The sequence below is a fragment of the Castanea sativa genome, chromosome 12, assembly GCF_040712315.1.
Source record: "Castanea sativa cultivar Marrone di Chiusa Pesio chromosome 12, ASM4071231v1".
NCBI classification, from domain to species: Eukaryota; Viridiplantae; Streptophyta; class Magnoliopsida; order Fagales; family Fagaceae; genus Castanea; species Castanea sativa.
In genome coordinates, this window is record NC_134024.1 from 44,332,921 (window position 1) to 44,405,009 (window position 72,089).

At 33.2% G+C, this 72,089-nt stretch overlaps 5 protein-coding genes and 1 long non-coding RNA gene across 9 annotated transcripts; 2 read left to right on the plus strand and 4 right to left on the minus strand.

Moving 5' to 3' along the window:
- The first annotated feature begins 17,797 nt into the window (after nucleotides 1-17,797).
- On the plus strand, nucleotides 17,798-21,873 carry LOC142619260 (uncharacterized). The gene is made up of 2 exons (XR_012841472.1): nucleotides 17,798-18,009; nucleotides 20,854-21,873. It is a non-coding gene; the product is annotated as an uncharacterized LOC142619260 (long non-coding RNA).
- Nucleotides 21,874-26,325: 4,452 nt separating this feature from the next.
- LOC142619259 (G-type lectin S-receptor-like serine/threonine-protein kinase At1g11410) lies at nucleotides 26,326-32,018 on the plus strand. Its single transcript, XM_075792324.1, has 7 exons — nucleotides 26,326-27,598; nucleotides 28,799-28,927; nucleotides 30,214-30,425; nucleotides 30,628-30,838; nucleotides 30,993-31,230; nucleotides 31,468-31,618; nucleotides 31,705-32,018. The coding sequence occupies exons 1-7, from the start codon at nucleotides 26,326-26,328 to the stop codon at nucleotides 32,005-32,007; spliced, it is 2,517 nt and encodes an 838-aa protein (XP_075648439.1). The 3' UTR covers nucleotides 32,008-32,018.
- Nucleotides 32,019-43,025: 11,007 nt separating this feature from the next.
- On the minus strand, nucleotides 43,026-45,936 carry LOC142618995 (uncharacterized). 3 transcript variants are annotated; one of them, XR_012841410.1, is made up of 3 exons: nucleotides 45,210-45,864; nucleotides 43,777-44,137; nucleotides 43,026-43,356 (listed from the first exon to the last, which is right to left on the minus strand). XR_012841410.1 is itself a non-coding variant. In XM_075792070.1 (2 exons), the coding sequence occupies exons 1-2, from the start codon at nucleotides 45,711-45,713 to the stop codon at nucleotides 44,212-44,214; spliced, it is 525 nt and encodes a 174-aa protein (XP_075648185.1). In that variant the 5' UTR covers nucleotides 45,714-45,936; the 3' UTR covers nucleotides 43,603-44,211. The 3 variants fall into 3 exon arrangements, 2 of the variants coding, with proteins under 2 accessions (XP_075648185.1, XP_075648184.1); XM_075792070.1 differs by lacking the exon at nucleotides 43,026-43,356 and having other exon boundaries at nucleotides 43,603-44,232; nucleotides 45,210-45,936; XM_075792069.1 differs by lacking the exon at nucleotides 43,026-43,356 and having other exon boundaries at nucleotides 43,603-44,137; nucleotides 45,210-45,884.
- A 14,064-nt stretch (nucleotides 45,937-60,000) lies between these two features.
- Nucleotides 60,001-64,761, minus strand: LOC142620747 (diacylglycerol O-acyltransferase 1-like). Its single transcript, XM_075794066.1, has 14 exons — nucleotides 64,749-64,761; nucleotides 64,481-64,662; nucleotides 64,326-64,393; nucleotides 63,985-64,060; nucleotides 63,846-63,907; nucleotides 63,547-63,754; nucleotides 63,151-63,231; nucleotides 62,939-63,012; nucleotides 62,711-62,786; nucleotides 62,470-62,537; nucleotides 62,093-62,216; nucleotides 60,923-60,985; nucleotides 60,645-60,698; nucleotides 60,001-60,518 (listed from the first exon to the last, which is right to left on the minus strand). Exons 1-14 carry the CDS (start codon nucleotides 64,759-64,761, stop codon nucleotides 60,414-60,416), a joined length of 1,254 nt encoding a protein of 417 aa, XP_075650181.1. The 3' UTR covers nucleotides 60,001-60,413.
- A 60-nt stretch (nucleotides 64,762-64,821) lies between these two features.
- Nucleotides 64,822-66,495, minus strand: LOC142618342 (uncharacterized). Its single transcript, XM_075791265.1, has 4 exons — nucleotides 66,394-66,495; nucleotides 66,000-66,266; nucleotides 65,787-65,908; nucleotides 64,822-65,029 (listed from the first exon to the last, which is right to left on the minus strand). The coding sequence occupies exons 2-4, from the start codon at nucleotides 66,024-66,026 to the stop codon at nucleotides 64,822-64,824; spliced, it is 357 nt and encodes a 118-aa protein (XP_075647380.1). The 5' UTR covers nucleotides 66,027-66,266; nucleotides 66,394-66,495.
- Nucleotides 66,496-66,636: 141 nt separating this feature from the next.
- On the minus strand, nucleotides 66,637-70,768 carry LOC142618341 (hexokinase-1-like). Of its 2 annotated transcripts, none has more exons than XM_075791263.1 (7): nucleotides 70,464-70,768; nucleotides 70,184-70,366; nucleotides 69,070-69,144; nucleotides 68,725-68,880; nucleotides 68,453-68,551; nucleotides 68,228-68,358; nucleotides 66,637-67,217 (listed from the first exon to the last, which is right to left on the minus strand). In XM_075791263.1, exons 1-7 carry the CDS (start codon nucleotides 70,647-70,649, stop codon nucleotides 67,025-67,027), a joined length of 1,023 nt encoding a protein of 340 aa, XP_075647378.1. In that variant the 5' UTR covers nucleotides 70,650-70,768; the 3' UTR covers nucleotides 66,637-67,024. The 2 variants fall into 2 exon arrangements, with proteins under 2 accessions (XP_075647378.1, XP_075647379.1); XM_075791264.1 differs by having other exon boundaries at nucleotides 66,641-67,175; nucleotides 70,464-70,765.
- Between the last annotated feature and the right edge of the window lie 1,321 nt (nucleotides 70,769-72,089).

Sequence of the window (72,089 nt, forward strand, 5' to 3'; positions counted from 1 at the left end):
TTTCCTTCTTCTTTAGAACCACTCCAACGTTTTTTTTTTTTTTTTGTTCTTCTTCTTCTTTCTTTTCCTTTCTTTCTTTCTTCTTCAAACCCACTCCACCATTTTCATACATGAATAAATTTATACCCTGAAAAGAAAACCCACACCTCATTTTCGTGATTTTGGTTTTTGATTTAAGGATTCTTGGGTTTGGGTTTTTAGAGTTTGTGGGTTTTTATTTGTGGATTTTTTGGTGGAGGTTGTGGTTGTGTTGAGGGCTATTGAAGAATTGAAATTTCGAACTTTGTTGAAGATGGGTCTACGATCTAGATAAGGAGATGAGTGTCTCTATTTTCTGTAAATAGGTATTCTGAAATTGAAAAAGGAAAGTGAAATTGAAAAAGGAAAGAAGATTAAAATGAAGAAGAGAACCTTGGATGATCTGCGCGTGCGATGATGTGGGAGGTGAGGGTAGAACCTTGGATGAATGGGTATTGTGAGATGTGTTAAATGGGTTTTTAGATGGGATAAAATGAACAACTGTCTAGTATAGAAGAAGGGGACGCGGGTAGCTGTTAGTGAACCATTGTGTAGTGTCAGTGGGTGGGGTCCACAGTTTTAGCAAAAAGTTGGGTTAAAAAGGTGAGATATTTGATTGGGTCTTTATACCAAACAGATGTTATTGAGTTTTTGACAAAAAGTGAGATTTGGGTTATGAGTTATGGGTTTTGAGTTTGAGTGATTAGTTTTGAGTATTGAGTTTTGACTATTGAGTGATGACCAATCCAAACAAGCCCTTAGAACTTTGACCAAGGCACTTGTGGGTGACTTGGTTCGTTCGTCCACTCATGGGTAGGAGACTTATATTTTTACCAAGGCACCCATGGGTGGCTTGGTTCGTCCTTCCACCCATAGGTAGGACTAAAAATTTTTACCAAGGCACTTATGGGTGACTTGGTTGACCGTCCATCCGTAGGTAGGAATGCATAGAATTTTGACCATGGCACTTGTGGGTGACTTGGTTCATCCGCCCACTTGTAGGTAGGAAGACTTAGAATTTTGTCCAAGGCACTCATGAGTGGCTTAGTTCGTCATTCCACCTGTTGGTAGGACTTAAATTTTTTACCAAGGCACTTATGAGTGACTTGATTCGTCCGTCCTCCCATAAGTAGAAAGACTTAGCTTTTTTACCAAGGCACTCGTTGGTGGCTTGGTTCGTCTGTTCACCCATAGGTAGTTATTAAATTTTTGACCAAGGCACTCGTGGGTGACTTGGTTCGTCCGTCTACCCGTAAGTAGGAAGACTTAGAATTTTGACCAAGGCACTCGTGAGTGGCTTGGTTCGTACTTCCACCTATAGGTAGGACTTAACTATTTTTACCAAGGCACTTATGAGTGACTTGGTTCGTCTGTCCACCCATAGGTAGGAAGACTTAGAATTTTGACCAAGGCACTTGTGGGTGACATGGTTTGTCCGTCCACCCGTAGGTAGGAAGACTTAGAATTTTGACTAGGGCACTCATGAGTGGCTTGGTTCGTCCGTCCACCCGTAGGTAGGACTTAAATTTTTTACCAAGGCACTCATGAGTAACTTGGTTCTTCCGTCCACCCGTAGGTAGAAAGACTTAGAGCCTGTTTGGATGAGTGAGTTTTTGAATCATATCACTTAGTTTCCATAACTGAGTTCTCAAAACACGTGGGTCCCACAAAAAATTTTGTGTTTGGCTTGGTTTTCAACCATTGTTTCCATCACTCAAAACTTAAAATTTTGAGTTCGAGTGATGGAAACAGGAAACAACAAGTGGGTGTTTTCAAAAACTAAGAACTAATTCTTAGTGGCACGCTGGTAAATATAAGGACTTTTCGGGGAGCATGACTTGTGTGTTGTCAAGTCAGACCCACTCATCACCAACGGCATTTTCTCCTTCATCTTTCTTTCTCCTTCTTCTTTCTTTCTTTTTCTTTTTCTTTCATTTTCTTTCTTTCTATCTTTCTTTCTTCTTCAGGCCCACTCCAAGGCTTTTTTTTTTCCTTATCTTCTTCTTTAGACCCACTCCAATGTTTTTTTTTTCTTCTTCTTCTTCTTTCTTTTTCTCTTTCCTTCTTCTTCAAACCCACTCCAACGTTATTTTTTTTTTGTTCTTCTTTTTTTTTCTTTTTCTTTCTTTCTTTCTTCTTTAGACCCACTCCACCATTTTCATACATGAATAAATTTATACCCAAAAACAAAAACCCACACCTCATTTTCATGATTTTGGTTTTTGATCTAAGGATTCTTGGGTTTGGGTTTGGGTTTGGGTTTTTAGAGTTTGTGGGTTTTTGTTTATGGGTTTTTTGGTGGAGGTTGCGGTTGTGTTAAGGGCTGTTGAAGAATAGAAGTTTTGAACTTTGTTGAAGATGGGTCTGTGATCTAGATATGGAGATGGGTCTCTCTATTTTCTGCAGATAGGTATTGTGAAATTGAAAAAAGAAAGTGAAAGTCGAAAAGGAAAGAAGATTAAAACGAAGAAAAGAACCTTGGATGATCTGCGCATGCGATGATGTGGGAGGTGAGGGAAGAACCTTGGATGAATGGGTATTGTGAGATGCGTTAAATGGGTTTTTAGATGGGATAAAATGAACAACTATCTAGTATAGAAGAAGAGGACGCGGGTAGCTGTTAGTGAACCACTGTGTAGTGTCAGTGGGTGGAGTCTACAGTTTTGGCAAAAAGTTGGGTTAAAGAGGTGAGATATCTAATTAGGTTTTTAAACTATACAAATGTTTTTGAGTTTTTGACAAAAAGTGAGATTTGGGTTATGAGTTATGGGTTTTGAGTTTGAGCAATTAGTTTTGAGTATTGAGTGATGACCAATCCAAACAAGCCTTTAGAACTTTGACCAAGGCACTTGTGGGTGATTTGGTTCGTCCATCCACCCGTGGGTAGGAGACTTATATTTTTACCAAAAGCACCTATGGGTGGCTTGGTTCGTCCTTCCGCCCATAAGTAGGACTAAAATTTTTTACCAAGGCACTTGTGGTGACTTGGTTCGTTCGTCCACCCGCGGGTAGGAGACTTATATTTTTACCAAGGCACCTATGTGTGGCTTGGTTTGTCCTTCCACCCATAGGTAGGACTAAATTTTTTTACCAAGGCACTTATGGGTGACATGGTTCGTCCGTCCATCCGTAGGCAGGAATACATAGAATTTTGACCATGGTACTTGTGGGTGACTTGGTTCGTCCGCCCACCTGTAGGTAGGAAGACTTAGAGTTTTGTCCAAGGCACTTGTGAGTGGCTTAGTTCGTCCTTTCACCCATTGGTAGGACTTAAATTTTTTACCAAGGCACTTATGAGTGACTTGGTTCGTTTGTCCACCCATAGGTAGGAAGACTTAGAATTTTGACCAAGGCACTTGTGGGTGACATGGTTCGTTCGTCCACCCGTAGGAAGGAAGACTTAGAATTTTGACCAGGGCACTTGTGGGTGACTTGGTTCATCTGTTCATCCGTAGGTAGGAAGACTTAGAATTTTGTCTGAGGCACTCGTGAGTGGCTTGGTTCATCCTTCCACCTGTAGGTTGGACTTAATTTTTTACCAAGGCACTTATAAGTGACTTGGTTCTTTCGTCCACCCGTGGGTAGGAAACTTATATTTTTACCAAGGCACCCATGGGTGGCTTGATTCGTCCTTCCACCCATAGGTAGGAAGACTTAGAATTTTGTCCAAGGCACTCGTGAGTGGCCTGGTTTGTCCTTCCACCTATTGGTAGGAAGACTTAGAATTTTAACCAAGGCATTTGTGGGTGACTTGGTTCATCCGTCCACCGTAGGTAGGAAGACTTAGAATTTTGACCAAGGCACTTATGGGTGACTTGGTTCATCCGTCCACCCATTGGTAGGAAGACTTAGAATTTTGACCACGGCACTCGTGAGTGGCTTGGTTCGTCCATCCACCCATAGGTAGGACTTAAATTTTTTGCTAAGGCACTCATGGGTGACTTAGTTTGTCCGTCCATCCATAGGTAGGAAGACTTAGAATTTTGACCAAGGAACTTGTAGGTGACTTGGTTCGTCTATCTATCCGTAGGTAGGAAGACTTAAAATTTTAACCAAGACACTTGTGGGTGACTTGGTTCGTCCGTCTACCCGTAAGTAGGAAGACTTAGAATTTTGACCAAGGCACTCGTGAGTGGCTTGGTTCATCCTTCCACCCTTAGGTAGGACTTAAATTTTTTACCAAGACACTTGTGAGTGACTTGGTTCATTCGTCCACCCGTAGATAGGAAGACTTAGAATTTTGACCAAGGCACTTGTGGGTGACTTGGTTCGTCCATCCACCCGTTGGTAAGAAGACTTAGAATTTTGACTAGGGAACTTGTGGGTGACTTGGTTCGTCCGTCCACCCGTGGGTAGGAGACTTAAATTTTTACCAAGGCACCCATGGAAGGCTTGGTTCATCCTTCCACCCATAGGTAGGACTAAATTTTTTTACCAAGGCACTTGTGGGTGACTTGGTTCGTCCGTCCATCCGTAGATAGGAAGACTTAGAATTTTGACCAAGGCACTTGTGGGTGACTTGGTTCATCCGTCCACCCGTAGGTAGAAAGACTTAGAATTTTGTCCAAGGCACTCGTGAGTGGCTTGGTTCGTCCTTCCACCTGTAGCTAGGACTTGAATTTTTTACCAAGGCACTTATGAGTGAGTTGGTTCGTCCATCCACCCATGGGTAGAAGACTCATATTTTTACCAAGGCATCCATGGGTGGCTTGGTTCATCCTTCCACCCATAGGTAGGACTGAAATTTTTTACCAAGGTACTTGTGGGTGATTTGGTTCATTCGTCCACCCGTAGGCAGGAAGACTTAGAATTTTGTCCAAGGCACTCATGACTGGCCTCGTTCGTCCTTCCACTCGTAGGTATGTAGACTTATAATTTTGACCAAAGCACTTGTGGGTGACTTGGTTCGTCCTTCCACCTGTAGGGAGGAAGACTTAGGGTTCATCCTTCCACCTTTCACCCTTAGGCTGGAAGACTTAGAATTTTGACCAAGACACTTGTGGGTGACTTGGTTCATCCATACACCCATAGGTAGGAAGACTTAGAATTTTGTCCAAGGCACTCGTGAGTAGCTTAGTTCGTCCTTCCACCCTCAAGTAGGAAGACTTAGAATTTTGACCAAGGCACTCATGAGTGGCTTGGTTCGTCCTTCCACCCGTAGGTAGGACTTCAATTTTTTACCAAGGCATCATGAATGACTTTGTTCGTCCGTCCACCCGTAGGTAGGAAGACTTAGAGCCTATTTGGATGAGTGGGTTTTTGGATCATGTCACTCAGTTTCCACTACTGAGTTTTCAAAACAAGTGGGTCCCACAAAAAATTTTGTTTTAGCTTGGTTTTCAATGCTTGTTTCCATTACTCAAAACTCTAAAATTTGAGTTAGAGTGATGGAAATAGGAAACAGCAAATGGGTGTTTTCAAAAACTGAAAACTAATTCTTAATGGCACACTAGTAAATATAAGGACTTTGTGGGGCCCATGACTTGTGTGTTGTCAAGTCTGACCCACTCATCACCTACGGCATTTTCTCTTTCTTCTTTCTTTCTTCTTCTTCTTCTTTCCTTTTCTTTCTTTATTCTCCAGAACCGCTCCAAGGCTTTTTTTTGCTCATCTTCTTCTTTATTTTTCTTTCTTCTTCAAACCCACTCCTACGCTTTTTTTTCTTCTTCTTCTTTCTTTTTCTTTCTTTCCTTCTTCTTCAGACCCACTCCAACGTTTTTTTTTTTTTTTTTTGTTCTTCTTCTTTCTTTTTCTTTCTTTCTTTCTTCTGCAGACCCACTCCACCATTTTCATACATGCATAAATTTATACCCAGAAACAAAAACCCACTCATATTCGTGATTTTGGTTTTTGATCTAAGGATTCTTGGGTTTGGTTTGGGTTTTCTGTGTTTGTGGGTTTATGCATCCTAAATTCCATCATGAATGTTTACAGGTACTTATTGAGTATGAATTTATTGTGTAAAATTTGGCTTCCCCAAATAATTCACCAAGTTGAGTTTCTTTCAACAATTGTGCGCAATGACAATGATATTTGGACTTTAATTGCAGGGTTTGCTACAAAATGGAATGGAAATATCAGTAAAAAGACTATCAAAATGCTCTAGACAAGGAATAGAAAAATTCAAAATGGAATCTACACTAATTGCTAAACTCCAACATAGGAACCTTGTGAGAATTTTAGATTTTTGCATTCACAAAGAAGAGAAGATGTTGATCTACGAGTACTTGCCAAATAAAAGTTTGGACTCTTTCATTTTTCATATGTCTTCTTTTCCACATTAACCTCACACATCATCACTAGAAAAAGATCCTCCCATTACAAACATATCAATTCCAAGTAGCAAGATTTATACTTAAGTAAAAAGGCACAAATGCAATGCAATCTACTCCAAGTTCTCATTTCTTCATTTAGATGAAACAAAAAGGTCATGTTTAGATTGGGGAAAGCGATTTGAGATTATTTATGGAATTAGTTGAGGGATCTTATATCTTCATCAAGACTCAAGATTAAGAATTATCCATAGAGATTTAAAGGCCAGCAATTTTCTACTTAACAATGCATTGAATCCAAAATTTTCCGATTTTGGTACGACTAAATTTGTTGGAAGGGACCAAATTGAAACTAATACAAATTGCATCGTTGGAACATTGTAAGTATGCTAGAAAACAAAGAGACACTTTTTTAACCGACTACTTGACTACCATTTTTACATCTAAGGAGAGTCCAAACTACAAGCCTTTGTAAGAAAAAAAAATATTAAGGATACCTCTATAATTCGTTTTCATGTTATGTTACTTCAAATTTTACATGTATGTTAGTGCCCAAAGGGCTATCTTTGATCATTTTATGCTGAGGTTCAAAATCTTCCTTTTCACTGTGCTATGACAGTGGTTATATGTTACCTGAGTATGCAATGCAAGGACTATTTTCAATAAAGTCTGATGTATATAGCTTTGGAGTATTGCTGCTAGAGATCATTACTGGCATAATGAACAGTACTTATCATCATGATGGTCCTTCCTCAAATTTGATTGGACATGTAAGTACACGTGCAAACAATGACTACAAAATTAAGCCTATATTGTTGAGCCTAATATGATTAATATCTTGTCTCAGGTTTGGGACCTATGGAGAGAAGACAATTCTATGAAAATGGTCGACCCATTACTAGTTGAGGCATACCCTGCTAATGAAGTTTCAAGATGCATTCAAATTGGGCTTTCGTGTGCGCAAGAACATGCAATAGATCGGCCAATCATGTCAACTGTTGTCTTCATGTTGGGTAATGACACACATCTTCCTTCTCCAAAACAACCTACATTTATTTTGAAGAGTCCTTACACTAGTATAGACAAATCAACTAGTTCAGCATCTAATTCAATAAATGAAATAACACTTTCTAGAATTGACGGTCATTAAAACCCCAAACTATTTGTAGCAAGTGTACTAATATTCCATTTCGACATAGGATTGAGTTACTCTAATTCTACTCTACATTACAATTTTTTTGTATGAACAAGTGAACATAATGTGTATACTATAAAATTATTATAAAAAAAGATAATATATTATTACACAAACTTTTATTGTCCAAAACTTGTGATGAAATCACTACCATCTCCTTTGGCTTTTTCTATCAAGTGGTTTCTGAAATTAGTATACATCAAGTTAACTACGTATATATGTTCTATGGAGATAACTTCATTGGTTTTCCCAACAAGATGTACAAAGTTACAAAGAGCTTTTCTTTTGGAGAGAAAGTTGCTAAGTTTAACCATGGAGATTTAAAAGAGGAATTCTAAATACATAATACTGGTATTGACTGGTATTTAATTTGGATCTCAGGGTGTTTTACTATTGATATGCTTGGGTATGGCTAATCTATATATGTATATAATAACTAGTATGTAACCCCGTGCTTACGCACAAGAATTGTCAATTTTAATGATATTATTGATGTTAGCTTGTGTTATTAAACATATGGGACATTAGTTCGACCAAGACATTTGAAGGTACTAAAATGATTTTTCCTTGCAATTTTTATGATATTAGTTACATTAAGTTTCTTACTGCACTGCACAATTACATTTATGAATAATCACAATTAAATATTTAAAATTTTGATCGAATATACTCATTAATTTCAAATTTTCATTAGAGAATAAACTCTAACTATCATAAAAAAAAAAAAAGCCAAATTATGTGTCTTTTTGTTTTCGATAATACATAAAAAGATAAAGTAGGTTTTTGAAGTGTTAAAATGACATTTTTACAACACCTGATGCTGATCTCTAAGAGGAATCCCCTAATGGTAATGCCTCATTAATGATATTTAAAGCCATATTGTTAAAACTATAAAAGAAATATTCAATTGTGGGATACAAAAATTTGATAAGATAGTAAGGCCACGTATCATACCCGAGGCCGAGGAGGCCAATGCAGTTCCGAGGAGGCCGTACCCTCAGACGGTAATGCCGGAGGGACGAGCCATGGCCACGTCAATGGCACATTACCAAAGGAGGCCACACTGTAGAGGAAGAGCTTCAGAGAGGGGGTTAGTCCTGACGTGACTGGAGGGATGGTAACTGCCACCACATTCAATGCACCCCATCAAACTCCCTGGCCACATTTATGTGGAGAAGACCCCTGAACAGTGTTGTCTTGGTTGCCACAACTCACAGAAGATTTAGGAGGGCATTTGATGGGACAAGTACTGGAGTAGTGGCGTGCATGATTAACAAATGGAAAGCCAAGATCAGCTAAAAGAGGCTATATAATGAAACAGGTCCTCCTGAAAGGGGAAGTTCATGGATGATCTCAGAGAGAGAAATACTATAGAAATCGTTCTTGAAATCAAACCAATATAAATATCTATCCTCGGATCTTTGCAAGGACTAAAACTCTGCATTATTCCTTGTCTTTTTCTTCTTCTTCAATTGTGCTAGGTTATTTGACTCAAGTTCCCGCCTCTACAAATTCATTGTATTACTTCAACTCATTTTTGGCACTTATAGCCATAAAAACAAAAAAAAATTATTTATTTATTAAGGTTGCTCTTAAAAAAATATTTAAAAAATAAAACTCATTTTTCAATTGCCAAGGGGCCTCGATAAGTCAAAGTAGCATTGGAGTTGAAGCCTTAAGAGATTAAATTTTATAAGAATATGGTGTAAAAACAAAGTTTTACCCCTCCAATCCAACATGCCACTTCATCGTATTACATGTATTAAAGAATAGACACAACTACACTGAATCAATTCTAATACCTATTTGAAAATCCAACTTAATTGTGAGTTTAATGAGATGTTATTATGTGTGGTAGGATCTATTAAGTTTTAAGTAAAAAACTAATATGGCAATTTCTTTTTGGATGGTGTAAAACATGGGTTTTACATCCCATCCTTACTGAATTTGGAATCAATGCTTAAATCAGCTAAGGATCACAAATATCTTTTTTACAACCTACTTCACTAAAACGGGTGATACAAAATTATAAACAAAAATAACCAAATACAAACAAAAGCAAAAACTAAATTAAAAGTTACGCTTATTTGGATCTAATAGATGAGCACCCAATAAGTATCATAGATGTGATATTGTAAATTGCATCCAATAGCAATAAAAACGGCTTGATTATTTGAATAATTGATCATAGATGTATTGAATTAGATGCTTCATTACATTTCTTGAAATCTCCCACGTTACAACTCCTTAATAAGTATGGAAACTGCTTGGAAAAGGCTATAGCAATACGTTAAACATATATTATCAACATACGGGAGTAGAAAATGATAAATCCAAATGATTCAATTATCATAGAATTTTGTGCATTGTTCATAGGAGTACTCAAAAATCATAAACCATAACAATTGCAAACTAAAACTTCTTGTTGTAAAAGTAGAAAATAAAAAGAAATGTAGACACATTAAAAGTAATAGGTCATACAAAATTATCCCCAAAAAAAGAAACAATATCTTCTACCAATTACTCAAACAAAAATCATATATAATGCCCAAATTTAAAAAGTAAAATTAAAAATTTACCAAAAGCTGTTTCAACAACTTAACAAAGGCGAAAGGGTGATAAGTGGTAACCATTAGATCTCTCTTTCTCTCTCTCTTTTGGTCTTTTTCTTTGGAGTGAAAATAGCAATAACTTTCATTACATAGGAATATGGTTGACGCTTAATCAAGCAATGTGGTTGAAGCTATTGCATCCACACCTAAAAAGAGTCCACATGGCGAGCATATTAATTGAGCTAGTAAGTGAGACATGGACTTACATGGGACAAAGCAAAACTAAACGTCTACACCCATCAAGATTCTTGGTGTAACGTCTGGCATCGTATAAAATTACTAAAATATGACCAATATAAATTTTCATCATGTATGAATATTGGAGTACATCAGGACATATATGGAATGGACGAAACCCCCTTTGAATGTGGGCAATGCCATTATACATGAAGAGTATCTTGTGGGACTTCATTACAATTATTACAAAAATGATCTTATAAAATACTTCGTCACAACAATGCTATCTTCGTGGGGAGTGAATCAATATTTGCTCGCCACAAAAATGTCTTTAGCCTTGGCTAAATCTTGAGAGACCATAATCGATCTCAGTTTAGACTGTTGTACAGAAACCCTAGGTCTTGGCCGCCCTCTATTTTGTTCGTCCATAGTAGATTATAAGCAACATGTAATTATATACAGAGAACTGATCTTTCTGTTTGCCACTTCTTTCTTGGTCTTTAAGTTTTAACGCATTAGGCCCCTCGGTTATCTAAGTGATACAAATTCCTGCACAAAAATTAAAACAATCAACTCCTCGTATTTTTACTAAAAAACTTATTTGACACTATTAAGAAGGTTTTATTCGGCCAAAAAAAAAAACAGCATAGCCTTTAAACGTAAAATGCAGAATTCTAAACAAGGGAGGTTAACCTAACGTGTTATCCAACCAAAAAAAGAAAAAAAGAGCACAACGTTTGTTTTAATGAGAGTGGGCATTGATGGTTAATTATAATGTGGTTCCACTTAAATTTAGACAAATGGAGCAAAATTGGACTCCAATTTCATATTTGAATTGACCAATTGAAATTATAATTAAGGTGTGGTCCCCATATAAATCTAGACACATGACACAAAATTGGAACTCTAATTTAGAATTATAATTTGACTTCCTCCTAGCTTCACCTATTATTATTATTATTATTATTATTATTATTATTATTATTATTATTATTATTATTATAAATTTGAATTGTTTTTAGTTATACAAAAAAAGACTCATAAATATAAAATCATCCAAACTTTCTCTTCCTCTAATTTTATATATAGTCTTACATACATGATTATGTTTTTTATGATTTATTTATATTGGGTTCCTCGTTTTCTACACTAAATTAATTCATTTGACACAAAAATTAAAAAACTTCAATTTGATTGGACACATGCCGTAAAATCAAACTCTAATTGAAACCCAATTTTTACACTGAATTAACTAACTTGGCACAAAAATTTAAAAATTTTGATTAGATGAGACATATGACGCAAAATCAAACTCTAATTGAAATTTAATTTGAAATCTAATTGGATTTTCTCTTAGTTTTAACTATTATTATTATTATTATTATTGTAAGTGCACAATTGTACCTGGACCCAAAGACAATTATGGGCTCAGGCCCAATGAGCCTTAAACAATAAAATTTGTAGAGCGTGGGCTTAAAATCTAATTTAGAGGTACTGAACAGTTGGCAATAGGCTCGGGTGTAAAGATACTTGTGAATAATAGAAAATAATTGCAAATGGACCTCCTCGGACGTGAGCCGAGGACCACTTCTGTATTAATTCTCTTTCTCTCTTAAAGGTTCCAATTCTTAATTTCTTTCTTTTTTAACTGACCGATCCCCTTTTTCTTGAGCCTTCACCCCCTTTAAATACTTCTTCCTTTAGTGCTTTATCCACGTGTTGCTCATGTCTCCTCCCCCTAGATATTTCTTCTCTTAAAGCCTTGAATAGCAGCCAGAAGTTTCGGTTCTACTGTTCAGGGGTCACTTCCCCATTAATGCGGCCAGGGAGGTAGGTGCAGAGTCTTTAATGTGGAGGTGGCAGCATTTGCCTATGATATTTTGCTTACACCGGTGTACCCAAGACGTTCAGGGATTCCCCCTTTTAACTAAAAATCCTTCCAGAACTTTGCCTTGACTTTCATAGTTGATCTCCGAGTTCTCTTGGGTCTGTCCGAGGAGAAACTTACCCTCGGATATGTCCTTGGACCCTCGGCGTCTGGGCCGATTTGCAGTACTAACAAGTTCTCAACTCAAGGACAGATCGGCCCTCCTTGCTAGTGTCCAAAGGCCCAAATGCCTGCTTGGGTCCTTTTATTCCCCACAATTATTATTATTATTATTATTATTATTATTATTATTATTATTATTATTATTATTATTATTATTATAAATTTGAATTGTTTTTAATTATAAAAAAAGGCTTATAAATATAAAATCATTCAAATTTTCTCTTCCTCTAATTTTATATAGAGTGTTAGATACATGATTATGTTTTTTATGATTTATTTATATTGGGCTCCTTATTTTCTACACAAAATTAATTCATTTGGCAAAAAGATTAAAAAACTTTGATTAGATGGGACACGTGCCGTAAAATCAAACTCTAATTGAAATCCAATTTTTACATTAAATTAACTAACTTGGAACAAAAATTTAAAAATTTTGATTAGATGGGACATGTGGCGCAAAATCATTCAATTTTTTTTTTTTATGGTTTACTTATATTGGACTCCTAGTTTTTTATATTAAATTAACTCATTTGACACAAAAATTTTAAATATTAGATTAGATAGGATACATGTAGCAAAATTAAACTCCAATTGAAATCTAATTTTTACATTGAATTAACTCACTTGACACAAAAATTTAAAAACTTAGATTAGATGGAACACGTGGCGCAAAATCAGACTCTAATTGAATTCCAATTTGAAATCTAATTGGATTTTCTCTCAGATTTACCTATTATTATATATATAAATAGGTGAAGCTGAGAGAAACTCAAATTAGAATTCCAAATTAGAGTTCAAATTTTGCGTCATGCGTCTTAAATTATTTATTCTTAAAGAGTTTTATTTCTTAATTTTAGAATCAAACTAATATGTAATCCGTGCTACTACACAGGAATGGATATAATTTAATAAAATAATGAAAAAAATATTGCATTTTATTATTTAAGTGATACTATTAGTTTTGTTTTTTTTATTTATTAATCATGAATTTATTCATGTTTAAAATGCTTAATTAAGTCTAAATTCATATTATTAGCCAAAAAATTTCATTAACAAAATTTAGAATTATGTAATTTTTTTACAATTGCATGAATATACTTTAAAAATACACATTAAGATGCATAATATAATTCTTATATATATAATTTAAATATTTATAAATAGTCATTCTTATATTTTGTTAAGTCTTTAAAAAATCTTGTAAGAATATTATTAGATAGATTTATTCATGTTTAAAAGGTTTAGTTAAGTCTAAATTCATATTATTAATCAGAAAATTTCATTAACAAAACTTAGCATTATGTAATTTTTTTACAATTGCATGGATATACTATTGGTCAATAATTAAAAAATTTCTTGTCTCTTGTTAATGCATGCACAAAAATTAAAAAATTTAGATAAGATACATGATGCAAAATTAACTATCCAATTTAGAATTTAAATTATATTTTCTCATAGTTTTGATTTTATATATATATATATATATATATATATATATATAATTCCTTAGGCACAAAAATTAAGAAAGGATTTTAGAGTGATTGGGATTGAAATGAAAAAAGAAAAAGAAAAAGTGAAGAGTCAGGTTTTTATATTCAATGAGATGTAACTACAAATTTTTAATAATCACAAGAATAAGGTTGATTATACTTTGAATTTTCCACAATCGATAATCATTCAATTTGGCAAATCATTAAGGAAATCATAATTGTAAAAATTTTGCAAAGCTTAACAAACAATTAACAAATGAACAAAATATTACATCTTATTATTTAAGTGATGCTACAATGAGGGTAAAGAAATATAATAAAAGAGACTTAAAGAAGCCTATTCACCAACTTAAACATTTCAAGGTCGATTGAGTATCTTTTGCACGTAACTACAAATTCTTCATAGATTCAAGGGATAATAATAGGAAGTGTTGGTACAATTTTGACCACCGTTCAAATAGGAACATTAAAAGCTCTAATAAATAGCATATCAACAGCCTATCAAATAATTCACCAATAACAATAACAACATAAACAATAAAAAAGAGCTAACCTTTGGTAAGAAAATAAGTAGTTCAAAAGCCTTAGTTCGTTGGTAACAAAGTTTCCCAATTGTATAACAATCTCCTGTGGGGGAAAAAAACACAGCAAATAAGGACATAAACTGTGAAAACATAAACAACCTTTGTCAAGACAATAAGCTATTTACAGACCCTTTATGATATAAGTTACCAACACATTTTTATGGTAAAACAGCATATACTATTACTTAATTAGGGGAAGAAGAAGAAGTAGAACCAAACGTGTTTCGAAATTCGATTTCTAAAGCATGGGGAGATAGCCCTGTGTGTGCAATATAAAGGGGTTTGTTGACATATTAACGAAATATTAATGCATTATCAGAACTCTCATTTGCAATTCAAACAATTCCCTAGTTTCCTTACAACTTGTTATGAAACAGGAAATAAACATGTGACATCAATCATAGGCAAACGAAAAACTTTTATAATTAAAGAATAAAAATTATTCACAAAAATGACGGAAACAATAAGCAGATGAAAGAAATGAGTAATCAAACCTTATGAATGGCTGGAATCCATTTTGCAAACTATAAACCAAAATCATTAAAATTCTATATTTCCTTGCAATTTGTTATGAAACAAAAAATAAACATGCAACATCAATGATAGGAAAAAAAATTATAATTAAATAATAAAAATTATTCACAAAAACGAATGAAAGTACAGGTAGATGAAAGAAAGAAGTAAGCAAACCTTAGGAAGCATAAACCAAGATCATTAACATTGTGAGTACAATCAGAATATATGGAAAACTTCTTCTTATATAAGATACAGAAATACCCAAATACATGCATCATTGATACCAAGAGATTGTTTTCAAATTCCATAGCATTCATTGAAGAAGAAGAAGAAGAAGAAGAAGAGAGATGTATTGGTGCCTGAATCAGTGTGGTAACTAGGTACATGCACTGTTAGGTGAGTAGAAGATGAAGGATTTTGGGTTTTGATTATTGTAGAAGGGGAGGTGAACCTAGAAATACACGTGTAAAAAAAAAAAAAGAAAAAAAGAGCAAACTAGAATTACAACTGATCCCACTTAAATTTAGACAAACGGAGCCACATGAATCTTGACACATGGCACAAAATTAGGATTCTAATTTAGAATTGCAATTTGAGTTTCTTTCTGCTTCACCTATTATATATATAGATGTGAGACCACATCATAAATATTCATCCAAGTGAGTTATTAAATACAAAAACCAAAAAGTTTAGAATAAATAAATCGTAAAAAAAAAAAAAAAGTGCTTCACAATAATTAAAAATAAATGGACAATTTACATTTTATACTTAATAATATCCTTACAAAATTTTTTAAAGAGTTAATAAAATATAAAAATGATTATCAATAGTATTTAAATTATATATATATATATATAAGAATTATATTATGCATCTTATTGTATATCTTTAAGTGTATCCATGCATGTGTATAGAGTTACAAACCAATATATATTAATAGCCAAAACTGAGAGAAAATCCAATTAACTGTTAAATTAGAATTCAATTAGAGTCTAATTTTGCGTCATACGTCTCATCTAATCTAAGCTTTTAAATTTTTGTGCCAAGTGAGTTTATTTAGTATAAAAAATGGATTTCAATTAGAATTTAATTTCGCGTCATGTGTCCCATCTAATCTAAATTTTTAAAAATTTTGTGCAATGTGAGTTAATTCAGTGTAAAAAACAAAGAGTACTATATAAATAAACCAAGATAATATATATATATATAGAGAGAGAGAGAGAGAGAGAGAGATATTGGGTTCAAGTTACACCTGGTGTACCTTTAGTAATATTACACTACTCAATATTTTGTAATTGAATGCAAATTTTAACAAATCAACCATTAGATTATATTATCTTCATGCATTCTCTATGCTTGCAAAATTTTAAGATAATTCAGAGGCGGCGCTAATCTATATTCAAGGGGTTCAAATGAACCCCCTGACTTCAAAAAAAAAATTATATATATAAATTTTTTTTTTTGTTAGTTTAATACTTTAACTTATATTATGAGTGTGAGTGTGTCTAATATTGATTATATGCATTACTTTTTATTATAATGCTATTTGTGTGAATTATGATGTGTGTGAACGTTTGTGTATACAATATAAATATAATATAAATTTATATAATTTAATAATTAGGAAATAGAAATGGTTTGTTACATGTATGTGTATATTGTTATCATGTTATAATAACTTTTTGTTATAAAGTTAGTAAAATTTAAGAAAAAAAATTGTAAAGTTAGTGTTTGTCCAAACATTTAATTGGTTAAGTAAACACGTAACGTATAATTTTATGTAAGAATGAGTGTGGTTGTATGCGTCAGTAATTAATACAAAGCTAATGAGTTTAGTTTAGTCATTTAGTTTAAAATATATTTTTTTTAAAGAATAACAATTGCATAAAAATAAAAATGTTAGATAAACTTAACAAAATAAAATAGTCATATGCTCATAGCTATCCGCATTAGCAATAGATACTCATAATGAACTATCATATAACAATTAAAAATTTGAGAATTTGTAGAAGAAAATTGTAAAACTTCATGTATTAATTTTTTTTGTCAATAACTCGATATATTCAAGTTCTTTTTTTATTAAAATTGTTTAATGACCCTCCTAAACGAAATTCCTAGAGCCGGTACTGAGATAATTAAATATCAATAGTCATGTCATCAATTAATTATTTAAATTCAAGTTTTTGTAGTTTAAAATAATGCATAAAAAATAAATTTATGGATTGAATGGTAAATAACAATTGATTAGCATGAATATCAAAATATTGATATGCATGTTAAAAATATATTGAACATGCAATCCATTGGTAAAATTTTTAAAATATGAATTCAATAACAATTTATTGGATAGTGTGCGTGTATATATATATATATATAGAACCAAAGTTTAGAGAAAATTTGATTAGAATCAAATATTCCGCCTTTGTTAGTTTTTCATACAAATTAAATTGTTTAAATTATTGTTGTTATTTTTTTTTTTTGAACTAATGAGTATATATTTTTTATACAGTTTCTGTTTAGATATTTTGTATATGAAGATCTTGAACGTAACAAACTATGATTGAGCTAAACAATTCCATGCATTTATCTACATTCAATTTAAGAAACACTATTGAACCAATTTATTTTTTTATTTTGTGTTATATTTAGTAAAATTTCACGGACAAAGATAGCAAATTGATATAGTATATGTAGTGTCTAATAGTGATTTTCAAAATTATCATATCATATTATATATAATAAGAGAGTGCTGCCATATAAAAACAAGTGCCTATCTAAAATTCAGGAAATTATACAGTTTAATCTTTAAAAAATCGTACCCATACTAGTACATTCAAAAAATATATATCTTTAAAAAATCGTATGGTACATCGTTTGGAGAGGCTTCCTATCACAGCGTTAAAACCGTTTGATGATCTCTGAGTATAAATTACATTCAAAAGGCTTGCCCGTATACAGAGAGAAAGAGAGAGAACAAAGTTGTTCGTCGGATCCCAAGAGAGAGAGAAAGATTCAAGGCCGGCCATTGTCCATTCCCTGGCCAAAGCAAGCACAGAAAGAAACTGTCAACCATCCAAATCGACGGAACCGCACCGGTAAATTTTTTCTTTTTCCCTTTTTTCAGATTTGGGTTACTTTTAATTGATTTTTTTTTTTTTGTTGGGTAGGTTTAGATTTGATTCGTTTTTGTTTTGGGATTTAGGGTTTTCTATCAAAATTTTTGTAGATATTTGCTTTTATTTTGTTTTTTTTTACTGTCAATTTAGAAATTTGGATTCATAACCCTTTTCCTCTCTATTTGATATGGATTGCTTAGTTTTGATTTAGGCATCTAGCCTAGATTTGGTTTTGATTAAGGCTTAAAATTTGGAATTGGTTTGAGGGAGTTAGAAAGATGAGAAAAAGAATGGTATGATTGGAAGACTCTGAAAAATGTTGCATGTCATGTGTTTGAGGAAATTTCTCTTTGTCAGGTGGTACATAATCCTTTGATTCAATCTTTTCTTTTCCCTATCTTGATATGAATTTTGGCCTTTTGTTGGATTCACAAAATCCAATTGACCACAAGTGTTTAACTTTTGTGTGTTAGGTTTTAGTTGTAATTGATTTCTTGGCTTAGTTGTTTTGCAGCATTTTTTCTACTTTTGGGAAATTCTTAGATTCCAACATAAACAAACAAGGCAATATGTGACTGATATGAAAACCATGAATATTGGCATACATTTTGGGGTTTGTAAGTTGGAAAATAGGATTACAGTAGTTTTTAGCAGCCCCCAAGAAGAAGAGACAGGTTATTCTTGTTCTTGATTTAGTCCGTGTAAACTACGTGTCTAGCCTACTGTTTTTTCTGCATAATGCAATTTTGGGTGTTGGTCCATTTCTTGAAGACAATGCATGAGGTAGTCTTGATCTAACTCATTGTAAAGGTCAGAACCTTAAGTTCATGAATTACACTTCATAAGTTGCCAAAAACAAAATCTATTTTTAATATTGTTCTGGAACTGATTCATTCATGACTAATTATAATTTAAAATGTAGTTTCCTTCATACTGATGATCCATTATCAATCACATGACCATATATAAATGGCTGTGGAACTTGACGAATTGATAATGAGTGTGTCTTTCTAATTATTTGTACGATAAGCTTTTGATACCATTTTTAGATATTTGGGTGTGTAATGATTGGACTAATCGTTATACTAATAGTTGGTACATGTTAACAATTAACTGATTAGCTTTCTATAACATGTGAGAGTTGGTAATGGTATTATTAGAAGGGAAAAATTTTTAAAAGGTAGAACATATAAAGTATGAATGACAAATTTGCTTGAAAACATTAATTCTTTGTAGTTGTAGTTCTTATATTGACAAGCTTTGGTTTCAAATTAAAATTTCAGTTTTGAATAGATTAAGGCAAAGAGGAAGATGACGTTTTTAATAGTAGGTCATTTACCATGAATTCTAGAAAATTTTTAAAAACATATACCTTTCTAAATTAGAAAAACTTGGAACTTACATTCAACAAAAAAGAAATTGGAAAACTTCTCAAATTTTATTTTCATTGGGTTGAATAAGGTGAATTAGATTTGGTTAGATGTATTTGGAAGTATACTGAAAGTTTGCTAAATGATTTAAATTCTTATATCATTTTCTTTCATTCTTGCATAACATTTTTTTTTTCTTATTTTTTTATTGGTGACTTTAGGGGTCCAAAATTGAGGTAGATTTCAAGTATTGGTTTTAGTTTTGATATAAGGTTCGCAAGGTATGTTTACTGTATACAGAGGTTTTTGAGTTTTCAATTCATTTCATGACATGAGAAAATCAAATCTATATTTTAGATTGGGCATTGAAGACCCTTTCCACATTTGATTTTAAAAAGATTGCATCTTAATTTATTGAAAGCCACGACGTTTTAGTTTATGTGCACAAATACTAAATTTACCGTCTCATAACAATATGATAGTGTTAGCTTCTTTGCATTTTATATTTCTGCTTAATGAATTCAATAGTTTGAGAAGTGAAAGTCTCTTCATGACATATGTCCTAATTGTTCCAGTTCATCAAACAGTTCTTAGCTTTCTCAAAAGTGGGTTTGTATTTTCAGTTTTGTGGTTTTTGTCAAGAGGTCAGTTTTTTTTTTTTTTTTTTAAGCCTTTGTGATTTTCTTGGTTTTTATTTTTACTGGGATTTGTTAGTTTTGAAAGGATAATTAGAATGATTTGTTTAATGGGGTTGCAAAAATATTTTAAAGCTCCCGTAAGGCTTGCATTTTTGTTCCTCAGAAAGAAGTTTATACCTGCACGTGTAGTTCTTTTCCAGTTGCAGTTACATTGAGGTTTATTGAATCTGTTCTCTTCTATTAATGTTTCCTGAATGTGGGTTGAAAATTGGATTCTTATTGTTTTGCTTACAAGGATTTGGCATTTTATTATCTGGGTTTTTGGAACTGTGGATTCTCTGCATCTGCGTAAAACTCTTAATACGTTACACAAATCCTACTACTTGAAAAATTCAAAAACTACGAGACTAGAATAGCTAGGTATTTACCAATCTTCTTCTTTATTCTGTATGGTTTCTTGCATATTTATTGTTAATATGTTTCTATAAAGAATATGAAATTGGAATCTGATTGCATATCTATTGGTTTTGATATAGGAATTTTATTTTTTCAGTTGAGACTGTTTTTCTTTTCATTTGCAGTTGAGTTTTTCTGCTTCACTCTCCTTAGAATTTTGACTTAACAATTGAAGTTTTTCATTGAATTTGATCCTTCTACTTCACTCCATCATAGAATTTTGATTACCCTATTGAAGTTGTTAATCGAATTTTGGCTGGTACAAATTTGCATGGATTTAGTTTGAAAATTTTAAAGTTGAGGTTATCAATGTTTACTTCTTTATGATGTTTTGAATTATCTGAAATTTTTTTTTTCAGGTTCCTTCTCAGGTGATTTAAAAAAAAAAATTAAAGTCTAAATTTCCAATAAATCACTACCAATTCTGACTTTCTAATGATATCATTCAATTTACCACCTAAGCAAGAGTGAATGGGTGATTTGTTGTCCCTTCTATATATCAATCTGTTTAGTCTATAACTTAAAGAGTCCCAAAGTTCTCCAAATGGAAAACTGTGGTTTAGAGGGAGTTCAAAATATAGAGAACCAATCATGAGAGCAGTGCTGCATTGGCTGCAAGTTAGGAATGCTATGTGATATATTGGACCAAACAGAATTGAACTACTGGTGTGGTTATCAGAAAACTGAGTCTCTATGGTGAGCATCACCCCTATTGCCACGAGAGTATAATCAGATGCATGTGTGTGTCTGCATGCGTGTGCAGCTGTGTGTGGCAGGGGTATGTTGTAAAACACGAGTCAATCTCAGTCCCTTGCAAAACTCATTTCTATTGTGTATGATACTTGTTTGGGTTGACATTGTTTAGATACCATAAATATGTAAATGATGGTTCTACTAAATGACCATCTTGTGCTCAAATCCTAATAGAGCATTAAATTCATGCACGTTTGATATTTTAACCATAACTGGCCAGCCCTCACAAACCATGATAGTCCTTATTGACTGGCAGTGGCAGTTCTGTATCTCTTCTCTTGAGCATCTTACACACGTTTTATGGAGACATATTGTGAACTTCAAGCTTAATGAGTCTCTCTCTCTGTTAGATTTATAGATTTCATTACACAAAAAAATACTTAAAACACCTAATAAACAGTACTAAGTTCAATTTTTTCCCTTTTAAAAAATCAACTTTTTCCCTTTCGTATAAACTGAGATGTTGCCTCTTGACTGTTTCTAAAATCATTCTTATCTATATTATTTTTCCTTATTAGATGAATAAGTTTCATTACACAACATATACCTAATGATGGTAACAAAACTTTTTCAAAAAAAAAAAAAAGAGTGAAGAACTAACTATTGAAAATATCAGTATGAATACCCAGCTACTGCATTATCTGAAGAAACAAAAAAGGCTGTTCAGTGCATTGTGCAACTCCTAGGCCTAGCATTCTTTTAGAACTCAGACCGTATGAAGAAGTTTTTTACTTAATATTTGAAAACCCATTTAAGTAGGTTGGCAATTATCATTTCTGCGAGGCTAACGGTAAGCTAAGATTGATGGTGTTCTTGGAAGTTCAGGAAAGAAATCTGATTCTTTACTGAAATAGAATTTCATTAATCTTTAAAACCAAAATAAAAATTTTCAGTTCGTTCAAGTGATAATAGCATTTTTGTGGACCCAAATATCAGATTAAACCCCACACTTCCCTTCCTCATTATCTACCTACCTCAACAACAAAAAAAAGCAAATGAGCTTAAATATTTTTGTGGTTAATCTATTATTTAGTTTGTCTATATATGTATTTATGTACGTATGTGTATGAATCTTAGTGCTTGAGAAAACAAAAGGTTTAGGAATTTTCATCTTGGGTAGAGTATCAGTTGAAGTTTTTGATTAAGATGATGAGCAATTGAAGTGGAAAGTGAATGTTCCAAATGGATGTACCAAAACATCTGAGGAGAATCCACCAAGAAAAATATCTCAACGTATTGCAATGTACCACACGTGAATTAAGATGTTAGAATGCTTTAATTTGTCTCCTTAGCAAAAGGTGTGATTCACTTTGGAAATTTGATTTTATGCTTTAATTTTTTGTTTTATGAGTTACTACACAAAGACAAAATGAACTATCAACTTCTGTCTTTTAATCTATAGACATTTCATACTTTCAATTTATAAATATTTTGCACAATTATTGTCAGCCAACTTTGTAATGGTTTCTAATTTTTTTTTTTTTTTTTTTAAACCTCTTTATAACAGCTAAAACTACATTATACGTACAAATGCTTTGGGTATGAAATTTTTTATGGTGGCATTTATTGTTGCTAAGAACATGTTCTACTTGAACTTACATGTTTCATATCAAAAGCAATTCAAAGAGATAAACCCATGCATCACACTGGTTAACGACTAGTATATATAACAACAGTGTAATGAGAAATTTGGTGTAATTAATATCATTAAAATTACAAGGAAAATTATTTAAGTACCTCCAAATTTCTTGGTCAAACTAATGTTTTATATATTTATTAACCCAAATTAACATCAATAGTACGACAACAATTTATCATTTCTGTGCGTAAGTACAGGATATATACTAGTGAAAGTTGGACACAATAGTTTCACAAAAATCACAATAAAATCTATGTGATAAGTTGTTAAAAGTAATGCTACAATCACAAATTATTTTATAACATTTTTACAAATTATTGATGTAGTTAATTTCTTATTGATTTTCTAAGATCACTTTTTAATTTATCCTATTTTGACAGCCATGACTTAAGGGATATCTTGCTTGTTTTAACACGTAAAACAAGATGATCAAAATAGGATCGAAACAAGATATCAACGTATGAATTACGGGTATGACCCGTACATTCAATGTGGAAATAGGTAAAAAGCAAAATGACAAATAGAGCGGAAAAATAGAAAAATCTGAGTGTCAAATACGATGGAAATTTTTCATGCTCCAAAAAAAGTTCATCCAATGTGGAAAACCAGGAAAGTGGAAAACTAGGCAGAAAAATTTTAATATCCAGTGAAGTGTCAAAGCCGGTGGAAAAAAGTATCTAGTCCAAACATCCAATGTGGAAGTGGAAGTCCATCAATCACAGTCCAAGCATCCAAGTTGGAGTGTGAAATTACTGATATCATTAAGATGATAGAATGCTTTAATTTGTCTCCTTAGCAAAAGGTGTGATTCACTTAGGAAATTTGATTTTATGCTTTAATTATTTGTTTTATGAGTTACTACACAAAGGCAAAATGAACTATCAACTTCTGTCTTTTAATCTATAGACATTTCATACTTTCAATTTATAAATATTTTGCACAATTGTTGTCAGCCAACTTTGTAATGGTTTCTAAATTTTTTTTTTTTTTAAAAAAAAAAAACCTCTTTATAACAGCTAAAACTGCATACTACGTACAAATGCTTTGGGTATGAAATTTTTTATGGTGGCATTTATTGTTGCTAAGAACATGTTCTACTTGAACTTACATGTTTCATATCAAAAGCAATTCAAAGAGATAAACCTATGCATTGCACATGTTAGCGACTAGTATATATAACAACAGTGTAATGAGAAATTTGGCGTAACTAATATCATTAAAATTACAAGGAAAATTATTTAAGTACCTCCAAATTTCTTGGTCAAACTAATGTTTTATATATTTATTAACCCAAATTAACATCAATAGTGAGACAACAATTTATCATTTCTGTGCGTAAGTACAGGATATATACTAGTGAAAGTTGATCACAACAGTTTCACAAAAATCACAATAAAATCTATGTAATAAGTTGTTAAAAGTAATGCTACAATCACAAATTATTTTATAACATTTTTACAAATTATTGATGTGGCTAATTTCTTGTTGATTTTCTAAGATCACTTTTTAATTTATCATATTTTGACAACCATGACTTAAGGGATATCTTGCTTGTTTTAACACGTAAAACAAGATGATCAAAATAGGGTTTAAACAGGGTATCAAGGTATGAATTACGGGTATGACCCGTACATTCAATGTGGAAATAGGTAAAAAGCAAAATGACAAACAGAGCGGAAAAATAGAAAAATCTTTGAGTGTCAAATACGATGGAAATTTTTCATGCTCCAAAAAAAGTTCATCCAATGTGGAAAACCAGGAAAGTGAAAAACTGGGCAGAAAAATTTTAATATCCAGTGAAGTGTCAAACCCAGTGGAAAAAAGTATATAGTCCAAACATCCAATGTGGAAGTGGAAGTCCATCAATCACAGTCCAAGCATCCAAGTTGGAGTGTGAAATTACTGATATCATTAAGATGATAGAATGCTTTAATTTGTCTCCTTAGCAAAAGGTGTGATTCACTTAGGAAATTTGATTTTATGCTTTAATTATTTGTTTTATGAGTTACTACACAAAGGCAAAATAAACTATCAACTTCTGTCTTTTAATCTATAGACATTTCATACTTTCAATTTATAAATATTTTGCACAATTGTTGTCAGCCAACTTTGTAATGGTTTCTAAATTTTTTTTTTTTTTTTTTAAAACCTCTTTATAACAGCTAAAACTACATAATATGTACAAATGCTTTGGGTATGAAATTTTTTATGGTGGCATTTATTGTTGCTAAGAACATGTTCTACTTGAACTTACATGTTTCATATCAAAAGCAATTCAAAGAGATAAACTTGTATATCGCAAGGGTTAGTGACTAGTATATATAACAACAGTGTAATGAGAAATTTGGCGTAACTAATATCATTAAAATTACAAGGAAAATTATTTAAGTACCTCCAAATTTCTTGGTTAAACTAATGTTCTATATATTTATTAACCCAAATTAACATCAATAATACGACAACAATTTATCATTTTTGTGCGTAAGTACAGGATATATACTAGTGAAAGTTGGACACAACAGTTTCACAAAAATCACAATAAAATCTATGTGACAAATTGTTAAAAGTAATGCTACAATCACAAATAATTTTATAACATTTTTACAAATTATTGATGTGGCTAATTTCTTATTGATTTTCTAAGATCACTTTTTAATTTATCATATTTTGACAGCCATGACTTAAGGGATATCTTGCTTGTTTTAACACATAAAACAAGACGATCAAAATAGGGTCGAAATAGGGTATCAACGTATGAATTACGGATATGACCCGTACATTCAATGTGGAAATAGGTAAAAAGCAAAATGGCAAACAAAGCAGAAAAATAGAAAAATCTTTGAGTGTCAAACACGATGGAAATTTTTCATGCTCCAAAAAAAGTTCATCCAATGTGGAAAACCAGGAAAGTGAAAAACTGGGCAGAAAAATTTTAATATCCATTGAAGTGTCAAACACGGTGGAAAAAATTATATGGTCCAATCATCCAATATGGAAGTGGAAGTGACAAAATGCTTGAGAGGGACAGGCATTTATACATCAATAATTAATATAGTGATCTCCGCGAAGTCGTAGTCGTAGTCGTAGTCGTAGTCGTGACATCAATGATATCTGGGATTATTTTCGCATGGTTGTAATAAGTAATTTGGAAATTTGGAATCCCTGTGCTTGCCTCTGCCACTGAGGAACCATCCTAGCAATGCAGTGGGAAATCACGAGGAAGCCCTTGCAAAACATATCTTAAATTTGTACTATCATTTAAAATATATATGCCAACTGAATTTTGTCACACCATTATAAATTTTACTACCATATAAGTTTATTAATTAGAAGAAAAAAAATTTTAGAAATATTATTCTTGTAATTTTTTGCTCTGTTCATATCTATGTTCTTCTTTTAAATAAACTTTGTCCTATTACTGTACTCTTCATTAGAAAAAATGATGAATCCTGCTAAAGGGAATACATCATTGCTTCTTCTCTCCCTTCTTCTTGTTTGCCCAATCTGCACTTCCCTTGACACCATAACACCAAACCAACCCCTCAAGGATGGTCAACTTCTACTCTCACACCAGAAAACCTTTGCACTTGGGTTTTTCAACCCCGGCAGTTCCAATCACCGTTACGTTGGAATTTGGTTTAACCAAATCACCAAACAAACCGTTGTGTGGGTTGCAAACAGAGACACTCCTCTCAATGATACCTCTGGAGTCCTCTCCATCAACGGTAAGGGAAACCTTGTACTTCACACCCGAAACCAAACCACTCCTATTTGGTCCACCAATGTTTCTTTTTCTGTCTCATCCACAAATAATTATATGGCTAAGCTCTTAGATATAGGAAATCTTGTTTTGGTTCAACAAGACAGCCAACGTGTTACATGGCAAAGTTTTGATTATCCCACCAATACTCTGCTTCCGTTTATGAAACTTGGGCTGGACCGGCGGACCGGGTTGAACCGGTTCCTAACATCTTGGAAGTCCAAAGATGACCCGGGAATTGGCAATTGTTCATATCGAATGGTTCCAACTGGGTACCCTCAAGTGAGCTTATACATGGGTCAGACTCTATTATGGCGTACTGGATTTTGGACTGGCCTAAGATGGAGTGGTATACCGACCAGAATGACATCAAAATACTTCAATGTTAGCTTTGTGAATAATCAAGATGAAACCACCGTTATGTACAGGACATTTTCAGATGCAGCTAAACCCAAAGTTATTGTTAAAATGGTGGTGGATGAATCAGGACTTGTGCAACGGTCCTTATGGCAGGAGACTACATGGGTTGAATATTGGTCCGCCCCACAAGAGTTGTGCGATAAGTATTTGAATTGCGGTCCAAATAGTTATTGCGACCCAAACAATTTGGTCATTTTTGAGTGCAAGTGCTTTCCTGGATTTGAACCTAAGTCATCTCGTGATTGCATGAGGGAAAAGCAAGGAGTGTCCATGTGCAACAACGGAGAAGGGTTCGTGAAGTTGGCACATATGAAGGCGCCGGATACTTCAATAGCACATGCGAACATGAGTTTGAGTATGAAAGAGTGTGAGCAAGAGTGTTTGAGGAATTGTTCTTGTATGGCTTACGCAAGTGCAAATGAGAGTGAGGGAGGCATTGGTTGCTTGACATGGCAAGGGGACTTGGTGGACACAAGAACATATCCTGATGGAGGACAAGATTTATACATACGTGTGGATGCGGTTGTATTAGGTACTCCTAAATCTTTTTTCTTTAAAAATTTGGTAAAACATTTTATGAAAATACACAGTGACTTTTCTCACTACATTTGGTGGCTGGGCCACCGGTTTAGTGAGCTAGGCAAATGACGTCAGTAGTCCAGTGGTTAGAGCCACCACTCCGATGATCAGAGCCAACATTTTGGTATAGCCATCACTTTGGCAACCGATGCTAGCAATCCGATCACTAAAGCTATTTGCTAGAGGTTGGGTCACTAGGCCTCCTACACCAACAATTCTAGTGACTCAGCTACTGATTTTGTTTGTTTGCTTGAAAATATTTATTTGTCATACTAAATACCTGAAAATTTTATTTATTTTACTTCAAAACAAATAGAGTGTTAGTCAAAGTTCATATCTATTGTATTATATTAGTCTAAAATTTATGCAGAATACTAGTTCAACATCTAATTTCCCCTATGGTACTAAATTTCTATCGTACTAACCTTAAAGTTGATTTAGGTCATACTATTGAAAAATGATTTTCTCTATTTAAAATAGATCTATTTCATATTACAAATCTAAATGAGTATTGCATTCTATGTGGGAAAGAAATTATATATGGTTTTGTTAAATTATCTAAAAATATCAAAATTTTCACAATGCTTCTTTATCTATTTCATATAATTCAAAACTCAAACAATGTGTGGAGAAGTCGAAATTATTTAAGATTCGTATACCCCTAACAACACAAGATTTCTACAATTATATTCATCACTCGTAGTAGGTCCTACTATGTAATACTTGTTTTATTTTATTTTTATATAGTTACAATAATAGGAGAGAGAGAATTTGAACTATGATTCTACTTATATTAATAAGAAATACTCTCTTGGCATTTGACATTGTTGTTTCAAAAATAGGTTTGCAATTTTTGTTTTTTGTTTCTTCTTTTAACGCGTTTTCGGCCTCAAAAAAGAGAATCACATATGGACATGACATTGTTCTGAGGACATGTTTGTCCTTTTGTTTTGTTCTTTTGATACGTTGGACCTTAAAATGAGAAACGCATTTTCTCCTTTTTAAAAAATAAAAATAAAATCACATATTTTCCTTAAACCCATTGTTTCATCCCTACTCTCATTTTCCTGTAAACTGCATCAATAAATATTTATGTTCAATCAACTTCTAAAATTTATGATGTCATTTGAATAATTTTTTTTTTTTTACTCAGCTCAATATGCTAAGGAAAATGGTCTTACTCAAAAAAAGAGGATGCTGGCAATTCTGGGAGTTTCTGTTGCTGTAATGTTTCTTCTTATAGTCTCAGTTGTGTATTGTTTTGTAATGAAAAAGAACAAAGGTAAGGAAGTTTAGAGAAATTTTTTTAGACCTATTTTTATACTTCTAAGACTAGTGAACAAATGCTCCCAAGATTACTCCAACACTATGTTTCAGAGTTTATAAAAGAATAGGTAGAATACATAAATCATGAAATAAAATTGAATAAAATGGAATGGAACTTGATATATTTTTCAAGCGTAGATGTTGATAAAAGAAAAAATGAAAAAGAACTGGATATATTTTGTTATTATACTCATAATGATTTCTTTGGATCCAAAGATGGAATACTGAAGCAGCCAAGGAAATTTTCAAATGCTATTCTTATACTTCTTACCTTTCAGCCTACAAATAAATGCATTAGCTCATTCCATTTGCAAATTCTTATATCTACCATACACAAATGTCAAATTAAAAGAAAGAACACTCGAAGATGACATGATGAAAAATTCCATTTCACTTCTACAGAAAACATACATGAGTACCATTGTTACCCCATTTTACAAGCCTTTCTTAGGAGGGAAACCTGTCCTTCACTGCCAGCCAAGATATGAAGGACTTGTTGAGAAAAGCTGCTTTAGACCATTCATTGAGACATACATGTATCTTATTTAATTCTACTCTGAATTGAAATTCGTTCTTCACTACCAGCCAAAGACAAAGTATTAAGGAATGCTTAGAAGCAACTGCTTTAGACCATACCACTTTCCACCATTCAGCTATATCCATCTTGTTTCTTATTTCACTCCAGGTTGAAATCCATGTGACTTTTCCATATTTAGATGAAATCCAGTACATTGAGTTGCCTTAGCTAATTTTAATTGATAAAAATAAGCTTGTAAGGTAGTATCTTTTGATCTGATAGGTTTCCAAGGTTACTGCATTTCTTTCAGAATACTTTATACTTTTGCAAACTTAGAAATTGCAGTATCATACACCACCTTTTGGACAAAGTTGGGGATCAAACACCTTCAGGGTGTTAATTATCATGCCACATGGATAATTTTTTCACCCTTTCAACTAAATGCTTAATGAATGGCCCAAACAATTCCCTGACATTTTAAGATTTTCTCCAACCCCATCAGCAGGCCTGAGGAACTTTCATTTAGAAAAGTGCATTTTAACCAAATGGGATTTCCTGCAATGATAAATAGAAAATTGTAAACTTCAATTTTTCCTCTTATTTTCCTTTGTTTCATTCTTTTATTTTAGTGTGTTTCTCAGTTTTATTAGATTAGGCTTTTGTGTGAGAATTCCTAATTGGACAAAAATGGTTACAAGCATTATTAATTACTTGTTTTATGACAGAGACGAGGCATAGTACATATTCAGATAGTGCTGACTCCACTTTACCATACTTCGAAGACTCTCCAAGTAGAAGGGACCTCGATGGAACTAGAAGAAATTCAAATTCAAATTCAAATTTGCCATTATTTAATCTAAGAACCATAATTGCAGCTACAGAAAACTTCTCTATTGCTAACAAGCTTGGCCAAGGTGGTTTTGGCCCAGTTTATAAGGTAGTCTCATTGAACAAGTCCCAGAATTTGCATATCTCATTTCAAGTATGTTTATGCATCATAAATTCCATCATGAATGTTTATGGGTACTCATTGAGTTTGAATTTGTTGTGTGCAATTGGGCTTCCCCAAATAATTCACCAAGTTGAGTTTCTTTCAACAATTGTGCACTATGACAATGATATTTGGACTTTAATTGCAGGGTTTGCTACAAAATGGAATGGAAATAGCAGTAAAAAGACTATCAAAATACTCTGGACAAGGAATAGAACAATTCAAAACAGAAGTTGCACTAATTGCTAAACTCCAACATAGAAACCTTGTGAGAATTTTAGGTTGTTGTATTCACAAAAAAGAGAAGATGTTGATCTATGAGTACTTGCCAAATAAAAGCTTGGACTCTTTCATTTTTGGTATGTCTTCTTTTTCACATTGACCTCACACATCATCACTAGAAAATGATCCTCCCATTACTAACATATTAGTTCCAAGTAGCAAGATTTTATACCTAAGTAAAAAGGCACGAATGCAATGCAATCTAATCCAAGTTCTCATTTCTTCATTTAGATGAAACAAAAAGGTCATGTTTAGATTGGGGAAAGCGATTTGAGATTATTTGTGGAATTAGTCGAGGGATCTTATATCTTCATCAAGACTCAAGATTAAGAATTATCCATAGAGATTTAAAGGCCAGCAATGTTCTACTTGACAATGCATTGAATCCAAAAATTTCAGATTTTGGTATGGCTAGAATTGTTGGAGGGGACCAAATTGAAGCTAATACAAATTGCATCGTTGGAACATTGTAAGTATGCTAGAAAATGAAGATATACTTTTTTAACCAATTACTTGACTACCATATTTACGTCTAAGGAGAGTCCAAACTACAAGCCTTCGTAACAAAAAAATATTAAGGATATCTCTATAATTCGTTTTCATATTATGTTACTTCAAATTTTACATGTATGTTAGTGCCCAAAGGGCTATCTTCGATCATCTTATGTTGAGGTTCAATATCTTCCTTTTCATTGTGCTATGACAGTGGTTATATGTCACCTGAATATGCAATGCAAGGACTATTTTCAATAAAGTCTGATGTATATAGCTTTGGGGTATTGCTACTAGAGATCATTACTGGGAAAAGGAATAGTACTTACCATCATGATGGCCCTTCCTCAAATTTGATTGGACATGTAAGTACATTGTAAGTACATGTGCAAACAATGACTACAATATTAAGCCTATATTGTTGAGCCTAATATGATTTATCTTGTCTCAGGTTTGGGACCTATGGAGAGAAGACAATTCCATGAAAATAGTCGACCCGTTACTAGATGAGACATACCCTGCTCATGAAGTTTCAAGATGCATTCAAATTGGACTTTTGTGCGTGCAAGAACATGCAACAGACCGGCCAACCATGTCAACTGTTGTTTTCATGTTGGGTAATGACACTCCTCTTCCTTCTCCAAAACGACCTGCATTTATTTTGAAGGGTACTTACAGTAGTACAGACAGATCAACTAGCGCAGCATCTAATTCTATAAATGAAATAACACTTTCTAAAATTGACGGTCGTTAAAAGACCAAACTATTTGAAGCAAGTGTACAAATATTCCGTTACAATATAGGATCGAGTTACTCTAAGTCTACTCTACATTACTATTTTTTTTTTTTGTATGAACAATTGAACATAATGTATGCACTGTAAAATTATTACAAAAAAAGAAGATAATATATAATATTACACAAACTGTTGTTGTCCAGAACTTGTGATGAAATCACTACCATCTCCTTTAGCTTTTTTTTTTTCAAGTGGCTTCTGAAATTAATATACAAAAAGTTAACTGCGTGTATATGTTCTGTGGAGATAACTTCATTGGTTTTCAGAACAAGATGTCCAAAGTTACAAAGATCTTTTCGTTTGATGTGAAATTTACTAAGTTTAACCATGAAGATTTAAAAGAGGAACGCTGAATGCATAATACTGGATTTAATTTGGATTTTAGGGTGTTTTACTCAAACGGAACCATTTTTTTTATGAATTGTGCCGAGGCTACTGATATGCTTGGGTATGGCTAATATTTTTAACTTAAAGAACACTTCAACCAAGACAATATTACAAAATAAGTTAGAACAACAGTTTATAACTTTGATGGCAAATCCTCTTGTACAGCAAGGAGGAGTGTGAAAAAATGGGTGACAAAAAGTTGTAATCATTTCCTCATTCTTGCTTAAATTTGGCCCAATTCTACTTTTGTGGTCACTTATATTTGTGAAGTTGAAAGTGTGTGATTCTCTCCTTGAAGTTCAACTGAAGAAAAAAAAAAAAAAAGCTCAAACTAGTTTTCACAACATCAACATCATATGGGCCAAATTAATGTTATATAGCAGGACACAAGTGATGAATATCATTGTAGAAAATCTTATTATGTTAGACATCTACAAATTTTAAACAATTTAAATTTGTCAACTTGTTGCTTATAGGTTTGCAATTTTATTTTATTTTATTGGTGAAACGAGGATAGATTTGTAAAAATTTTAAGAAAAAGAGAAGATCCATTGAGAGAATTTTAATATTTTTTGGGATGGTTTAACGAAACTATATATAACTAATAAGCTGCATGTACGATGCACGAATAATTTTGTGATATTTTATGTAAAACAATTTTGAATAATGTTGTACATAAATTATAAAGAAAAAGTAAACTAAATTAGAATAAAGAAACATATATATTTTGAGATATTAAAAATTGGCTTAGTAGTTTCACTACATATTTGTAGCCTTCTTAAGTTAAGATTATTATTTTTTTAAATCATGAAACCAAAAACAAATGTAAAAGTGTAACGGGACCATGAAAATCAACTAATTTTTGTTGTGTTCACATATTTCATACTATGAAATATAAGTATACTCAACTCTCTGACTGTCTTCTACTCATCGATAGTGTGACATTAAGACGTGGTGTGGGCAAGTGTATATATATGTGTCTTATAAATGATTTAAAATTAAATCATAGTAAAATATGACTTTACATTGCGCACCAAATATTATCTCTACTTATATACCCAAAACAAAAACTAATTAACCAAATTACCTAAACCTAAATCATATTTAATCCCTTAATTTAAAAAGAAAAAAAGATTACACGTTGGGGTTTTGGTGTCTTAATAGTGGTGGGAGGCCAATATGACGAAGTTGGTGACCCCTCAGATTCCTTCCTCTCTCTCTTTCAAATATTTTGTTAGTCTCAAGTCTTTTATTTTGGTAACATATAGTGAAATAGTGTCTTTTATTTAACAATTCATAATATTTTTGTGTCGCTCTATCTCTCTCTAGAGTCTTATCTTGTTAGTTATTAATATTAGTCCTTAACTTTTTTTTTTTAAAAAAAATACTAAAATAGTGGATATGTTGAAAGACATGAAGTATAGTGAAAATTGTGGTGTAAGTTTAGGCAATTAATGAGATATTAATGAGATAACAGTAAAATAAGATAATATGAAATTTTGGGTAACAATAAAAAAAAGCTTAATAAAAGAGGTAGATGATATATATATATATATATATATGTGTGTGTGTGTGTGTGTGTGTGTGTGTGAAGGGCCATGTAACTGAATTGGCACCTCCCCATACACAAAGTATCTGGGGTTTAAGGGAGAAAATGTTCAAATTGCAAGAGTCATGAAAAAAGGTTCAAATTGCGGAATTAGCAGCATATTATAATTATTTCTAAATAATAATAAAAAGATATAGAGATATATATTATTTTCCTTGAGCTAATGTAGTTGTGATGGAAGTGTGGAGTGGATTTTTTTTTTTTTTTTTTTTAGTCCTTGAGTATTTTGGATTATTTCAAATGAGTAATGGCTCCTCTTAGGCTTTTAAAATTTTTGGTTTATTGATTTTGCTATCTATAACTTTGATTCTTCTTTACCTAATAAAGTTTGGAATTATCTGTAAGTACATTTTTTTTCTTTAAGAAAATGAATAGAAATCTCCCTTCATGTTCATGCTTATGTTAAAGTTCATATTTGTATCTTTTGCAATACTCAATAAGTTGTTTACTCATTTTGTGAATTATCAATTGTAGTTAAGAAAAAAAGTATAAACACAATACTATTCAATTAAACTAACGTAAAAAATTAAATCTATTAGATTAAAAAAATGGACATGAAAATAAAAATTGCACAAAAAATTTCTTAAATAGCATTAAAATAATTTTTACTAAATATTGTTTATCAAGCAATCATGTACTAACTAACAACATTCCAAACATTACATGCATAACAAGGTGATGAAATGGTTGTTCAATTTATTTAAGAAATGTGATCTAGCTAATAGAAATTAAAAAAAAAAATACAATAACTTTCATGCATAGTCATGAATTATACCTTTACATATATCTTATGCATTTTATGAGTTTTATTTTATATAATTGTATTTCATAAAATTAACAAAATTTATCATAAACCCCTTCATAGTATTTTTTAAAATCACTATGTAAAAATGAAAGAAGTTTTTTTCCCAAAAAAAATGTTCTCCAGTCATAATATTTACCAAAAAAGATCATACCAAAAATAATCGTGCAACGCACAGGCCAGTAACTAGTATATATATATATATATATATATATATATATATATATATATATATATAATTAAAGCCAAAGCTGAGAGAAAATCTAATTTGATTCTAAATTTGATTCCAATTGTTGTCTAATTTTGTGCCACGTGTCCAATTTAAGGTTTTTTTTTATTTTAAAAAACATTGATTTCCAAATAGCGATGGACTCACCATTCCAAATACATTGCAATATACTAACTTTTTTTTTTATGAGATAGTTTTTGTGATGAGATAGTGGCTCCTAAAAAAGGGCCATATATGAGACTGTGATTTCATGAACAACATGTAATTTTAAATAGAGTGATGGTAGGTAGCTAGACATACATACATACATACATATATATATATATATATATATATATATATATATATATATATAGTCAAAACTAAGAGAAGATTTAATTAAATTTTAAATTGGAGTCTAATTTTGCGCCACATGTCTCATCTAATTTTTAAATTTGTGTATCATGTGAATTATTAAGTGCAAAAATCAAAGAGTCTAAAATCAATTAGATTCTAAATTGAATTTTAATTGGAGTTCAATTTTGTGCCATGTATCCCATCTAATATTTTAATTTTTGTAGCAGGTGAATTATTTGATACAAAAACCAAAGAGTCTAGATCCAATTAGATTCTAAATCACACACACACACACACACACACACATAATTGTGATTGTTTTTAAATGTACATGTGCATTTGCTCGGGTTTACACACTACTTTTATTAAATGAATGTATCAATTTTTAAACACAAAATAGAAAAATAATTAGGAAATTGATTTATTACCTTGTTGACATGACACTAATTATATTCATTACCATGTTAGTGTACAAGAGTTTTATAATATGATTGGTAATAACTTTAACTTCTTAAAACAATGATAATGTAAAAATTGACATTTGGCTTTTTTTTTTTTAATTTCATTTTAAAATTAGGTAAATAGTATGTTTTTTAGATGATGTTCATGAGCACTTTAACTAAAAAGTCAAGACTTAACCCCATTTGGTTGCCAAGAAAGCAAAGGAAAAGAAAAGAAAAGAAATTTTCAATCTCTGCTAATAAAGACATCTCATTTACTTATGGAGATCAAGGAAGTCAATACCGTACCGGAGGCTGTACCGGTTTGGCCACCGGTACGATATATTTCGGATACTGGTCAATACCAGTGTACCGTTTCGGGTTTACCGCTATTTTATATATATATATATACACACACACACACACACACCAAAATCTCTAGAACCATGTTTATAAACATATAATATTTCACTTATATTATAGTAAATATAAAAGTTTATCATAAAACATTACCTCAATTCAAAACAAATTATTCATAGTTTTAGACTTTAGTATCAATTAAAAGAAAAAAAAACACAATATAAAAAATAGAAAGCTTAGTTATTCATTGCATACTAAGAAAACAAATAATACTAATAAGTTAATGTAAATAAGTTACCATTATGCCCTTACAAAAATTCAAAAATTACAAAACTAAAAAAAAAAAAAGCTTTTTTCTGTACCGGCCGGTACGCCTGGTACTGGCCGGTATTGCCCGAAATTGGCCGGTACGCAGCCGGTACGGCCGGTATTTTTTCCGGTACAATATAGAAGTGTACCGGTACCGGTGCACTGACCGGTACGATATGTACCAGCCGGTACCGGTACGGTATCGACCACCCTGATGGAGATGCAATTAATATATTTTCAAATATTTTATTTTATTTTCTAATTAAGGACACGTGATAATTCAAAGGATAGCTTAGATGGCACAAAAATATTATTTTGATATTAATGTTAGATACATCAATTCTTTTCATGTAACGCTTAATAATAAGGATTATTTTGACACAATACCAAAAGTTTAGAAACAAAATTGACACGTTTAAGATGTTAAAAACTATTTTGATACATAGTACAACTGTACAAGTGTTAAAGACTAAAACGGTAATTAAACATGTTTTTTACATATTTTTATTAAAGATTAAATTCTATAAGAATATGGTTTAAAACCCAAGTTTCACACCCTCCAAGCTCAACATGTCACACCATCTTATCACGAATTAAAGAATAAGAACAAACACACTCAATCAATTATAATACTCATCTGAAAATTCAACCAAATTGGTATTTTATTAAGATATTATTAATTGTGGTATGATGTACTGAGTTTTAAATAAAAAGCTGATGTGACGTCCCTTATTGGATATTGTAAAATATAAATTTTACACCCTATTCTTACCAAATTCAAACTCAATTCAAACTCTTTTTATTAATATCCTCAAAACACTTTTTTTATTAGCTGAATTTGGAAACTAATATCTTGTTTGGTTGTAAGGGAAATGAAAAGGAAAGAAGGGACGAAAAAGTAAGGGAAGGGAAAGGGAAGAAGAGAGAGTTGTACATAGAAGGATTGCATCAAACAATTTCTTCAAAGGAAAGGTCTTCTTTGAAAAAAATAATTGGACCGTCTGAAGGATTGTTCTAAGAAAATTTCTAGGCTACAAACTTTTATCATAATTATTGGTTGTTAGAAAAGTATGAAATATTGGCGAATCGAATAAATTGTGTATTCTCACTTTTTAATAGGAAACTAAAAAGTGAAAACGCTTGGAACCATCACAGCACATATTAATATAGAAAAACTTAATGAAAGAGGTAAAAAAAGGCTAAATGCAAAGTTAGAGCACCACTTGGCAAGACTTCATACACTCCCATATGAGATCTCTACTTTTATATATATATATATATTTCTTTGCAGCATGCATAAAAATCTGGATGTTCTAGATGTGCTAAACATCCTATTCAAATCTTCATTTAGTTAAAAGGTAGAACTAAATATTATACAATGTCTTGTTTAAGACATTGTTTTAAATGGTATTATTTTTAAATGATATTATTCTCCCGACCTTACTTAATGATTTTACTTTGTCTTCAAACAAGAAGGGATTCAGTGCTGCCAATTTTTTTTTTTTATCTTATCAATGTGAATTACACTATGTCGGGTAATCAAAAAGAATGCCAAATACTTTTTTTTTTTTTTTTTTGAAGAACTCAAAAATGTAGCTTGCTTTCCAAGCCCTTCACTGAGAATGGGCTTAGATACCAAAAATGGGCTTTTAAAAGGTGCTACCATACCATACACGTAATCATGTACAACACAATTTCACATCATACAATTGAGGTTTGTATTTTACATCTTAAAGTGCAAAACATATCTTTAGAAATGTTTGGATTTTACACCTTAAAGTTTTAGAATTTAGATTTTACCCATAATATTATATGTTATTTTGATTAGCAACCCCTCCGTTAAGTTTTTACTAGTGTGTTCATTAAGTGACATGTAAGCTTATGATATGTATTTATTGATTCAATCAAATCATGACACATGGATTTCACTATTCCATGTCATATGAATAGCCACAATAAAAACAAACTTTAATTATTAAAATAAATTCTTTAAAATTCAAAATTGCATAAACTAAATAAAATAAAATAAAAACTAAAACAGTACCCTTTTTTTTCTTCTTCTTTGATTTGTACCCTTATTTTTAGTATCCCTTATATTTGTACCTAAAATAAAGGAAAGAAACCTATTGGATTGATCTGGACCTTGAAACACAATCCTTCATTTATGAGTCACCTTTAGCCAAGTTAAGAATAAAGAACCCTAATATCAAACATATTTGTTGGATCTAGACCTCAAATTTCACAACTCATGTTTCGGAGTTTTTAGATTTCAAGTTGTGTTAGGTGCCCCTGCTTGTCACCGCTCTTCACCACCGTGTACATATTAGTTTTTTGTTTTTAATTTTTAATTTGATGAAAATAAATATTTTTTATTTTAATAATTAAAGTTTTGTTTTGCTATTTATATGACGTGGAATAGTGAAACCCATGTGTCACGATATAATTTGATCAATCAATACACACCATAAGTTTACATGTCACTTAACAAACACATTAGCAAAAAATTAACAAAAGGGCTACTAATCAAAAATGCAAATAATGTTAGGGTGTAAATTCAAATTCTGAAATTTTAGACAATGTTAAAAAAATTTGGAAATGGCAATGACAAATTGACAATGGCAAAGTATGTGGCAAGTTGATGTCTAGTAAAACCCACTTCTACAACCCACTACATGATAGTTGAAAGGACTATCAAGTGTCGATATGTACTTTTAGTCATTTAAACATTTTAATGAATCCTATGATTTGTTTAAATAATACACGTGAATTATAATTCTTAATGTAATGGCTCAGAGGAGATTTCATCAAATTGGTTTAGAGTAAAATTTTGTATTTTTTGTAATCTCTTACTAATCACTTTATTTAAATCGTCAATCAATTTTGACAAATTTTTTATTAATTATTGTCGTTGACTCATCAGATACTATTATTTGTTGGTTGATTTAGTTCAACAAGGTAGCTGTTAGTTAGTGTAATCCGTGACTTGAATAGCCCCTAAGATTTTTCCAAGCTCACGTATCTCAAGCTTACTTATAATGTTCAAGCTTAGACTAGTTAAAAATTCAAGTAAGGTCGTCTTATTTCATTAGTCAAACACGAGCTTTTTTGTTCATGTAAAATTTAAAAGAAGAAGAATATATTGCATCTTAAGAGCATACAATTGAAAATTAATAATTTCACATAAATATAAGGCTGTAAATGAGCCAAACTGAGTTGTATGCCTACAAATTAGGTAGGGTTTTTTTTTTTTTTTTTCCATGCCAAGTCCATAACAAACTTTAAACCTAGTCTGGGCTCAACTTGATTATTCTCAACCTTGTTCATAAACAAAATAATTTGCTTAATTCAACTCGTTTACTAGACAAACCTCAAAATTATAGTCATGCTTACCTTATTTATAAACAAACAAACAAACAAAAATAAGTTCATTATATATTAAGCTAAGTTTGATTTGTTAATAAACAACTTCATTCAGTTCTACAGTCCTATAAACTCCATCTAAATTTCAAATGGGTAAAGTATAGTATATACAAACTTTGTTGCTTTTTTTGTGTTGTGGTAGGAAAATTTCAAGGTTTTTTTTCTCTTTGGGATAACTTGACATGATTATACATGTGGACATCACATGTTACTAACTTTTTAGGTTCAATCATCAGAAAAGAGGGACAGTTTGTTGATCCTCATTTTGCACTTTCATAATTGCAGAGACTCGTTTGATTGATAATTTAAGTTCACTGCCAAGTTTAGGAATAAGGTCAAATTTTTATCTGGTATGCCTGTTTTTCCTTTGCTGGGTTATTGGTCTTGTTTTTATTTTTTTTATTTTTTTATTTTATATATAAAGAACTTCATTATTGTTAATCATTCCATTAAATTTGTTTTTATGTGTTTTGTAAAGAACTTCATTATCTAAATTCATGATTAGATTTCTTCATAATACCAGCACTACGCAGCTCTTTTACTTCTTCTAATTTCATTTTAATAAAATTGTAGAAATTCTCTTAAACTATAGTATAACTCACACTATGATTTTACAATTTTTCGTAGTTAAATTAGATGAACTTCTCTGAAAGTAAGATTTAGAGAAACTTAAGGTATGAACCATTTTTTTTTGGATATATAGGTATGAAATTTCCTTTCATAATTCACACTCAGCCCCTGAAACAATATTTAGTTTTCTTTATTTCTTTCTAATTTTCTTTGTAATCTAACAACAAAGTAAGGTATCAAATTTTGGATGAGTTTAGTTTGGCAGAAGAATACACACAGACACACTTGTTTCCCGGTTCCAAAAATATTCAAGATCCCCTGTGAGGAAAAAAAAATTGCACAGACAAAAATAAAGATATCAAATTGCTACCAAGATCATTGGAAATTTCAACTAATAAAAACCCTAATGAACATTAAAAAAAAAGGAGAGGATAAAGGCCCAACAAAAATTACTTGTTTTTCATCCTCTATTGGATTTGATTAGTGTTAAGGGTGATGGTTTGGGAATTGGGATTCCACTAAGTTGGCCTTTCTATTTTGTTTGTTTTTCCTCTGTTTTCAAATTTCAATGAAATATTTTTATTCAGCTATAAATAAATAAAAAATTTCTCAATCTGATAAGTCTATCCACCACAATCATGAGGATCGTAATTTCATTATTTTATGCAAAGATGGAGTCATGGAACCACAATTTTATCATTGGGGGACCAAAACATGAACCTAAATATTTTTACCATTCAAAAATAACAAAATATACTAAAACTTAAAATTAAATTAAACATGAAAAAAAAAAAAAAGCTAACATCCATTTTGTATTTAAATTAAACATAAAATAACTCAAAGTTATTTCAAATAATGAAAATTTTGTATAATTGATTTTATACTAAAATTTGCAACAGTTTCTCCTTTAATATACAAAATCAACAATTTCTCTTTTACTGAACATAACCTTGTCTGTAAAGCGGATTCAAGAAGGGTCCATGCAATGACCAAATACAATAACAAAGATTGAGAGTATTAGAGTACAAATTACTCTTGATATTGACCAGTAAAATAAAAATGAATGTGTTTTTAATCTTTTTAGGAGGAAGGGGTCCACTAGAACCACACATGTCTATTAAAAAAAAACTAAGTACAACATGCTTGCTGATGAAAAGAACATTCCCGGGATCATTACATGTGGGATGTTTTAGGATCAAACAAACCCTGCCAACTATCATTACAGATATACCTAATCTCACATTTTCTTCATTGCTTACAATGACAACATAATTGAATAATTTCATCCCAACAAGCTAGATTTAACACATCAGCTTAGAGACGTGTACAAAACCATACCAGTCACAAACCAGCAAGAGACAAGTCAAGTCAGTTCAAGCCACTTTAATTACAGCCTTGAATTCTATCAGGGACAAAGTTTTCCATGAAACCGGGTTGAGAGATCTCCTCTAACTCATTATGTGATAGTTCATAAGACCATCCGTATGTATTTAATCACATAATTCATTCAATCATTTAAACATGTCGTGTGTCTATGTATTTAAATTGGCAATCTCATGCTTGAACAAAGCACATACTAAAAATGGAGAGAAAATTGTTTATAGATGCAATAAACAGAGTTCTGAAATCACAGGCAACACAGCCAAACCACTGGTTAAAGGCTTAAAGCAGTTGAACAAGAACAGATATATTTGTTTGATTTACCGATATCATACTACTTATATGGACCATCTTATAGCTAGAAAAAGAATAAGAACTGGGACCTTTAGGGATTGGAACTATGTCAATCATGGCAAGGAATGGTACCTATATCGGAATATGCTATTCAGATAAATTCTTGAAGGGAAGATAATGACGTACAACCCAATCTATGAATTTGGGAGTGTTTATTATGGAAGTGGGACAGCTAAACTGCTAAAGAATAAATCTAAGTTCAATTATACAACAGCAACAATTAAACAGAAGGAATTTCTTGGGACTTTGGGCTTGATTTATTGTGACTATAATGCCTGATGTGACAATCCCTCCACTTTGCACCGGGCAAAGTTGAAAGTTGGGTACGAGCCTATATGGGCAAAGCATGGTTTCCACCTAGCATCTTCTAGCAAAGTTCATCTAGTGCATGCTGATCTGCATCTGGATTCAATTCAGCTGGGATTGAAGGCCATCTTCCTAGTGCTTAGGTTATCTACAACTTAATACATAGACTGGGTATAAATACCAATATACCATGACTGGGTATATTATACCACAAAATTTTGACATCAATCTCTTCTCTACTAATGAAAGAAGAAACACAAACTTTCAAGGCAACATAAGCTAGTAATCATGTGAACCTTTTTGAATCCAAAGACAAAGGGGGAAAAACAGTTTATGAACAATGACATAATGTAAAATATCCTGCCTTAAGCCCAAAGGGAGGAAAAATGAAATTGACAAGGCTCTATGATGCATAATGTAAAGTTGAAACATATCATTTTATCCATTTATAGCCAAAGAATAAAGTTCAGAATCTAAGAGCACGAAATCAGTAAATTTCAATATTCATGAAAAAGTGCAACTATTTTCCACAAGTCTTTTCTTTTAGCTTATTTGCTTATGTACAACTTCTAACTCCTCAATTAATCCAGGTACAAGTATATTTTAACCAACTTTCAACAAATAAGCAATCAGCAAAGAGCTGCTTCCAAAAGCACATTAAGAACCAAAAAGGAAAAGTCAATATTGTGAGAAAGGAAACAGAGTCCTAAAAAAAACCATTGTAGGCGTCTACACTCATAACCATCACTAATCAAACCTTCTTCAAACTCTGTGAATATGGAAACAGAGTCTTCAAGTTTTACACCTGAGCATAACAATCCAAGTATAAGTCCCTCCACAAAAGTGGTGCACACCAATTAAAAAAGAAAAAGAGAGAGAACCAAAGAAGTTTTGATTATCTTACTCCTTTGAACCTTCGATTCTGCCCACCCCTAAACCCTTACTCAAAATTAATCTCATACAATAGTTTTTAAGCCAAAATGTGAAAAAACAAAAATGAATAATATCATGGATATCAAATAGAAGCAAAGCAATCGATAGTAGAAAGAACTGGAGCAAAAACTAATGCAGGAAGCTTTTTATTCATAATTATCTTATATCATTATCATCATGAGTTTCTAATAATTTAAAATTTATAGTACAAAAAGAAAGAATTAATACAACGCCCATGTTGGCATTCACAGTACAATAAACTTAAACATAAAACTTATTGCTGATTTATCACCTGAATTTGCCTCAACTTGATGGCCTTGTCTCATTTTCTCTTTCTGTTGGAAACATCTGGTGATTATGACATCCACTGCCTTGCTTATTTTCCCTCTCGATCAAATTCACCAACCATCCTCTCATAGACAGGAGCTGGCTAGTTTGTGAACTCTGCACTATCTATATGGAAGAAAAATGGAAACAAGCACACTGGATCGAAGCATAGAACCCCTAATCCAGACTCTCCAATGACATTTACAATGGGAATGGAAGAATTCATGAGCCGCAAAACTTATACCACCCTCTCCCCTCACAAGCTACACAACATCCCTCGCAAAATCTTCCTGACTAAGCTCATACCGTAGCTTCCCAGATTGACTCTGCCATAGAAAACCACATAACTTTCTTATTGCTTCAGAACATACAAGTCCAGCAAACTTGAAATGACAGTTGTTTAGTCACATACACGTAGAGCCTATAAGCATAACAAAAATTGCAATCACAAAGTTACTTAACCATTTACCAATACTCATTCCATTCTAAGATAGTATTCTAGGTATATGGTTCCAGTGGTTAAAAACCAGAGGGCAAGGAGGGGGGCAGGTGAGAATATCACAAGCTTCAATTTGACAATTATCAAGATAGCATCCATTATAAGAGCATTATAAATCATACAAACCAAAATCTTAAACTTTCCTAAGTTCCCTGGAAGGCTGCAATATGATTCCAGAAATCCAATGATGTCAAATTGCTTGTGAGGATAGTTTCCAGTTAAGTTAGCTCAATTAGTAAATTTTTTGTTGTCCAATAAGGAATTTGACAACGAGTGACTTTATGAAGCGGTATTCAAATCCAATCACATCTATTAAAAAACACTTGCATGTGATCAAACCAAATGAAATGATTCAATGACCCTTAAATTCTTTATTTAAAAAAAATAAAGGCCAAAATTTAATTTAGTCCATTGACTTTCACTTCAATTGTCAAATTACTCCTTAATGTTCAATCTTTGTCAATTTAGTCTCTCATTTTGTCAAAATGAATAAATCTAATCCTTTTATCCTAATCGATTAGCTAACGACACCGCTTAAACATTTGTTTTAATAGAATTCTAACCGAAAACATTAATGAGATGCGCCAATTAATAGATATGGTTGTTTGATTACTACTGTTATTTAAAAAATATACCAAGAATGTGTTTAAACAGCTTCATTTGCTATCACATTTGCACATAAAGATCATATTGACTCATTTTGATAAAGTAAAGAACTAGATTAACAAAAATTAAATGTAAAGACTAATGGATAACGATTGAAGTAAAGCAAAAACAAAATCTTATAATTCTCCAATAACATCAGCACATGATCCAAAATCTTAAAAGCTCCCCTAGATAAATTCTCTCATCAACCAAACTTAAGATGAATGAAACAACAAAGAATCCATTCATCAAACCTTAAAAACATGTCCAACTTCTTGTTGGGTGGGGTTTAGCAGCAGATTAGTAGTTGTCAACTCCATACAATCCGGCGGCGTTTCGAAAAGCGACAATGAGAATTGCTTGAACACAACTCCAACATCAAAGTAAATCAAACCAGAGCTTGGTATATCCACACGAATCCCTTTAACTGGAAACCAAAGAAACAACTCCTGAGCCGAAACACCAGACAACCCAGCAATCTGACCAAAACTTAGAGTCCCAGAAACGTTTCTGTCATAATGCAATTGACTTTCAAACTTAGCATTGCAAGCTTGATCCAAGTACACCTGAAAGTACCCATTTGTGTCTATATCAAAGTCTGTGATACCCTTTGGTAATAGTCCCATTGGGAGCCCATGAGCCTTAAGAATTTCATATATTGATGGTGAAAAGGATTGAGCTTTAGCATTGGAGAGTGGGATGAGAGCGTTTGATAGTAATGAGAGAAATGATAGGAACAGAAATCGGATTGGGACCATTGTAAAAGCTCTCTGTAGGTGTGTTTTTCTGTTAATAAAGCTAGTGCATAGGTATTGATAGGTACTATGTTTTGTAAGAATGAAAAATAGTACAAACTATGTAATGAAAACTGGTGTTTGTTTTTGTTGTTAGTTGCAGAGAAAGGAAGTTTTAGAGTACTGGGTTTTAGCAAACTTTGGAGTTTGAAGTGAGAGAGTCAGATAGAAGGAGACAGTGAGTGGTGGCAGCCAGGCCAGCTTGAGTCCAGAGAAGATTACGGGAGTAATCAATTATTGGTGGGTGACCAGTGAGTGTGGGACCTTTTGCAAAATGGGTGAGATTGTGACAGGTGATGTCCTGATGTTTCAGTAATTTTCCAATACATGGGATGAGTAATGTTTTATAGTGTCACAAAATAGTGTGTTTCATTGATTAAGTATATAGTAAATCCTATCATTAACGTGAGATGAAGAAACATTCCTTATATAGTGTATTAAATAACTTTCCCACAATAGAACATTATTTAAGTATACTCTATAGCAATAAATACTATTCATTTAATATATAAATATGGCATGAAATCATAAATTAATGTGAAAAAAATCAATAATAATTTTTGGTTAATGTGTAGTTATTGGAGTGGAGTACCATATCAACACTTAAAAAAAAAAAAAAAATTGGCATCCCCCTTTATATACTTAGATATTTTATATTAATATTTAGTTTTTGTTAACGATGCCTTTGTGCTCCTGTTAAGAAGACAGGAAAAAGATCTCACCTGCATTAGAAAATAAAATGGTTATGAGATATGAATTTTAACTTGAAAGTGGCTTAACTTCCATTCAAGCCAATTGTTTGCATTCAAAAATTCCACCTTAACGGGTGCACGGGACCTAAAATATTGTTCATATTTTGGTATTATCAAAATATGAATAATATTTGCAATAAATAGAGAGATCTAAGACAAAGAATTTAATATCAGGACTTACCTTGGTTTAGTGTTTAACCTTAATAGGTATATTTCTACAGTGTGGCATAAAGCCTAAAATAGCAATGTTTTAACTTATTCAATTTTTTTTATGTATGGCATCAATTATTGAGACATTCAATAACTTTTTCCCCATTTATGAGGATTCAAATAATTTACTAGTGTAAGAGTAAAATGATGTGATCTCACAAATAATATTTGTAAAATGATAAAAAAAAATTCCTCGTAATATTTATTATATATGAAAAGAATAAGTTAATTACATAATTTTTTATTGAACTCGGGTTTATTTGATAATAAATTGAACCAAGTTTGAATACGTAATTTAATTTGATGATGAATTCAAACTCAACTAGTATTAGATATAAAACTAAATGATCAATCCTTAATATGTTTAGAGTCCTACTCCTAATTATCGTTTATTTGACAATTTTATCAAAATTAGGTTGAGTTCAACGTATAATGATCTAAACCCAGTGGGCTCAATTTCAAAGATCGTATGATCAATAATGTTCAAACTCAGTGCATGTTAGCATGTGGTTGTACATCCATCCAATTCTCAACTAAAAGCGAAAATAAATTACAACTTCATTTCCTCGAGGACTACTTAATAATTTTTCGTATCTAGAATTTCTATCCATAAAAAAACAAGAGGATAATAGAGGTCATGGTTTATTGTCATAATTATTAGTGAGCAAAGTGTGAATTTCATGTATCCCAATTTCTAGCATTGCACTGACCATCTAATGGCCCATGCCCTAAAAGATTACCCTGTAAAGGACCATGTATAGAGAGCCCCTCCCACAAAATAAGGTACATCTCATGCCTTTGAGCTGCTATAATTAATTATTGAAGGAGCATATATAGAAAATACAACAAGATAAATAAAATACTCTCTTTTTTTGCTGCCAAAATACATTGTTGGTCTGCCAAGTTTATTGACTAGGTGCTCTTATAGTCATTAGAGTTTTCAAATGAACATTAATCTCTCCATCAACTTCAGTTAGTTTCTTTGCTTAAATATACAACGAAGGAAGGACATAATATTTTTTAAATGACATGACAATGTTTTCATTTTAAAAAAAACATACATACACGCGCACATAAGCATAAATAGACTTGATCCATTTTATTGGGTTTGCCCATCCAATTCAAACCCAAATTCATGTTTAACAAGTTGAGGATAGAAATTTGTGATCTGGAATTTAAATCAGGTCAAAATTTTTAGTTTTTCACAATAAATAATTGAGTAATTATAGTGATGATGGTAAGTTTTTAAAATTTAGAGATCAAGGTGAAAAGGCCCCATAATTTAAGATGAATTTTTACAATAAATTTTTTTTAATAATATGCTTGGCTTGTGTGAGCAAATTGGTAGCTTGATTACAAAGCACAAAAAAGTATTGTTGGCAGGTGAAGGAATTCATCTTGGACCTAGAGGTGGTATTATTTTTAATAATGATATGTAATACGAGAAATTCTTTGTCTACAATATTTTCACAATACTTCTATAATAAATTATAGATAATAAATTGTTATTAATTTTAATTTAAATATATTACTTAAATTATTTTTTTACTAATTTATAATAGCTAGTAACAATTTACTACTATTTATAGTAAAAATGTTATGAATTTATACTCCTAACATCATATCGGATTTTCACATGATGTAGTGATAAAACAAAATTCGGATTCCTGCGAATCAGTTTAGATGAAAGATGTTTTGGGAACATGAGGAGCATGAGGGTTGTTGGGAATGCCAGAAAGGAAAGAAAAGGAAAGGAACTGCGTGTATATCGGGTATTGGTGCTGAATCCTGACGAGCCAGAGTTGGGATTTGGAAATCCAATTTTAGAGGAAAAACATTTTCTAATAATCCACGTTCTGAAAGTAGACAAGGTTGAGTGAGAATGAGATTGGAGCGTGACAATGATTATGATTTTGTCCTCACATTAATAACACACAATTATTTTGTAAATAACTCTGTCAAGAAAATTCTTTATGAACATATATAATAGATCATGACAGAAAAATTCAAATAATGTTTTATCAAGTTGTCCAACCATGTTTTCGTATTGTTTCAATTATATATATCTAATAATAGATCTTGACAGAAAAATCCAAAGAGTGTATTATTTAGTTGTCCAACCATGTTTTTGTATTGTTTATCTACATAGAGGAACCAGGAATATTTCACTTTTAATGGGTCAAATCATGAAAAAAAAATTACCATTCAGAAATAAGAACTATTCAAAGATTTAAAAATTTTAAATCAATGTGTAGAAAATAGAACTAGTGTGCATTTAGTATTAAATTATTAATAAAATATAATTCAAATAAAAGACATTATTTATTTTCGTAATACATTTCAATATATCAATCATCAAGATGAGGCTCAACATTTTTTTCAATGTTTGAAATTCATCTATTGTTTATTTTGTACCCTAAATTCTTATATATAAATAAAATTTTGTTGTTCTTATATCCTATCTAACACAATAACACCTAATTCTTAAATCAAATTTAAAAATAAAAATAAAAAACTTTGAGAAAATGTAAATACTAAACAATTTGACATGAAATAGCATTTTCAATTCAATTGCATCAAATCCACTCAAAATCATGTTTATGATTTTCAAAACATAATTTGATTTTTGTTCTCTTAATTATATAAGCATTCAAACATAGTTATCTCCCTTTTTTAAATTTTTAATACTACGAGAGGGTTTGAATCCAGCTTATTAGTTCTACGTTTTGCTTCTTTTTTCTTTTTTTTTTCTTCGTTTCTGCTAAGGGTCTCTACGGGGGACAAACGCGCTGTGCGCGTACTGTGCGCACACTGCACGCGCACTGTTCATGTACTTTTTTAGCAATTTTTTTATTAAAAATGGGTCCCGTAGGACTATTCACACATTTAAAAAATTGTTTTGCTACGGTGTTTTCAGTTTTCAACAATAAGTTCTATTCAAAAATTAAAATTATTTTACTATTCAGCTTATTTTTGTTACTATTTATAGAACCCACAACACTTTTTGGTATAATTCATGACTCCACTATACTATTTCAACTAATTTTTATCTTTATTTAAAGTACTTTCAGCAATAATTTTTCAGTTTCAGCAAAATAAGCGGTATCTAAATACACCCTACAAATGACATTAGTAAACTAACCCAAAAAAAATTATTAAAAAAAAATGAAAAGAAAGGATATATTTTTCAACTCCAACGTTTAAGCATTATATATAGTAAAGAAAATACAGCCACTAACAAGGAACTCTCTTGCCCCAGCTGTATAAGGAATGATAACGTGTCAGATAAGCACAAAAAAGTCTTTATTATTTACAAACCCTCTAAATATTTTGTTTGATTACTGAATTAGTAACAAATAAATAAATAAATTGCTAATCAATTCTAGTATCGTTACACCACATACAGATTTTGATAACGACAATGACAAATTTTGGATATAAACCTTGTTTGTAATTTAAGGCTACAATTTCTACAAAAAACATTAATATGATCACATTTTTTGAAATTTTTACTGTTGAATTGAATGTTATTTACATTTTTAACACATATATCAAGTGTAAGTGCACAATTGCACCTGGACCCAAAGAAATTTATGGGCTCAGGCCCAATGAGCCTTAAACAATAAAATTTGTAGAGTGTGGGCTTGAAATCTAGATTAGAAGTACTGAGAACTTGACAACAGGCTAAGAAGTACAAACACCGGTAAATATTGAATGATAATTGCCGATGGACCTCTTCGGACGTGAGCCGAGGACTAATGTTATATTATTTCTCTTCCTTTCTTAAAGATTACAATTTTTAATCTTTTTTCTTAGTTGCAGACCCCCCCTTTTTCTTTAACCTTCACCCCCCTTAAATACTTCATTTTCTGATGCTTTATCCACGCGTTGCTCAAATCCTCTCTCCTCTAGATATTTCTTTTTTTAGTGCCTTTGAATAGTGACCAAAAGTTTCAGCTTTACTGTTCAGGCTTCACTTCCCCATTAATGCGGCCAGGGAGGTAGGTGCAGAATTTTTAATGTGGAGGTGGCAGCCTTTGCTCTTGGTGTTTCTCAAACACCGGTGTATCTAAAAGGTTCAGGGTTTCCCCCTTTTAACCAACAGTCTTTCCAGAATTCTGTCTTAGCCTTCGTACTGAATTTACGAATTTTCTTGGGTCTGTCCGAGGAAAAACTCACCCTCGGATGTGTCCTCGGACCCTCGGCATATGGGCCGATCCGCAGTACTAACAAGTTCTTAGCCCAAGAACAGATGGCCCTCCTTGCTAAAGCCCAAGGGCCCAAATGCCCACTTGGGTCCTTTTACACCCCACATCAAGTTTTGTGCTAATCAGGTGTTATTTACAATTCGATTTAAAAACTTATTATATAATATACATAATTTTAAATTTACAAAAACTTGAAACTTAAATATTTGATTGATGATATAACTATTGACTTTTGATCTTCTAGAAATTTTGCAAGAAAATGGAGAATACAAGAAAAAATGTAATCCAATTGTAAATTTGTTAAAGTTCACATCTAATAAAAAATGTTGAGTGAGATTGTAAACTTAGATTACAACCTAATTTGTTGCCCAATTTTATCATTTTGATAGTAAAAAGATGTTTACCTCTCTTAGCAACCCAAGTGTGTTGCCTTCAAGTGTTAAAGTTTATCTCCTTTTTTTTTAGGATTTTATACATAACTACTGCATCACAAAATAGTTCTAATGACCAATGAAGTTGAGATATACCTTATTTATAAAACTTTAGTAGAACCCTAGAGTGGGCTATTTAGGGATCTAGATCTTCATTCATAGGATTAGTAACACATTGCAAGAATATTTCATAATTTTCTTTGATGATATTAATAAAAAAAATGTGCTATATTTATAATATTTTCACAAAAAAATTATAGATAAAAAATTGTTATTGGTTATAATTTAAATTCAAAACTTAAATTAATTTTTTAACCCTCCGTAACAACCAATAACAACCTACTACTTAGGATTTGTTGTGAAAATATTGTAAACATAGCATTTTTTTTAATAAATTTTGAACTTCTATAAATGGCTATAATGTCTCATCAACACATTGCAATCAACCCTTAAAGATATGAAAATTATAAGGGAGGTCTCTTTATCTTCAATCTCACAAATTCTCCTTGTAGTGGGACAGCCCGCGCGCGGCCAATACCAATCCTACCCTCTTTGTATCCCAAAAAAAAATAAATCCTGGGTCTTCGGATGAAGAAAGATGGGTCATTTGATAAGTTACAGAATGGCCTGGGATTAAGGCAATACTTCGGTCTTTGATCAAGTCATTTTTGGATCAAATTTCTTCCATATTCCACATGAGCCACCAGGAACAAAGAAATATCATTATCAAGTTCCTAGCTCATGTAATCTTTAATTTCTCACTTTCATAATTTTGTTTGACTTTAAAATAATTTTTAAGAACTATATATATATATAAGGTTGGGTTCAAGTTACACTATTCAATATTTTTTAATCACATCTGAATTTTAATAAATCTACCGTTGAATTACATTATCTTCGCATATTCTCCATGCTTACAAAATTTAAAGATGATCAAAGATCAATAGTCATATCATTAATCAATTATTTAAATTCAAGGTTTTGTAGTTTAAAATAATACATAAAAGATGAGTTTATAGATCAATTGGTAAATTACATCCGATTAGCATGAAAATTGGTATGCATATTAAGAACATATAGAACATGTAATTCAACGGTTAAATTTTTAAAATATGAATTTAATAACAAATTATTAGGTAATGTAACACTGCTTAAAGTTACACCAGGTATAACTTAAACTTAACCCATATATATTTGAAAATTTTCACAGGGCCTTTTTTTTTTTTTTAAGTCCAACTCTCAATTGAAAACTAATCAAATATACTATATATTTAAAAACTGGTGAATTCTTTGTTGAGCATTTTCCAGTTTATTAAAACTTGGTCTACTTGCGTTGGACCCATAAAAATAATAAAACGTGTCATTATCCAATGAGTTCAGTACATCAATCCAAGTCCCTTTTACCTACACCAATAAAGACTCGGGGGAATGTGCAGATTAGCGGTGTGGATGGCATCAATATAGTAAGTTAGGCATTGTTTGAAAGTATAAAGGAAACTAACAACTCGAGTTTTTGGAACTCGAGATTTACATTAAAACTCGAGTCTCAGAAACTCGCTTTATGCTCGCTTTGCGCTAGCTAAGGTGGACAAAATGCCACCTGGATCTCGAGTCTTAAAAACTCGTTTTACGCTAGATGAAACTCGAGTCTATAAAACTCGAGTTCCACTATATCTTATAAATGGAACTCGAGTCTTATAGACTCGAGTTCCACTGGACAAACTAATATAACTCGAGTCTTATAGACTCGATTTCCACTGGACAATATATTAAAAACACAGCCCGTGGCATTAACACTCACAGAGACTCTCACATTAACACTCACCGAGAAAACTTAAAAACAGAGATCCTCTCAGCCTCACTAACTCTCACTCACCCATAACTCTCTCACACCACTCACTCTCACAAAACCACATTGTCCACTCTCACTGCTCTTCCCTCTCAGCAAATTCATATCTCAGGTAAGAGTTTGCATAATTTGATTGTCATTGTAGTTGGGTATGTTGTCTATGGGTGTGGGTTAAAGAGTTTTACCATTTATTTTGTAGATAGTTAACATAACTTAGTTAATTTATCAATATTGTGCATTATAGGTCACCACACAATGGAGTAATAGATAATTCCGTCTCTCCATCCACTAGGATTAGAAGGTTTACGTCTTGGCCTTTAGATATTAATGGGCAATGGGGCACTCTATAACCTGGCTTGAATATGTTCATTGGTAAGATTGCATTACTTTTTTCCCTCACTTTACGACTATGTGATTTAACTAACATAGGACTTGACTTGAACAGGTTCACAATGCCTGATATTGTTATAATCATATACCACGGTGGTCCACTTAAGAATCCCAATGCGAACAAGGGATTGCCATTTGAGGGGCCGGGTATGAAGACCTATTATGCCCAAATTGATCGTAGGTTGAAAACCCTTGACGAATTGAAGATGTTTGTCATGGAAGAGTTGTGTAAGAATCCTAATGTGCACAACATACAAATTACTTATCGTATGCCAAATGAAATCTTCAAGCACCATATTAATTACAAGTATGTGGTGATAGAAACAAACAAACATGTAAAGATCATGTTTGACAAGTTGGAGAGTATAGCTGAAGTAAGTAACATTGAGTTGTACATACAGTTGGAGCCACGTGCAGTATGGCAAGAGGATATCCAACAAACAACCACAAGCTTACAGGTTACGATTCCGGATGCTCAATATGAGTATTCTACACATGTAGAGGATAATAATGTTCATGCCGATGGTGATGATGATGATGATGATGATGATGACAACGACGACTATGTTGATGAGACTACTGTTGTTAACAATGATGATGACGACTATGTTGATGAGAATCTTGCCATTAACGGTGAAGATTTTGCCGATAAAGATGAGTATGAAGACATGATTGACAGAGGGGACTTTCGGGACTTTGAGGACTTTGAGAGGGACATTGATGACGATGAGAAATTGGACGGTAGTGAACCTGATGCAAACAATGTTATTAGTGTCCAAAACATTACGAACACAATCCTTGCCTACGCACCTCCTGTGTTGTCATTCTCTGCAAATACTTGGAAAAATATGGTTGATCCTTCACATATTGAGATGTCATTTGTGTCTACTTGGAGAGAGGGGATGAATTTGTGCAAAGGGTTGACTTTTGCCAGTAAAGTGGAGGTGAAGCGCGTATTAACAATTTGTGCCCTCAAGGAAAACAAACATTTTAAGATCACTAGGTCGACGAGGAAAAATTTTTGTGCGAAATGCGTACATGAGTCATGCAAGTGGTATGTCTACGCAGTTATGAAGCCCGAGCTCCAAAATCTATGAATGGTCACCGTGTATGTGGGTCCTTACACGTGTATACCGATTGGGGTGCGAAATGATGGTAGAATGATGAGTTGTAATTTTATTGCAGCAGAAATACATAACAAGTTATGTGAGGATCACACTACTCAAATTAAGCATTTCAGATCTCTGATAGAGACGAAATATAATGGCCATAAGCCTTCTTACTACAAGGTATGGGATGCGAAACAAAATGCGATTGCGTTTATGTTTGGAGATTGGGAAGAATCTTACCAAAGGCTGCAAAAGTTGCTAATGGCATATATTGATCAGGACCCGACTACCCAATTTTGCTATCGTGTCACACCCACCGATGAAGATCACACCGTATTGTTGCATTATGTGTTTTGGTCTTTCGGTCCATGCATATTAGGATTCAAATACTGCAAGCCGGTTATCAGTATTGATGGGACCCATCTGTATGGTAAATATCAGGGAAAGTTGTTGGTCGCAATGGCAACCGATGCTAACAACAAGGTATTCCCTCTCGCCTTTGCTGTTGTGGATTGTGAGTCAGGGTCCAGTTGGAGGTGGTTTTTACGATGCCTTAGAGAAATGATTGGCCACCTGATACCTGACGAAGGCATTTGCATAATTTCTGACCGACATCTCGGTATCAAAAACGCCATTGCAAACTGACCTAGAAGGGATGATGGAAAAGCAGGGTTATTTCATAGATATTGCCTTCGACATGTTGCTAGCAACTTCAACACCCATTTTCAGAACTCGACTCTAAAGTCAGCGGCGTTGAAAGCGAGATATGCTAGTCAGGTAATTAAATTTGCTACCATAATGGAGTCCAATAAGCAGGTGGAAATTGAGGCCATTAGGAAGAAGAAGAAGGTGACGGGGAGGGATGGTAAGGAAAAGAATCAAGATTATCTTCCATACATATACCTAATGAGCGAGTTTGTGGATATGTGGACCCAGTCATACGATGGTGGGAGACGTTAAGGGGCAATGACAACCAATATATCAGAGTGTTTTAATGGTGTACTGAAAGGTGCACGGGGCCTTCCTATTGCCGCATTGGTTGAGTTCACTTGGAACAAACTTGTTCAATATTTTCACGACCGGCTCAAAGAATACCATTATGAGTTGTCAGAGGGTAAGAAATGGAGTGAATATGCCTTATCCACGTGGGATGGAAATAAGCGTAAATCTGACAAACACTATCTCAAGCCATTTAGCAATGAAGAGCTGATATTTCAAGTAGTTACCCAACTCAACACGTGTAGCGCAGGAGGGGGAAACCACAGTTACGAAGTTCGGTTACAGGAAAAAACATGCAGTTGTGGGAAATGGCAAAATATAGGAATCCAGTGTTCACATGCAATTAGAGTATGTGACTATTTACATATTGATTCGACCACGTATATTCACCCATGTTATGGTTTGAACCATGCCCTTAACACTTATGAGCATGCATTTGTGGTTCCTAAGTCACAGTCATTATGGAGGGATCCCATGGGGCCAAAGTGGTTGCCTAATCCGGCATTGTTGCGGGCCAAAGGTCGACCGGTGAAGTCACGAATAAGGAATGAGATGGATGGAGTGAGGAATAAGGATCAAGAACCAGGATGGCGGAGGGAGGACGCAGATTTGATAGAGAGTCAACCCACGCAAACATGTGGACTGTGTCATGCTTTCAGGCATAATCGCAGAAAATGTCCGCAGTCCCGTGGCGCTTCCACAAGCGGCCATGTTCCACACTAGGTAGGTAGATGGCAAAAAGTTATGCATCGGTTAAATAATTGTTGTTCATTCGATGTTTACCTAATGTTTACTATCTTGTCTCCTAACGTAAATACTCTACGTTTTTCAGGCATGCTTCCATGGACGACGTTTTTGTCATGCGGACCGCTGATCTTAGGAAAAGTGACTACGTTGTATTGGCTCTATGTGAACTTTTTGATTGTTGTTGATTATACTTGTAATTTTCTATCCAATGTACCTCTATGAAGATTGTGATTTGAGTAGTATGGTTAGAATTGCAAATTAAGCGTGGTTGGACATGTTTAGAATGGTGATATATTGAGAATGACTTTTGTTGTGATTTAAGTGCATTTACATTGTAAAACTATGGTTATGCAAAGAGCGTAACAATTTCTATAGTTTGTTGCCTAATGAGAACGCCTTTTGATGTAATTTAAGTGCATTTACATTCTCAACTTGTCTACCTCTCAATGACTATTTGTGGATTACATTCTTAGCTTCTCTATCTATGTTTCCCAGCAGGTGTATGCACACATTTCAATTTTTGGTTTGCTGCATGTTTTGGGGGGGGGGGGGGAATAGAGCATTGCTCTCTGCCTGAAACAGAGCATGTTTCTGTTCGGGGGAAAAATTCCCAGTAAAACTCAAGTTTTAGAAACTCGAGTTCCACTGGGCAATATACACTGAAACGGGGCATGCCTCTTTGCCTGAAACAGAGCATGCTTATGTTGGGGAAAAAAAAATTTGCCCAATGACAATCGAGTTTTAGAGACTCGAGTTTCACTGGGCAATATTCACTGAAACAAGGCATGCCTCTCTACCTGAAACAGAGCATGCTTCTGTTGGGGAAAAAAATTTGCCCAGTGAAAATCGAGTTTTAGAGACTCGAGTTCCACTGGGCAATATTCACTGAAACAGGGCATGCCTCTCTGCCTGAAACAGAGCATGCTTCTGTTGGGGAAAAAAAATTTGCCCAGTTAAAATCGAGTTTTAGAGACTCGAGTTCCACTGGGCAATATTCACTGAAACAGGGCATGCCTCTCTGCCTGAAACAAAGCATGCTTCTGTTGGGGAAAAAAAATTTGCCCAGTTAAAATCGAGTTTTAGAGACTCGAGTTCCATGTAAAACCCGATTCTTTAATACTCAAGTTTTGTTAAGAAAAATTCCCACAAAACTCAAGTTTTAGAAAATTGAGTTGTACTGGAAAATAGATTTCCCAGAAAACCTCGAGTATCAAAAACTCGAGTTTTTTACAGCATGTTTCCTCTGGTCCAATACGTCTAATTCGGTCCACTGTGGTCAATTTGGTCCATTCAGTTTAATTTGGTCCCAATTCGGTCCTTGAAATCTTCTTTGGTCCTATTTGGTCGACTTTGGTCTTATTTAGTCATTCGGTTCTAGTTGGTCTAATTTGGCCCATTCAGACCACTTTGGTCCATTTTGGTCAGTTTCGATCCATCTTTGTGCATTTACATATAGAATTGGAGACAACAGGTTTAGGTTGAGAGCCCTTATTCTAAATCTAAATTTATTAAAATAAATTCTCGAGTTTGGGGGTCAGCTGTCCACCATTGCTACACTGATGTTCGCAGTGCTATATGTGCTGCTCAATAGCTCAGCACTGTTGAACCCTATCTAGTCATATCATTCACACTCACGTCAATACACAGATATGCATCCTTTTGCAATGCACTGTTTTCAAGGATGCAGAAGACCCCTAAAAAGTTTATGATGCATTTAACACAACTCGGTATTGTCTTGTCAAGTTCATGTCAGATGAAACACAAGCATGCTAAATACTCTTCACATGAATACTGTTCAGCTGAATAGTCATGGCAGTACACTGAAACTACTGCCCAGAACAAGAGAATCTCACTGTGACATTGAGAACATTTGAACAAAAAATTCGTATCATGGTTTTCCAGCCTGTATTGACATGACAAGCCCGAATATGTCAAATTATATTATTGAATACACAGTGGAATGAGGTTATAAATGCACCACAATTCTTTTCTTATTCCTACACCACTAACTTTGTAGGTTGACTAAGCTATGAGTTGCAACGCCTCAACATCATCTCGTACACTTAGAAACAAGTTTCAATCTACTTCAACTGTTGAATTATCACAAGTTCCAGCAGATCAACAACTACAAACATACACAGACCACAATGGAGGGAAATGGGTTGGAAAGAAGAGAGATTTCGTTAATATGTCAATATACACGTACGAGAGTCTTGGAAGCGTTGGCCACATCATGGTCGGCAAACCTACAAAACTTAGTACAGATATCACCGCAATGGAGTTCACCGTAGCAGAACCACCATGGTCAACCCTATACGAGAAGAGGTGTGAGTTGGAGGTGTATTGTTCATGGCACGGGTTACGAGTTCCTAAGGCACGCTCAGCCAAGTTACCTAGAGATGAACCTGCCAACATACTTGCTCGCCTTGAACAAGAGAACAATCAAATGCAAAAGCGGCTAGACCGTTTTCATGCAGTTCAAAAAGCTAGGAAGCATCTAAAGGGGAAGGTGCAAGAGCGAGCCCTGAAGTCTATTAATGAAATTACTGCGTTAGATAATGAAAGTGACATTTCAGACTTCTCAGATTCAAGCAATGATGATTTCCAAAAATTTCTACCTACGAACATTCAACGTTGTTGTTGATGTCTACACATTTTGTGCAATACAAAATGTTGTTGATCATGAGGGCAAATGATCCTATTGTACGTGCACCTTTTGCAAATCTAAAGATGAATTGTTCATTACTTTTGGCTAAGTGTATATGAAATCACTTGCTCATTTTTTTCCCCACTGTTCGTTGTTGGTATGTTATGAAAAGGTGTACTTGTATTAGTACTTGTATTAGTGTTTGCAAGAATTATAAGTGCTTGGTGAAAATTATGGTCTAAACTCACATAATGTACACATCTATTTCAACAAGTTAAACTCAAATGGTATGCATATCAGCATATGGATAAAGTCAATTATTTCTCTCTAACTCCTGTCAGTCTCAAACCTTGGATCACTCCCAGCAGACAAAGTCTTAATTGCTTCAATAAAAACATCACATAGTTGGTATTGCCCACCATGAATACACAGTACTTGCTACATCTGAGAATTTTTTCGACTCCAAAGTTGCAGTAGTTTTGAATATGGCTCTGTTTAATATTGAGAGTTTGACTTAGACAGTAATATGCCATATGTTATTTGAATGTTTTGATATATGTGTGAGTGAAAATGTATGTAATGTTATTTAAAATATGTTAAAATGTGTTAAAACTATACTGCCAAACGGGATAGTAGAATTAGTTTCTGCAAACTTTTTATAGTACAAATGCATAAAAGAGGCTTGTAATTTGTAATTCAATAAAGAGAACCAAAATTCCCTTTTCCTATTTCTTGTGATTATCATATTATTAAAAATAAATAAATAAATAAAAAACAACTTTCATGAATGTCAAGTGGGAAGAAATGTTTAAATCACTCCCACTCACGAGCAGTTCAGCCCATCCGTTATACGTCTAATAGCAATATGATATATTCATAGATTTCATCTTCAACTTAGAATTTCTATTCTTCTAGTATTCAATTATGCTTTTCTATAAATTAAAGATCCACAGAGAAATCTCAGACCAATATTTTGAACTCAAATCATTTACAATTTTCCATTTAATAGTTAACCAACAAAATAAGCCAATACAGCGTCCGTAGCATTAGTCATTGTTAGTACACTGTTCTTCAAAATTGCTCCAAAAAACCAATTTGAATTTACAAAGAACCCTCCCTCTCAAGAGGAAAATGTATATTGTTCAAGATGAAATCACCCCCCCGCAAGTAGCGGCACGAAATGAAATTTAAACCAGATCAGTATATCATGCCAGATGCAAGATGAGGTTACCCTACAGTGAACAATGTTAAGCACCATATCTACAGCCAGTTTACTTCCAGAGTAATCTCATCCACAAAAGGACAACGTGGGGGTCAATAGTTTATTCATGCTTCCCTTTTCTGTTCATCAAGTCATGGTAGTAAAGAAGCACACACATAGGTTGATCAAGAATACAGAAAATGAACCAGAAGATCATATTTCCCACCTGCCATAAAAGGAAAAAGACCAAAAAAGGAAATAAATAAATCAGATGAATGGCATAGGAAGTTGGGTGCTGAGAAATTAAATGGGCTAAGATAAGGTTGAACAAAATTCTTCTAAACTGGCTTACCATTGAGTTTCTGAACTTATTCTGCAGGTAGCTAGTTATCAGAACCAAGGGAACCTATTCAAGAAAGCAAAGAACACAGGAATAATTTTGATTAACCTCATGTCAAGCAGCAGGTTGTGCAGTAATAGAACATGCCTAATTCTATGAACACTGTCAGTATTCTTCTTTCTGTTTTTGTTTATAGTTGTCTCTATGTGGATATAACTTCTAACATAAAGGTCAATGATCCTAATAATGGAGATAGAAAAGTGAAACATTAAAAGTCATAATATTATTACCTGAAACATAATTCCGAAAAATGCCCAAAACTTGAATATGTGACATGGAGCAGCAATACATAGCTGCAGACAGATCAAACAAAATAAAATTCCATCATAAGTAAATCGACATGCTTGAAGCACTACAACTACTAAACAAGGAAATCAACACAGATTTGGGTTGATATGTATAACTAAATAAGCATATCTGGAATTCCATTGCAAAAACTATGAACTGCAAATAAGTTACTTATTGACGAGTTTATCTGACCATGAATACAAAGGGCGCAAGCATGTAGATGGGTTAAACCTATGGGTAAATCACTTCAAGTGACTTCTCACAGTGGTGATTACAATGGCAGTTTACCATGGGGAAAGTTCAAGATCAAAAAATTAAGTTACCATCTTTAAATAAATAAATAAATATATATATATATATATATATATATATATATATATATATATATATATATATATATATATATATAAGTCTGAACATGCAGATGGGTTAAAACTACAGGTAAAATCACATACAAATGACTTTACAGCAGTGATTCCGATGGCTGAGCATCAAAAGGAATGTTTTAACTCAAAAAAGTTTGGCTACTATCTTTCAGAAGGTTAGTGGAACATTGTTCTACCCTTTTCACAGTACAGGATTGTTACATTGCCAATGCAGTTTCTCTTAATTTTGTCTCCTTTCCCTCCATATATATTAGAGTAATTAAAACTGTCACTCTCATTGCCATTTTAAAAAAAAACATTTATATCTTCTTCCCTTCTCAAAACATGCACATAACAACCAAAAACCTGACAAACAAAACAAGAAAAATAGGATGAATTTATTGTTTTTGATGTCAGCAACCTTTTCCATTTGACTTTTTTTATATACTAATGAAGAGCGCATATAATGTGCTTTGATAGATTCATGATGGTGAATTGATAAGGGAACCAAGGTTTACTATGAGATACTTGCACAGCTTCCGCCCTATTATTCTCAATTACCACCTTAACACCTAGATATAATTAGCATTGCCTTTACATAAAAATAAACTTTTACAAGAGAACCAACAGAACTTTGTGTAGGCATAAACATTAACACACTTTTTGCCTTCCTTAACATATTGTTTATGCAAGAGACTTTTTTTGAGTAATAATTGTATACAAACTTTTCAAGAAAATTTCCTGTACCTTTTCAATTGATTTGGTGAGTGCTCTCATATCATAGCTTGTATGTGCATAAGACACTAATTTTAACCATACAATGCTGGCAGAGAGCATCAACGTGACACCAGATAAAACAGCAGAATCGTACCTGCACAGTTTAAAGTCACAACTGAATTGAGAAACTTCCACAGTATCCTTGTCAATGGAATATTGGCATGACCAAGGACACATAGGGAAAAAGTCCAGGATCCACTTATTAAATTACCAATGTAATTCTTTGGCATTGTTCACAGACAAAATGATCATACTTCCCAAATGAATTAATAGTCACAACAACACCAGAAATTTGGATGATGTGCAAGACGAGACGAAGAGTTAAATGGGAAAGAAAAAGAAATCACCTTAGAATAACAAAAACTAGATACAAAACTGAAGCTGTGGTGATGATTATATGAAGCAAAACAACAACCTGTAATATTAAAGTAGAAGTTAACTTTTGAGGAGTCCAGCGTCTCAAATCTCAAACTCAATATGCAAAGAAAACCCAAGTACCCAAATGACATGAAAAATTCTGTGGCTACAATTAATTTTCATTGTAAAGAAAAACTGTTGATCTGCAATAATTAAACTCGAATAACTTACAGGTTTAGAGATATACTTCTGCTGTACTAACTTTTCCACAATAAAAGAGGCGGCTGGGAATATTGGCAGTGTAAGACTGCAATAAAAGAAATATAAACAATATACAATAAATTCTGGGACAGATGCTAATTGGAGTAAATAAAACAAGAGGCAAATTCTGCAGTGAATAATACATTCTAAGAGTAAATAAAGCATTAAGGATCAAGTACAAAGATACGGAACCATTACCAACACATTAAAAGGGGCCAGTCACTCAATGATCTTGAACTAAACCAAAAACCTGTCTTAATTAACCAACAATACTGCAACAATAGTAAAAAAATAAAAATAAAAAATTAGTGAAATTATAATTTAAAAATAAAAAATCTAACCCCATTTTCAAAATGACAAGTCTTAGCTTTTTCAATTTTTTTTTTTTATTAAAAAAATGGGTCCCAAACCTTCATAAGATTCTCAATGATAAGTCTGCTATTTACAGCAACAAGCACCACTATGCAGAGATTGAAGAGACCTGCATAACTCTGCATAAAATTTAAACCAAAAAATTTTAGGATCATATTGAATAAAATTATATATAACAGAATGTAATTAAATCCTAATAATGTAAATTTAAATCAATCTAAAATGTAGCTAGTGACTATAACTCCAGGAAGAACATCAACCAATCACAAAAACAGCAACTTGATTTGCAAATTCATCATTCAACCACTACAATTCTCACCAAATTCAACTCTGGAATTCAAAAAACCCGAGCAATTTTCAAAATTTATAGAATTCTAATCTCTAATCAGAAATTTATATGCGAAGAAGAAGCCGACTAATTAAGCTGGTTGTACCTGTTTGAAGATAGCGTCGGAGCTAAGCGGACTCTCCTTGTTTTTCCGGTGTGCCGGAGCCGATGGCTGATACGCGAGGTTCAACGCAGCAAAATCGGTTCCGCGATCGTCACCGTTACCAATCTTATTATCACCACCGTCACCAGCTTTTTCAGGTTTTGATGCACAAATCATATCAAACAATCCATCCTCAGTGAGAAAGGCAGTACTATATAAAGATATGAAAAGCTAGCGGTGTTAGAATATAACGAAGTAAGGAACTCAAAACAAATCACATGTATGGGTCTGAGATTACAAACCCTAGCTCTTTAGCTTTTGAGGATTTTCGACCCCCAATATCTTCATCACATAAAAGATAATTCTGCAAACAGAAGATGTTAATCCCATGCTGACAGTCATGTCAATCCAAGCATATACGAGAAAAAAGTATGAGAAAACCATTTTCTTGCTGATGGATCCAGTGACACGACCACCATGACGTTTAATCAAATCTTCAGCTTCTTCACGCTCTAGGCTGTAAGATCAGTCAATAGACACTCTCAAGCCCATAAAATATGCAAGGTATATAACCATAGAAATCCCACAATTAGGCCAACATCACAGCTGAGACAATAATCACCAAAGACTTATGACATTCTCAATCAAAATTTATTTATTTTATATCTTTGAGCAAAATGTGGTCTAGACCACATATGAAAACACATAAATATAGTAATTTTAACATTTAATTACATAAAAGATAAACATGATAACATCAATACAAAGATGAACAAAAGTACCTGTCAAGTGTTCCACTAATTACAAAAGCTGAACCAGCTAAACAATTGGGAGCACCCTCAGGGACTTCCTAAGACACAAAACAATATTCAAAATTAACATTGAGAATGGTAGAGCATTTTAATTCATCAATCCATAAATTTTCAATATTTTTCACCTTTTCTCCTTTATGTGGGGGATCTATCCTTTCTCCAAAGTTCATAAATCCACCCCGTCCACCACCTCTGCCTCTTCCACCAGCTGATGCTGCTGATGAACCTCTTCCACCATGTCCCCTTCCACCACACTTATGAGGAGTTTCAATATCGTTATCATCATCCTCATTGTCTTCTTCAATGTCTACAGGTTTCTGTGCAATTCCCCTACCCGACCCACTTTTCAACTTCTTACTAGGAGTCACATCAACCCCCCCTCCTTGGACTTACTGCCTATTTTCATTCTCAGTTTCCTTTGGAGTATTGTTCTTCTCCTGATTCCCTCCACAAGAACCAGTTTCTTCTAGATTGGTGTGTCTCTCCCGGTTGCCTCCAGGAGGACCAGAACGGGGTTTTCTGAAATATTTACCGATGAATGTTTCAGCAACATCTGGATACTTTCCCTTGATGAAGCTATCCAAGCATTTGTGGTAGGAAAAGTCTTCTTTACGACCATCAGTTGAGACAACGTAGAAGCACCGGCTTTCCTAGAAACTGCTGTACCTGCTAACCTACATGTCGAGCTCAACATTATAGCAAACATCAATTATCATGTAACGCAAATGCTAAATTACCAATTGAAAAAAAAAAAGAAGAAGAGGGGGGAGGGGGGGGGTTACTCCATTCTCGAGACCTACCAAAGGCCTACAATTTTCTTCCCTATTATTAAATACAGAAACACTGCAAATTAGTCAAGTCAAAATCCATGTTTACAAAGTCATCTGTTCTGGACTACAGGATTCATCCAACACTGCAGCATTGAAGTAAAACAGCCCACAAGCACAAATAAGATTTTCCAACTACACAATAGATGTGTCAACCCATTTCAATAATCAGCAAATTATTATAACTCCTATATATATAACATATATGCACATGCATTGTAGAAGTCTACGCCATGAACTTATGTCATTTAAAGGCAGTTTAAGCCATGAACTTATCTTATATGAACCTAAAAGATTTTAGTTTACAAGGTTATTGTATTTTGCATGCAGAAAAGCCCAGAAATAGCAAGAAAAAGATTCACATAAAACGAGAATCTTTTGCTATCAAAACCTTAATTTACTATAGACAGAATTCAACTTTAAAATGTACTGTATGTTTTTTGCTATCAAAACCTTAATTTACTATGCTCCATCTTATGTTCAATCACCTGTGAACAGTAGTTCTAGTTGTTATTGACTATATTAATTCTGGCATAGTGTCATACATATATTCCTTATTGCAGGAAATATAAAAATAAAAAGCAGTGCAAAGTTCAACTTGTACCTAAAGGGATGAAACCGATGGCGTCCAGATTCCCTAAACCTGAGAGGACCTTCAGGATTCTTCTCACACTGTTCCATTCGATTGAAACATTCTGCAAGGTAGTTGCCTTGTTGATAAGCAACCTAGAATATTCCAAGGACACAAGAAGTGAGGACTCTATTAGCATGAGGTCAAACAGGTTATGCAAAGGAAATTAAATCTTAAATCAAGTACCTGAGCTGTTGGAGGGAGATTTTTCATCTGAAAGTCCACATCAGTCAGAGCTTTGTTGACATTATCAATTTCAATGGGCTTGTTTTGGTTATTCTCTTGAGTATTCTTCAGCAACGCAGCAAAATTTTACATCTTTTTATTCTTCAAATAAAGCTTCACTTAAGGGTACCTCTCCAGGATGTCATCCATAACATCATGAAAGTCCTTTGTATTTAATGTACCAGATTTATTCTTGTCTGCTTTACTGAAGATGGCGGAAATATCTTCCTGAAAACAAGTTGGCAATAATAAATTAAAGATTTTAAATAAAAAAAAAATCTAAAGAATTATACACAATTTTGAGTGCTCTCTATACTCAAAAATACACAAATAAGTCCGGTTGTAGATATCATACCATGACTCTGCGCTGGTTTACTGTTGCACAATCCCAAAGGGCATATATGTTATCACATCCTTCCACCCTCTCATCATCAGTTACAAAACAAATCTGAATGTGCCTCTGAAACCATGTCTCTCTCTCTCTCTCTCTCTCTTTGGACAAGTTAAATTTGGCATGGCACTAACCACAAAGACATCTATCACTGCAAATGAAATGGCCTTTGTTACATCTCTCATCCCATATTTTCGGATGAGATATTAAACTTCTTCCTCATCAGATAGCTACGAGCCACCATCTCTTGTTTCTATTTGGTACATCCATTGTCATAGCAATTTATAAATAAAAAATAAATAAAATAAAAAACTTTTCTATAGTCCCATATGATATGGATGATATATTAAACTTCTTCCTTGTCAGAAAGGTACAAGCCAGTAAGCCACCATCTCTTGTTTCTATTCTGTGCAACCATAGTCATAGCAAATGATAATGCCCTCTCTAGAGTCTAACCCATTATCCCATATGTATGGATGATAAGGAATAGGAATGGAGGCCTTCAGTTATGATGCAAGACAACTAAGCAAGGAACCCAATTCCAAAAAATTAAAGGTAACTCAATTATGCATATAATACAGTGCAAATGGAAGTGCTATGAACTACAAGCACAAGGTTTGACAACTAACTGAAACTCCATACAACAATGAAGAGTTATATATACCTCTAAAATATTCTTCAATTTAGTATCCACCACTTTAAGATCACTGGATGTGTCATGATGCATTGCTGACAAGTCAGGTGTCCTGCATATTTCATATCTCATTAATCCCATGTAATTGTTCATCCTAATCTTCCTAAAAAAAAAAAAAGCAAATTGAATGAAGATTACAAAAACAAAATTGAAGTTAACAAAAGACAAATTTCAAAGAGGAGCATAAAAATGTGACCTCAAGAATGCAACACCATGGACCTAAGGCTAAAGTCCAAAAGCTAGAAAGAGAGAGCTAACATCAAAGCCTGAGGACTGCCACTAAATCATGGTCATTAATTACACTTGCCAAGGGTTGACCCGGTGAAATTGATTAATTTCTTACTATGACCAAAATGCTTTTGAAGTTATAATAAGGATACTAGGTCTTATGGATGCATTATGCCAATAAGGTGATAAATGTGACACCAATTACGGACCACAACTTGGCAACCATATCAATTAAGCAAGAATAATATATCAAATATAGATTATTCGGAAGAATGAATGCCATGCTGATGAAGTGGTCACCCAGACAGTTACCTTGGCAAACACCTAGGCCACCAAGAAGTAAATTATAGGCAAAAATAGGCAACTTGACATCTGTAAAAAAATGTTTTACATTATTTCATACTAATAAATAGTTTAAATTAGTACTTAAAAAGAAACATTCTATGATATTTAGGGCTGAAGGCAAAGCTTAACACAAGGTTTACAGCCCAAGTTAGTGAATATAACGTGCTCTCCAATTATTTCTTATGGTCGGAAAAAAGTCCAATGTTCCATTTCAATTTATGATTTATTACGGCACAAAAAGCCTAGAACAGAAACAAAGAATATATAATTTAAAAAAAATAAATGTGAGCTGCAAGGCACATGCTCTGGGTTACTATGACACTTTTGGATTTAAGTTGTGACTATAGTAGTACGGGATCAAACAATGCACAAGAGTTTCCACTCTAGAGTAAAGTTGACAAAAATTAAAAAGCTGTCAAACAAAAATAATCCTCTTAGAACATGAACAAGTGGAAAGGCAAAATGAAAAGGAAAACAGCAGAACATAATGATCAATGGTTAAATCATTAACCTGTAAGTTTTGAACACTACCTTAATGCAAATGGACTTTTCAGTTTTAGTGGAATAATGTCACCAAAAAAGGAAGCTTCTTCAGCCACTTTGCATAGAACTATGCGAACAATTTCTCCCAAATACATACCAGAAATTATCTTCTCAAACATCTGAGAGTATCAAACAAATTTTTAAGGAAAAACACAACAGAAGATCATTTGGCAAAGCAAAGCCTAGTGGACCGTTAAATATTTATACAATCACCTGTTCACCTGGGTTCAAACTCTCAGCATCAAGTACATAATCATACTCTGTGAATGGAAGGTCTGTTGACCAAAAGCTACCCCACTCCATGTTGATGACCTGCAGTAGAACATTGGCCGTGTCTTCAGAATTCTTTCTCAATAGTTCTTTTACAATTTTCAATCATATGCATAACTTTTTTCAACCATACTGACTTGAGACAAGAACAGGAAAAGAAGTCAAATATTATTAAAAGAACTAGACAATTTAACAGTCACTGAGAATCTGCTAACCATGTCTCCAGATTTAGGCAGAAGACCATGCAATTTTGGTATTGCATTTGCACGTTCTACATATGCTGCATTTGTTCCAGTACCTAAGATAACAGCAGCAACAACATCCTTGTTGGAATATCTACCTCCAGCTAATGTCCCAACTGTATCATTCACCTAGTTCCAATTATGTACATTAAAACCATATTGAAAACAAAAATAATTTCATGAAGTATTCAACACCAGATTGACATAATGAAAAAAGGAATACCAATCCACTGCACAAGACCATATATGATTTTCATCAAGAATAACCAAAGGGATCACATTAGTGTTTTTATAAAGAAGCCATTGACTTTGACTTACCAGAGCTGACACACGCATATCAAGGCCTTTTCTCTCCATTGCTCGTGTTAATTCTGCCACAACATCTTGGCCAACCTATGCACCCAGCAATTAAAAAAGTCACACAAGGGGACTTGGGCTAAAGAGAAAATACCATACTGTCACATTAGTAAATTAGTTTTGATGTGCCCACAAACTGTACTTACTATTGAACTGGATTGTTTCAGTCAAAAGTATAATATGTTCATGCTTCCAAAAGTCAGATAAACCATGTTCAATTTCTTATGACTATCCTCAAAGTGTTGCTGAAATTACAGCTTGTTTAACAGGAAATATGCCAGATTGGTGGTGGTAGCTACCATTTTCTGGAGAGAAAAGGAAAGCTTTAGATTTGTTTTACGTAAAGGGATGACAACCCAGGAGAAAATATGCCATATGCCATATTCCATGAAGTTGATGATTCAACACTTGCTACCTAACAAGAACAAGATTATGAACAAGAAAGGAGTGGTTGGTCTTGATTTTCACAAAATCTTAAAGGAAATGATTAAAAATGCTCCTTTGAACTGCTCTAAAATTGATAGAGAATATTTATAAAGATGAAATTATATTTGCAATTAACACTTTCTTCCTAAAATGTTAAGGAATATAATTTTTAGGAAAAGAGTTCGTGTGGCCAACCCAATCTAATCTATCGAGGATCCATAGCTAACTCCAAATTTTGGGATTAAGGCTTTGTTGTTGTTGCAAGTGTCTGGATATGTAGGCTCATGTGCAACACACCCTTAAAGGTATCCATCAGGATAACTCATCATTCTTTTATATATATATATATATATATATATATATATATATATATATATATATATATATATATAAAAGTAAAAAAATCTCATCATTCTGTTTTTAGTAGTTAGTACTTCATTATATTCTAATTTAATATATTGATTATTAATACTTTTATGATATCACCAGAATTTTCTTATTAACATTAGTTTATTTTACAAGTTCAATTTAGATAAAGAACAGATCAATAATCAAAGACATACTTCAATATATTGGAAAAATGCCAGGAAATCAATAGGTAAACATGAATGAAGATAAGCAAAAAAGACACAAAGCAATTAGGATTAACCGTATCATCTATAGAGAAGCCTTTTGTCCACTTAATAAGATTCCCAGAGGCAATTGATGTTTGCATCACAGGGAACGAGAAGGTAAAGCCTAGTTCCCTCTGTCTACCAGGAGGAAGTTGAAAATCTGGTCCTTCTTGGTCGACAAATTTTGCAAGTTCAGCCGCTATAAAATCAAATAGTGCCTGAAATTACATCAAAAGTCTGTGACTTTTAACATTTATTTTTGCATATAAAGCTTGAATTAGCGGTGACAACAATTAAGCACCAAAACAACTTTACCTCTGAAGTTCCAACCATCAAATCCAAAGGAATGGACACCTCGGAAACTTCTTGATTAACAACAGCTCCCCCTCCCAATTGTACCCTCAACACACGGAAGTTTGTTCCTCCAAGGTCCAACGCATAAAACAATCCCTTCTCATCCCTGAAAATAGGAAAAACACAAAAAGAGGATCCATCATCCATTAAACTTAAATCTCTATATTGCACTGTCTATTCATAAAGTCAAAATTTAAAAAAAATATCATCACAAATATTTTGGAAGATTGTCAACGGATAAAACATAAACACAAACAAGACATATTAATCAAGTCAAAGCAGGAACACCCACATACAATTCAATCAAAAAAAGGACCAAATGAGACATGCATGCAACATAAATTTTTTGTCCACATAAACTCAGGACTAAACACCATAATTCTCTAGCAAACTCAAAATGTAAGAACATATGGTCCACCAACTCACTACAAGCCCTACGCATGCAACACCAATCAGCAATTATGATTCCCTATTTCTTGAAATTAAGTATTGTTGTTAGAATCTTGTACTTTGCAGCTGTCAAAACAAAAAATGCCACTCGTGGAGGAGCTCTAGTACAGCAAACCAATCCATAAATATAGGGCAGGAAGAAAGCCAACATATAGATACCAGGTAATTTAACAAACACACACACACACACAACAAATAAGAGCCCCAACAGGAAAAAAGATCACATTAGACATTACCTCTGTAACAAACCTCTTTTTCAAGGCTCACCAATTTTGCGTTTTTTAACTCTCGTGTAATGTTTCGGCAGGGGAGGAGATTGCGGGGCATCATCCTTAGGCTCATCATCGTGCTGCAAAGACATTAGATGCATAGAATCAATATTTGGTGTAATGATAAGATAAAATGAACTGCAAAACAGGCCTATACATCGTAATTAATGGTATCGTACCATAGAGCTGCCTTTGTGTCCTATTTTGTGTCCACCTATCCCACAAGTGGGAGCTCTTCTAGCACGTTGCGGTCTACCTCGTGGGGGTGAGGGCTGATGAGGGGGATGCTCGTCCGATACATCAGTATCTGGCTGTAGAGTGTCAATCCCAACTGGAGGTCCTAGAGGGTCAAATGAGGATGAGGTAGGTGGGTAATGATGCTCTATGTACAGGCCAGGAGTGGGGATCATTGTCATGGGTTCAGTACGGGGTGGGTCTACGGGCAAAGTGGGTGCACTGGAGCTGGTGGATGGGTTTGAGGGTGTCTCGGGGTGCATATGAGGGGTCAACTGAGAATGAATACCGAGATCGAAACTGGGCTGCGAAGGTGGGGTGGGTGAAGGGACCTCAGGCTGAGAAGCTGCATCTACCATGGGTGGAGGGACCTCGGGCTGGAGAGATGCGTGCGGGATGGGTGCAGGTATCTCAGGACTACTTACAACCTGAGTAGTTGTTGCACACCGACCACGGCCCCTAGCTGCACTTGTGCTTCGGCTTGCTGTAGCAGGCCGACCACGGCCCCTAGCTGCACTTGTGCTTCGGCTTGCTGTAGCAGGCCCACCATGGCCCCTAGGTGCAGTAGCACGAGTCTGTGTACTTACGGGTGCTGTGCTTGTGCTTGGGGTTGCAGTAGCTGCTGATTCAGTCT

What these genes read in the sequence shown, in the direction of transcription:
- LOC142620747 (XM_075794066.1), bottom strand. An exon ending in TTTTCGGAATTATGTTTCAG is followed by an intron (nt 60,699 to 60,922) that starts GTAATAATATTA and finishes TTTCTTGAATAG; the next exon opens with GTTCCCTTGGTTCTGATAAC. An exon ending in ATAAGTTCAGAAACTCAATG is followed by an intron (nt 60,519 to 60,644) that starts GTAAGCCAGTTT and finishes CTTTTATGGCAG; the next exon opens with GTGGGAAATATGATCTTCTG.
- LOC142618995 (XM_075792069.1), bottom strand. Translation starts at nt 45,713, where the DNA reads ATGGTCCCAATCCGATTTCTGTTCCTATCATTTCTCTCATTACTATCA. An exon ending in AAGTTGGACATGTTTTTAAG is followed by an intron (nt 44,138 to 45,209) that starts GTTTGATGAATG and finishes TTTCTATGGCAG; the next exon opens with AGTCAATCTGGGAAGCTACG.
- LOC142618342 (XM_075791265.1), bottom strand. Translation starts at nt 66,026, where the DNA reads ATGAAAAATCTCCCTCCAACAGCTCAG. An exon ending in ATCTCCCTCCAACAGCTCAG is followed by an intron (nt 65,909 to 65,999) that starts GTACTTGATTTA and finishes GGAATATTCTAG; the next exon opens with GTTGCTTATCAACAAGGCAA. An exon ending in CATCGGTTTCATCCCTTTAG is followed by an intron (nt 65,030 to 65,786) that starts GTACAAGTTGAA and finishes CTCGACATGTAG; the next exon opens with GTTAGCAGGTACAGCAGTTT.
- LOC142619259 (XM_075792324.1), top strand. Translation starts at nt 26,326, where the DNA reads ATGATGAATCCTGCTAAAGGGAATACATCATTGCTTCTTCTCTCCCTT. An exon ending in AATTGCATCGTTGGAACATT is followed by an intron (nt 31,231 to 31,467) that starts GTAAGTATGCTA and finishes GTGCTATGACAG; the next exon opens with TGGTTATATGTCACCTGAAT. An exon ending in CCTCAAATTTGATTGGACAT is followed by an intron (nt 31,619 to 31,704) that starts GTAAGTACATTG and finishes ATCTTGTCTCAG; the next exon opens with GTTTGGGACCTATGGAGAGA.
- LOC142618341 (XM_075791263.1), bottom strand. Translation starts at nt 70,649, where the DNA reads ATGGATGATGGATCCTCTTTTTGTGTTTTTCCTATTTTCAGGGATGAG. An exon ending in TGCCTAAATCTGGAGACATG is followed by an intron (nt 68,552 to 68,724) that starts GTTAGCAGATTC and finishes GTTCTACTGCAG; the next exon opens with GTCATCAACATGGAGTGGGG. An exon ending in AAAAGTCCATTTGCATTAAG is followed by an intron (nt 67,218 to 68,227) that starts GTAGTGTTCAAA and finishes TAGGAAGATTAG; the next exon opens with GATGAACAATTACATGGGAT.